The 58,227-nt window shown below is 41.1% G+C and overlaps 2 protein-coding genes and 1 pseudogene across 3 annotated transcripts; all 3 read right to left on the bottom strand.

Annotated features, from left to right (window-relative positions):
* Window positions 1-334: 334 nt before the first annotated feature.
* Window positions 335-7,881, bottom strand: LOC116685336 (stonustoxin subunit alpha-like; annotated as a pseudogene).
* A 3,558-nt stretch (window positions 7,882-11,439) lies between these two features.
* LOC116685334 (neoverrucotoxin subunit alpha) lies at window positions 11,440-35,771 on the bottom strand. 2 transcript variants are annotated; one of them, XM_032510447.1, is made up of 4 exons: window positions 35,562-35,765; window positions 29,496-29,625; window positions 28,117-28,229; window positions 11,440-14,509 (listed from the first exon to the last, which is right to left on the bottom strand). In XM_032510447.1, the coding sequence occupies exons 3-4, from the start codon at window positions 28,214-28,216 to the stop codon at window positions 11,847-11,849; spliced, it is 2,763 nt and encodes a 920-aa protein (XP_032366338.1). In that variant the 5' UTR covers window positions 28,217-28,229; window positions 29,496-29,625; window positions 35,562-35,765; the 3' UTR covers window positions 11,440-11,846. The 2 variants fall into 2 exon arrangements, with proteins under 2 accessions (XP_032366338.1, XP_032366337.1); XM_032510446.1 differs by lacking the exon at window positions 11,440-14,509 and adding an exon at window positions 23,939-27,509 and having other exon boundaries at window positions 35,562-35,771.
* Window positions 35,772-40,329: 4,558 nt separating this feature from the next.
* LOC116685335 (neoverrucotoxin subunit alpha-like) lies at window positions 40,330-53,934 on the bottom strand (the record flags this gene model as incomplete). The annotated part of the gene is given in 3 exon segments (XM_032510449.1): window positions 40,330-41,052; window positions 41,054-41,973; window positions 53,836-53,934. Coding segments are annotated over 3 exon segments (1,742 nt in total), but the record flags the coding sequence as incomplete, so codon positions are not given.
* Between the last annotated feature and the right edge of the window lie 4,293 nt (window positions 53,935-58,227).

The raw sequence follows: 58,227 nt of genomic DNA, 5'->3' as shown, positions 1-58,227 counted from the left end.
ATCTGACCCTGACAACATATCTGTCCCTGACTGAAGCCCTGATATGATCGCCTTTTCAGCTCCTGCCACATTCCTTCCATTGGAGATCTTCTCTTTCATCCCCGTCTGTTTTGGCGTACGCCACGATGTAGCTCAAAATGTGGACATCTGTCCAAGCCCAGCAGGTTTCTCCCAGCTAACTGAGATCTCTTTGAGTTTGGTTGACTCGAGGTTTTCCAGGAGGGCCGCAAGGTAAAGTTTTAATGGAACCAGGGACTTCATGGGCTGGCCCAACACCTACTGAGGTCACAGTCTACATCTGAACATGTACTCTGTGAGGACTCAGATCATTCACTGTGACTTCTTCAGCTTTGATGCCGTCTTCTGTTTCCATCCATCCTCTCCACTGACACAGTACTCTACAGAATAGGAGGTGATGTCCTCTGCTCCAAATCTGGGTGGAGAGATCTTCAGCGTCACACTGTTGTGGTTTATAGCACTTACTGCCACTGTTTCAGGCTTTGATGGCAGCTCAAATTCCTCATTGACAGAAAAGCCATCTTCATAAAGGTAGATGCTTGAACCTTTGTGTGTCTCATTTGTTGAACTACTGTCAGGAACTTATGGTCTTGTTCTCCTTGTTGGCCTCTGCAAAGTCACTGAAGAGCTTTGCTTTATGTCTCATTTCCTTTGCTACTTCTTTTGAGGCGTACCATTGTTCCTTCTCTACATCATAAGTATGTGCATGTGAGGTCGTCGTGGTGTTTCTTTAAGTAGTTTGATAAAGCTGAGGGTACGGTTCACACTTCCTAGTGAGGTGAAGACAAAGCACACAGCATGTTTAACACTGAGACTTTCTTTGTACACGTCTGTTTGAGATGAGACGATCTTGGTGTTTTCCATCATGTTGGTGAAAGTCGTAAGGTGTCAATTCTCTCTCTCTACAGTCCATCCATCGTTTAGGTTCTGCTGTTGAAAGGAGAAGAATGTCTCTTCTTCAGGATCTCTGCGAGCCCAGCCTCCTCTTCTCCTCCTCCTCGGATTGATGGAAGTTTCTTTGCCAAGGTTCGTTGGAATTCCAGCTTGAACTCAAAGCACATTTCTCTAAATGTTTTAATCTTGTCGCCAATCTGTGGGAACTGCTGTGCAGTGGTGGTCCTCAGTGCATCATTGCACCTCATTTCCAGCTCACTGAAGTCCTCCAGGACACTCTGTGACTCTTGAACTAAGCTTATACTTATCTGACGGACAAGTTTGGCAGCATTAGAATCTAAACTTGTCAGGGGCAACAGCCAGACCTTCATTGGTACGGCGTTTTCTCCGTGGCTCCCAACAATTTTGGGAGACTTGGTAGACTTCAACTGCATCCTGAAAGGTTGTAGGAGGTTTCTGAGGGGAAAAGTCTCCATAAATCTGCAGGAGAATTTGTCAACATGTTCTTTGTCCTTATCTTCCATTTTTAAGGAACCTTCACCCTCTATTGTAATGCTGGGAATCTTCTGATCATCACCTTCAAGTTGCCCTGAATGTCTTGATGATCTTTCTTCTCAGACACCTCCCGGTCAAAAACAAAGAAGGCTTGTGCCCCATAAAGAATAGCTGTGACTACATGTGTTGCTAATCCTTTATCAAAGACATACGGATGTTTCACTTTGTCTCTTCCAAGATGATCCATTGACAGTTCCTTGACCTTTGTGGTAGCTTTGTAGTTCAGAGTTACTCTGGCCTGACTTTTGGAATTCTTACTGTCCTTCAGGTACTTGGCCGATCCTCCAACTTCTACCAGTCCACTAAAAAAACTTGCCTTTAGTGATGCTTCAACATTTAGTGCTGAAGTTTTGTCTGCAATTGATTCAGAGGCCACTATCTCAAAATCATTGTAGTTCTGCGGTCTTTCTCCAATATGACTAATCAGGTCATCATGGTCCCACAGTGTCATTCCTGCAAAAGAAAAAAAAATAGATTAAGTTTAGCTTTCAGAACACCAAGACAGAATGTGTTGTTATGTCCTGTCATGTATCCACATGTACCGTGTGTAGTCTTGTGCATTATGTTATGTTGTTATGTCTTGTACTCTATCTTGCTATAATGCTGATTCTGATTCTGTTTCTGATGCATCTGAAGTGAAGTGTGCGCATGCGCTGAAAGTGCACGCTGCCTGTTGCAGTGCTCCGTCTCTGTCTTCTTACTACTGGTGCTACTGTGACACAGAGTTTCCCTTCGGGGATCAATAAAGTATTTCTGAATCTGAATCTGAATCTGAAAAGCCAAATACAAACTGAATTTATTTTGGATATCTCAGCATCTTCATTATACTTGGAAACTTTCTTAATAAATATTGTTTGTTCAGTGATGTAAGTCCTCTAAGAGCATGTATGATGACAGTTTGAGGTACAAATTGATTTGTGTATTTATTGTTTACTCATATAAATGTTTAATATGTTTAAGTTAAAGCAACACTAAAGAACTTTTCCCGCTTCAGTCCCTCTACAGGTTGTCTCATTGACACAACCTTATTCATTCAAAGTTAGAAAGTGGATGGGGCGTTACATAACCCAAATGGCATTACTGAATAGGAGTACAAACCACTGGGAGTAATGATGGACGCAATCTCCCTAGCCCTAGGACTTAGAGGAACCTGCCAATAACCTTTAAGCAAGTCAGACTTAATGACAAACTTAGCAGAACCAACTTGGTCCACACAGTCCTCCATACGCGGAAGTGCAAACGAGTCAGGCTTTGTCAGTAGATTCACTTTTCAAAGATCAGTACACGTTCTAAACGTACCATCAGGCTTCTTAACAAGCAAACATGGAGAGGACCAACTAGATGCACATGGCTCAGCAATGTTATTTTCCAACATATAACCGACCTCCGCCTCCAACTGCCCGCGCTTTTCCAAAGACATGCGATAAAAACGTTGTCTAATGCACTTAGCATCTCCCACGTTAATTTTGTGTTCAATAAGATGAGCATGCGACGGAACATAAGCGAATAAACCCGGATATGATGTTATCGGGTTCACCGACAGTGAACGCCTTGGTTCAGGTAAATGTTTTAACACTCCCTCCAGTTTATCCAGTGACTCAGAGTTCTTAAGAAGCCCCATCAACACACCATCATCGGGTAAAACCAACACATCCTCATGTTCCACCGTCAGATCCCCAGATGGAGGTGGATTCTCTGGCGTAACCGCTGCCGCACCCGAGGAAATCACAGAGCCGAGACCTGGCATTGCATAACGAGCATAATAGGGTTTCAACAAATTAATATGGCACAACTGTGCAGACTTCCTTCGATTTGGGGTTGTGATGAAATAATTCAGGTCTGACACTCTTGTGGTCACTGTATAGGGACCACAGAACTTTGCCTGAAAAGGAGAGCCAACCAATGGCAAAAGTTTCAGAACCTGATCACCCGGACTAAACATAGCGTTCCCCCCGCCAATCATATAACTTTATTTTGAGCTCCCTGCAAATTAACTTTTGCCAGTTCATTTGCATGGTACAACCGCTGTCTGAACCCATTCTTATAATCTTTTAAATTGGTCGGAGCCTCTCCAGCTCCAGGACTAAAGCCCAAACTCTCTTGGGACACCTCCCTCATGAAACCGTTGAGCATTAAAATGAACAGTAACGTTATGAATGAATGAATATTAACGTTACTTATTTTTAGAGCAGAAACTTAAGTATACACATATAAGAGTGGCCTGCAAAGAATAGGTATAGTTAATGAATTGAAAAGAGTGCACTAACAAGAAGGAATATTAAATACAGTTGTGTGTGCTGTTTTCAGCTAATGGGGGGTAGGGGGGGGGTAACATGACGGCGGTGTCGCAGTCGTCATCCTGGCGTGGCACGGAGCAAATAAAAATATCACCTTTATTTTTGTTAAAATATCAAAAACAAAGCAGGAATTATTTTTCGCGGAACACAATAGCGGCAATAACTGGAATGCTCTCCCTGGTGAAATTCCCAATTTTACAGAAGAAGAAGAGATTAAATGTGATCGTCATTTCCGGTTTAAATTTACACACTATGCAAGATAGTACGTAGTGCACGAAGTGTCCTGCCTGGAAGTGCACTAAGGGAAGTGCCCAATTTGAATTCACTAAGAGACTCCCAGAAAGGCTGAAGCCTTTATGCCTCTGTAGGCCACGCCCACCTGGCCAGGTGCAGACAACCCTCCCAACTTACCCCCCAGCCCACTCTCAGCACCTGAAAACAAAAAGGAGCAGAACATGACAGGCTGGTAGATTGGGAGGGGCCGTCACAGATGCTATAATGATGAATCAGAATACTTTATTGATCCCCTGAGGGAAATTATGACGATGCTGGAGGATAACAAGGCCTGCAGTATAGACACTGCAGAATATTTCTAAAGAATGACTTGAGGAAATGAGTTTGCCGACCTACGTGTGTTACGTCAACCTGCTCTCCTGCTTGGTCATTGGCTCTCAGGGACACATACTGACACAAAGTCTGGCACGTGGGACTTCTGTGATTGGATGAAGACTTTGTGGAAAAGTTGATTGCGGTGATTGGTCAAAATTGCGAGTCGTGCCGAATTCATGTTGATCACAAACTCCTGGAGAGACTGAATCACCTCCCGGGGCAGTAAGTGATCACATGCAGTCCAAATAATCTGGATTGCCGTAATAAACGAGCTAAACTGATCAAGAGATCTTTGTTATTGAATGTAACTCCAGTGAAAGTGTGGCAGTGAAGAGTTAAGAATCCTTACCGGTGATGAGTGAGTCTTTGCGGGAGTCGTACAACATCCCGAGGCCAAAAGGCCGGCCGAGCGCCGCCACCTCCATCGTCATGCTGGCTTCAGAGTCCATCGCTCAGCCTGGACCGGACAACCATGGACAACAGCTTTATTAGTTCACCTGTCTGACTGAAACATTTGCGATATGTTATACCACACCCCTATTTTTTTGACTTTAATTTGGTGCAACATGCATGAACGTTATTCAAAAGTAAGAAGTGGGCAATTTATACAAAAGGATGTGTGACGAAAACGACCGCCAATAGACTAGGGCTGCAGAATATGTCATTTCGTCATCACGATATCAACATCGCGAATGACTGCGAAATCAGAAGAAACAATCACAGAGTTTTTGTTAAAGGAAATATGAGTAGAAAACTTAAAATTTAACCTTAATATTTTTGTATATTCAATTTCATGTTGAACTTTAACAATCGCAGATACGCGGATGATGACGACGATGATGATGATGATGGAGACCTTTAGTCTGGATCAGTCTAATTTAGTATAACTTGCAATTCATTTTGGTAGTTTTGTCAATCCTTTGTATCAGTCATAATACCTTAGTACTCACCTAGTTAAAATCTGAGTTAAGGGAACAAGGTTGACATCACCGTAGAGAAACAGACGAATTCTGCAGCTCATTGAGTATCGGATACAATAAAAACTATTTATAATCGGCAGCAGAGAAACTTTTTCTACCAATTGTCCAGCTTGTATTTACATTCATAGAAGCGCTCGTTTTGCTGCTGACAGACTCAGATTAATATTCTAAGAGTCTGACAACATTATGGAAAGGATTTCTAAGGAGGTCAGCCTTTCTGTTAAAGATTAAGATCATTTTTTTAAATATAAAAAGTCTGTGAAATTGCGTTCGCTAAACGCACCAGCCTCCATGTAAATAATCAGGGATTTTAGCATCGTTAAATACGGCTTTCTAAAATATCTCTGAGCAGCGCTGGCTCTGGCTGTCTGGAGCCTGCTGTGTGAGACTATCGGCTCCGTTTGGTTAATGTTTTCTTTCTTTCAATCCAATATTGGGTCTGTCAGTCACAGTGAACACCGTGGACATTTATGGGGACACATCCAGCCGGGGACAGGTCACCAAAACCGGGGACTGTCCCCGGAAACCGGGGACGACTGGTCAACCTATATAAGGTCAATGCACAGTGCTGAGCTCCATTTACTTTTGAACTCGTCAAATAATCACGAGAAACAGTTCAGTGTCCCTTCTTCTCTCATTTTATGTCTATGGTTATCAAACCAAAGAGAATCCAGTTCATACCAAATAATTTAACTGAATGACTTCACCTACTAACCACACTGCAACTTTGTTTAGGTTTTCATCATCAAAAGTTGATTTATGTGTACACGCAAATCTATTTTTACACAACTTGTCTTTACAAATATATACTATGTGTTTTTCTGCTAACCCTCGTGTTGTCTTCCGTCAAAACTGAAAATCAAAACTTTCGTAGTAGTTGTAAACCTCTTCTGAAACAACCTCAAAATACAATTATGAACCTACAAATGAGCAGCACTATGAGTACTTTGACCGAAATAAAAATTTGGGTGGAATCATCCTTTAAAACAAAATACTGGTCCTGGAACTGCGATCCTGAAAGTGCAATCTCCATTAGGCTACTGCAGGAAAATAATATCGACTGATTCTGCTGCTGATGGACTCTCCACTTAGCCTGATAACAAGATGTCCTCCCAGAGGAGATGCTGACTCATTTCCTCATTCCTTTGGTGAGGCTGAACGACCTGAAAGGTCCGCACATCTCGTCATTAATAATACCATATCATACTTTATTAATCATTCTTGGGGAAACATTTTACTCTGTTAGTTTTATTATAAACGGACTGTGTAGGAGCCACCCACAGCATGTTGTTTATGGTCTAAGTTCTATTGTTTGATTATTATGTTGGGCACTTTCAAACACTTCCCGTAGACCGCCGCTTTAACGCACTTATCTCGACTCACAAAGTATCTTCACGTTTGGTAACTGCAGAGCTAGTTGTATATTACGTGTGGAGGAATAAATCATTGCAGTACAATCTGGAGCACGCTGCAGTGTGTTACTGCATCGCCTCGGTGGACTGCTGCAGCCAACCGACAGAGCTCCTGCTGCGCCTCGGCAGGTTAATGGCAGGAAGGCTCGGCATCAGCTCCACCTCCATCAAAAGGCTCCGACTGGTTCAGAACTCAGCCGCACGACTCATCACCCGCTCCACGTCCTGGCACCACATCACTCCGGTCCTAAAACAGCTGCACTGGCTTCCCATTTCTCACCGGATCACATACAAATCCTGGTCCTCACCTACAAAGCTCTACACCACCTTGCCCCATCATACCTCACTGTCCCCCCCCCCCCCCCCCCCCCCCCCCCCCTACCAACCTTCACGGTCCCTCAGATCCACCTCGGCCGGTCTCCTCTATGTCCCCAAGTCAAAGCTCCGCAGTTTGGGGACAGAGCCTTTTCCAGGGCGGCTCCAGGCTCTGGACCTCCCTCCCCCATGAGATCCGCATCTCTGAGTCCCTCACCATCTTTCAGTCCCGTCTGAAGACCCATCTCTTCTGTTCTGCCTATCCTTAATTGTTTTTATTTTTGTTTAATTTTTAATTTTTAATTTTTATTTTTTATATATTTAGCTACTGTTTCTACTCTGTAAAGCAACTTTGAGCTTGGAAAAGCGCTACACAAATTCAATTTATTATTATTATTATTATTATTATTATGTTCTGTTACATTTCAGTTAATCATCCTCAATGTCTTCTTATAAGTTAGTGGAGACCGCCTGAACAATCCTATCAAAACACAGATTAAGGACTATAAAACTGATGCCTCTGGGTTTTTTTTAAAATCCATGTACATGTTCTGATAAAAAAATTACATTTTTTTAATTTTATGTATACTTACAAAAAAGTCAGAATCTGGTTTGATTAAATTTGAGCAGATACTCACCAGCTGTTGGAGCAGATTCTGATGTTTTGTTGATCAAACCTGATGGTTTCAGTTGGACATTTCTTCAGAGAGAGACACAGAGACGTGTCTCCATCGCAGTACTGCAGCATCTGAGACTATCTTTCACTTTCATCTGATTAAATGGGAAATGTGACGTAGAAGCTCCTCTCTCTGCTCCACCTCTCAGTATACAGGACATGCCCGTTATAGTAAGCATGGTGTATTCACAGTGGTGCTCATAAGTGTTTGATCCCAGGCTAAAGTTAGACTACAAAGAGGAATAAAACAAATTATCGTGGAAATTAATCTTAATGCCTTAATTACAGGACACAAATATATTTGTAAATGAATAATGTATCATAAATAAATGTTCTTCCTTAAAATACAGGGGCATGAGTATACACCCCCCTATGTTAAAATACAGGGGCATAAGTATACACCCCCCTATGTTAAAATACAGGGACATAAGTATACACCCCCCTATGTTAAAATACAGGGGGCATAAGTATACACCCCCCTATGTTAAAATACAGGGGCATAAGTATACACCCCCCTATGTTAAAATACAGGGGCATAAGTATACACCCCCTATGTTAAAATACAGGGGTATAAGTATACACCCCCCTATGTTAAAATACAGGGGCATAAGTATACACCCCCCTATGTTAAAATACAGGGGCATAAGTATACACCCCCCTATGTTAAAATACAGGGGTATAAGTATACACCCCCCTATGTTAAAATACAGGGGCATAAGTATACACCCCCTATGTTAAAATACAGGGGCATAAGTATACACCCCCTATGTTAAAATACAGGGGTATAAGTATACACCCCCCTATGTTAAAATACAGGGGCATAAGTATACACCCCCCTATGTTAAAATACAGGGGCATAAGTATACACCCCCTATGTTAAAATACAGGGGCATAAGTATACACCCCCTATGTTAAAATACAGGGGCATAAGTATACACCCCCTATGTTAAAATACAGGGGCATAAGTATACACCCCCTATGTTAAAATACAGGGGCATAAGTACACCCCCCTATGTTAAAATACAGGGGTCATAAGTATACACCCCCCTATGTTAAAATACAGGGGCATAAGTATACACCCCCTATGTTAAAATACAGGGGGCATAAGTATACACCCCCCTATGTTAAAATACAGGGGCATAAGTATACACCCCCCTATGTTAAAATACAGGGGCATAAGTATACACCCCCCTATGTTAAAATACAGGGGCATAAGTATACACCCCCCTATGTTAAAATACAGGGGCATAAGTATACACCCCCCTATGTTAAAATACAGGGGTCATAAGTATACACCCCCCTATGTTAAAATACAGGGGCATAAGTATACACCCCCTATGTTAAAATACAGGGGGCATAAGTATACACCCCCCTATGTTAAAATACAGGGGCATAAGTATACACCCCCTATGTTAAAATACAGGGGCATAAGTATACACCCCCCTATGTTAAAATACAGGGGCATAAGTATACACCCCCCTATGTTAAAATACAGGGGGCATAAGTATACACCCCCTATGTTAAAATACAGGGGGCATAAGCGTACACCCCCTATGTTAACTTAACTAGTTACTTAAGTATTTGAGAAAATGTCCTGAGTTACTTTGCAGTGTTTCTGTCAGACGGATGGACGTCAGCAGCCTGACCTCTAAGCTCCTGGAAGAGAAAACGGAGCTGCGGAGCGTAAAGAAGACCGCGCTGACACATCAGAGGACAACAGACAACACTTGAGGTGTAATAACATTCATTTATTCTTTATTATTAAATAATTTCTCCATTATTTCAGTGGCAGCCATCGTATTACCCTACAGGACGATAACATGGAGATATACTGGATATCAGGAGTCATTCATATTATTCACAATGTCTTCATCTTTTTACATCTCCCAGAAAATAAAAACTTAATATCTAATATAATGGTGGATAAACATGTTAAACTGAGCAGGAAGCTGTTAACCCAGAGTAGAAATATGAACAGGGTTAAAGTATGTATGTGTAATGTATTTTCATTTACATCACTCGCATTAATTATGTTCTTCATATCTCAGAGAAAATACATTGAAGAGTATTTGAAAGAAACTTAAAAAGTTAAAAATATAACAAGAAGCTGATATTGTGGTTTAAAAACCTGAATTAACCCTCGTGTTGTCCTGGGGACAAATTTGACCCATTTCCAAGTTTTTTTTAAAGAAAAATGGGAGGTCGAAAATGTCGAACGGTGACAAAACGTTGGGGATAAAAGCAACAAATACATTTGAAAAAGGGACAAAAGCTACAAAAAAACTTCAGAAACTTCAAAAACACTGTAAGTAAGTGTCAAAAACTTTGGAAAAAAGACAAAACATTGAGAAAGGGACGTCAAAAGTGTTTTTCATTGTTGAGGGGACCTGAACCTGTGTGTGTAGTTTCTGTGTGTAATGTGTGTAATAACAACAGAGTGTTCATTGTAATTTCCCCTTGTGTGATTAATAAAGGAAACATTAAATTAACTTAATGTAAATACAAATGTTCAGGTCTGCAGAGATAGCGGCGGCAAGATGACATCACGATGTCGCTTAAACATACACGCCCACTTTCTTAAGCCTTGTGTTGTCTTCACTTTCGGGACCCTCGTGTCCTTTGGGGCCCTACTCCGTCTGGGGTCATATCCTTTGGGTCCCTACTCCGTCTGGGGTCATATCCTTTGGGTCCCTACTCCGTCTGGGGTCGTATCCGGAGTAATGTTCTGAATTGAGTCAGGAATATGTGTTTCAAAGGAAATAAGGTACGGCCGTTGAGTTTTAGGTAGAACACTATGTAACTTTTTCTTCTTGTAAAAGTTTTAAAAGGGTCAATTTGACTCGAATACAAGGGTTAAACCAAGTGGGACACGAAGGAAACGGGACACACAGGACACGATCCTGGGTGAAAGACCTGTATTTGACCCCCCCCCCCACGGTCAACGGGAAGACAACACGGGGGTTAATGGTCCAAAAACACAATGCTGTCCCACTTAAAATATTATTGATATAATATTATATATTCTTTATGTTAATCTGTGTTTCCCTTCGTGGTAAACAGCACATGTAAAGAACTCTGCAGGAATACTTTGTCCAAATGAAAAGGTTTTATCTAGATTTGACTTTTCTGGGACAAAGTCCTGTAAGTCCAGGATCTCAGTATCGAGACTCTGGTCCCGTTTTTCCTTGATTATCTTTCAGAATGGATCTCCTTGTTGTCCTGGTGGTTATCTGTTCAGGTCTCGTTACGGTCTGATGCAACCATTGTCATGATATCAAACAGGGATGGAGATGGACTGTTCTTATAAAGCTGTTTCTAGTCTTAACGACTTCTCAAAGCTCTTTCACATAGAACAGGAACCGTTCACCGTCCACACACTGGGGCCGAGGCTGCTGTACAAGGAGCCACCTGCTCATCAAATACACACACACACACACATCTACACGCCGATGGAGCAGCCTCGGGGGAACTCGAGGTTCAGTGGAGGTTCAGTGTCTTGCACAAGAACTCTTCTACATATACCATGGATCCAAAAACCAACCTGATTTTCTAATGGAAAATCTCAGGAACCGAACTCCATCCTGCATACTGCAAACTTAAGAGAAGATGTCTAAAGGCGTCTACGGACTGAACTCGTTCCTCCCAGCCGGGCCTGGCCTCAGATTTCTCTCCCTCAATAAGCATGTTGATGTAGTCTGTAGTGGAGAGAGGATCTGGCTTCAGTGTTTTCTCTTTAAGTTTGTTGAAACACTCAGTAGATCTCTCTATCAGTGTGTACAACTCCCAGCCCCTCCCACGACCTTCAGTTATGCCAGTTATAATCTGCTTCTGCAAATCTTCATGTGACTTCTCAAGCTGCTTTCTTTCTCCGAGGACGTGTTTTGTCATTGTCAAGCTTTTGGTGTCTATGATATTTAAAGCAACAAAGAACCTCTTCATGCCTTTTGTTCCCATGTTCCAACAGATCTGATCAAAGCCTCCATCTTCATCTTCATCATGCTCACTCATGCCTTCTGCTACAGATGATTTGTTGTCTGTAAACAACACTGAATTATTGAATTTGAAGTGAACTGGAAGCCCGTCTTTGGTTTTAGGACATGGGACACCTGAAGCATTGATGGCCTGTAGAACTGGTGGTTGATGTCCGTCTGCAGATGTCACCAGAACCCGGATGTTTTCTACCACATCTTTGCCAAAGATTGAGAACACATAAACCAACAAACATTTCTGTGATGGTGTGAGTTGTTGAAGCAGACGGAGCTACGAAACACACAGCATCAATTTCACTGAAGCTCTCAGCAGAGAAGAGATTACGCAGATGTCCGATGATCTCCTCGTCTCTTTCTATACCTCCTGTATCTCCAAAGCCAGGAGTGTCAACAATGGTCAGTGAGTAGTTGATTTTAAAACCCTCCTGGTGGTTGATTTTGTACACAGTGACTTCAGAGGTCTGACCTTCAGCTTGTGATCTTGACTGATCTTCGTCAACTAATCTGAATCTGAAAGTGTCCTTCCACTCTACACCAACTATGTAGTTGATCATTGCATTGATCAGAGTGGACTTTCCTGATCTGGTCACCCCAAAAAGCATTATAGTGCGATTCTGCCTTGTGCTTTCTTTGCCAAAACTGAATCTTCGGCATCCACCGATGTTCATGTCTTCTTCTGTCAGAGTCAGTTTGTAAACTGAGGGCGAATCAGAATTCATCTTTTTGCTTGTACTTTTGAGGGATTCTGTTAGCGTGAACTTTGTTGTGCGGACATTAACAGAGATGCTTTCTTTGCTTCTGCCAGCTTCACCCCAATCACATCTGACCCTGACAACATATTCTGTCTCTGACTGAAGCCCTGATATGATCGCCTTTTCAGTTCCTGCCATCATTTCCTTCCATTGGAGATCTTCCTCTTTCATCCCATTGTCTGTTATGGCGTACGACACGATGTAGCTCAAAATGTGGACATCTTGTCCAAGCCCAGCAGGTTTCTCCCAGCTAACTGATATCTCTCTTGAGTTTGGTTCGACTCGAGGTTTTCCAGGAGGGCCGCAAGGTAAAGTTTTAGTGGAACCAGGGACCTCATTGGCTGGCCCAACACCTACTGAGGTCACTGCTCTACATCTGAACATATACTCTGTGTTAGGACTCAGATCGCTCACTGTGACTTCTTCAGCTTTTGATGCTGTCTTCTGTTTCCATCCATCCTCTCCACTGACACAGTACTCCACAGAATAGGAGGTGATGTCCTCTGCTCCAAATCTGGGTGGAGAGACCTTCAGCGTCACACTGTTGTGGTTTATAGCACTTACTGCCACTGTTTCAGGCTTTGATGGCGGCTCAAAGTCCTCACTGACAGAAAAGCCATCTTCATAAAGGTAGATGCTTGAACCTTTGTGTGTCTCATTTGTTGAACCTACTGTCAGGAACTTAATGGTCTTGTTCTCCTTGTTGGCCTCTGCAAAGTCACTGAAGAGCTTTGCTTTATGCCACATTTCTTGTACTACTTCTCTTAAGGCGTACCATTGTTCCTTCTCTACATCTTGGGTATGTGTATCCTGAGGGTCGTCGGTTCGTTCTAGGTAGTTTGATAAAGCTGAGAGGTATGGTTCATCACTTCCTAGTGAGGTGAAGACAAAGCACACAGCATGTTTAGCACTGAGACTTTCTTTGTACATGTCTGTTTGAGATGAGACGATCTTGGTGTTTTCCATCATGTTGATGAAAGTCAGTAAGGTGTAGATTTCTCTCTCTCTACAGTCCATCCACTCGTTCAGATTTTTCCTGTTGAAAGGAGAAGAATGTCTCTTCTTCAGGATCTCTGCGAGCCCAGCCTCCTCTTCTCCTCCTCCTCGGATTGATGGAAGTTTCTTTGCCAAGGTTCGTTGGAATTCCAGCTTGAACTCACAGGACATTTCTCTGAATGTTTTAATCTTGTTGCCAATCTGTGGGAACTGCTGTGCAGTGGTGGTCCTCAGTGCATCATTGCACCTCATTTCCACCTCACCGACATCCTCCAGGACACTCTGTGACTCTTGAACTAGTCTTATACTTATCTGACGGACAAGTTTGGCAGCATTAGAATCTAAACTTGTCAGGGGCAACAGCCAGACCTTCATTGGTACGGCGTTTTCTCCGTTGGCTCCCAACAATGTTGGGAGACTTTGGTAGACTTCTACTGCATCCTGAAAGGTTGTAGGAGGTTTCTGAAGGGAAAAGTCTCCAAAGAATCTGCAGGAGAATTTGTCAACATGTTCTTTGTCCTTGTCTTCGATTTTTAAGGAACCTTCACCCTCTATTGTAATGCTGGGTATCTTCTTGATCATCACCTTCAAGTTGCCCTGAATGTCTTGATGATCTTTCTTCTCAGACACCTCCCGGTCAAAGACAAAGAAGGCTTGTGCCCCATAAAGAATAGCTGTGACTACATGTGTTGCTAATCCTTTATCAAAGACATACGGATGTTTCACTTTGTCTCTTCCAAGATGATCCATTGACAGTTCCTTGACCTTTGTGGTAGCTTTGTATTTCAGAGTTACTCTGGCCTGATTTTTGGAAGTCTTACTGTCATTCAGGTACTTGGCCGATCCCCCAACCTCTACCAGTCCACCTAAAAAACTGGCTTTCAGCGATGCTTCTACATTTAGTGCAGCAGTTTTGTCTGCAATTGATTCAGAGGCCACTATCTCAAAATCATTGTATTTCTGCGGTCTTTCTCCAATATGACTCATCAGGTCATCATGGTCCCACAGTGTCAACCCTGCAAAAGAAAAAAAAATAGATTAAGTTTAGCTTTCAGAACCAGACAGAATGTGTTGTTACGTCCTAAAAGCCAGATACAAACTAAATTTATTTTGGAAGTCTCAGCATCTTCCTTATACTTGGAAACTTTCGTAATAAATGTTGTTTGTTCAGTGATATAAGTCCTCTCAGAGCAGGTACAAATTGATTTGTGTATTTATTGTTTACTCATATGAATGCTTAATATGTTTACGTTAAAGCAACACTAAAGAACTTTTCCCCTTTTCAGTCCCTCTTGGAACGACAACTAGGGAAATGTGAGCTGTCGTTCCAATGAGACAACCTGAAGGGGGACCATAGCGGAAAACGTTCTCTAGTGTTACTTCAATGTATGCACCAACCACCAAACAAATTCCTTGTGTTACTTGACAATTAATCCCTTTCTGATTCTGATAATAAAGAGAGCCCTTCATGGTTTGTAGAGAAAAGAGGGGGATCAGGTTTATCTCTGAGTCTTATCATTTGTGTTCTTGAACCCGGCAGTGTGGTGCAGATCGCATTCAAGTAGGTGGATACAGGCTCATTGGGAGTTCTTTCTTAGGTAGAAAGAAGTTCGAAATTGTTCGCAAAAAGATCTGTGACTTCTCCAGAATATCCAGGACATTATGTCAGTAATCCTAATGATGTGTATGACGTGTTACCGCCTGGCTCAAAGCCGGCAACAAAAGGGAAGTCTGATACAGATAATGTAACCAAAAAGTAATTTATTCAACTAAATATCCTAATTACATAACTTAACCCAACATAAAGGTAACAGTGTGGTGTGTAAGTATAGAAGACAACAGTTGTGTTTGCCATGCATGGATGAGTGAATGAATGAATGAAGTGAAGTGTGTTGGAAGATGCAACAAACCAAACAAAGAACAAAATGGTGGATGCTCCAGGAGGACCAGCTCAGAGAGAGTGAGACTCCCAGAAGGGCCGAGGCCTTTATGCCATCTGTAGGCCACGCCCACCTGGCCAGGTACAGACCACCCTCCCTACTCACCCCCCCGCCCACTCTCAGCACCTGAAAACAAAAAGGAGTAGAACATGACAGGCCGGCAGATTGGGAGGGGCCGTCACAGATGCTATAACGATGAATCAGAATACTTTATTGATCCCCTGAGGGAAATTGTGACGATGCTGGAGGATAACAAGGCTTGCAGTATAGACACTGCAGAATATTTCTAAAGAATGACTTGAGGAAATGTGTTTGCCGACCTACGTGTGTCACGTCAACCTGCTCTCCTGCTTGGTCATTGGCTCTCAGGGACACATACTGACACAAAGGCTGGCACGTGGGACTTCTGTGATTGGAAGAAGACTTTGTGGAAAAGTTGATTGCGGTGATTGGTCAAAATTGCGAGTCGTGCCGAATTCATGTTGATCACAAAATCCTGGAGAGACTGAATAACTTTCCGGTGCAGTAAGTGATCACATGCAGTCCAATTAATCTGGATTGCCGTAATAAACGAGCCAAATTGATCAAGAGATCTTTGTTATTGAATGTAACTCCAGTGAAAGTTATGTTGTGAAGAGTTAAGAGTCCTTACCGGTGATGAGTGAGTCTTTGCGGGAGTCGTACAACATCCCGAGGCCAAAAGGCCGGCCGAGTGCCGCCACCTCCATCGTCATGCTGGCTTCAGAGTCCATCGCTCAGCCTGGACCGGACAACCATGGACAACAGCTTTATTAGTTCACCTGTCTGACTGAAACATTTGCGATATGTTATACCACACCCCTATTTTGACTTTAATTTGGGGCAACATGTATAAACATTATTCAAACGTAAGAAGTGGGCAATTTATACAAAAGGATGTGTGATGAAAACGGCCGCCAATAGACTAGGGCTGCAGAATATGTCATATCGTCATCACGATATCAACATCGCGAATGACTGCGTAATCGGAAAAAACAATCAGAGTTTTTGTTAGTTAAAAGGAAATATCAGTAGAAACTTAAAATTTAACCTTAATTCTTATTTTTGTATATTCAATTCCATGTTGAACTTTAACAATCGCAGATACGCGGATGATGACGACGATGATGATGATGATGGAGACCTTTAGTCTGGATCAGTCTAATTTAGTATAACTTGCAATTCATTTTGGTAGTTTTGTCAATCCTTTGTATCAGTCATAATAACTTAGTACTCACCTAGTTAAAATCTGTGTTAAGGGAACAAGGTTGACATCACCGTAGAGAAACAGACAAATTCTGCAGCTCATTGAGTATCGGATACAATAAAAACTATTTATAATCGGCAGCAGAGAAACTTTTTCTACTAATTGTCCAGCTTGTATTTACATTCATAGAAGCGCTTGTTTTGCTGCTGACAGACTCAGATTAATATTCTAAGTGTCTGACAACATTATGGAAAGGATTTCTAGGGAGGTCGACCTTTTAAAGATTAAGATCCTTTTTTTAAATATAAAAGTCTGTGAAATTGCGTTCGCTAAACCCACCAGCCTCCATGTAAATAATCAGTAATTTTAGCATTATAAAATACGGCTTTCTAAAACATCTCTGAGCAGCGCTGGCTTTGGCTGCCTGGAGCCTGGGGGGGTGCGACTATCGGCTACATTTGGTTAATGTTTTCTTTCTTTCATTCCAATTTGGGGTCTGTCAGTCACAGTGAACATCGGGGACATTTCTGGGGACACATCCAGCCAGGGACAGATCACCAAAACCGGGACGACTGGTCAACCTATCTAAGGTCAATGCACAGTGCTGAGCACCATTTACTTTTGAACTCGTCAAATGATCACGAGAAACAGTTCAGTGTCCCTTCTTCTCTCATTTTATGTCTATGGTTATCAAACCAAAGAGAATCCAGTTCCTACCAAATAATTTAACTGAATAACTTCACACGACTAACCACACTGCAACCTCTGTTTAGGTTTTCATCATCAAAAGTTCTTTTGCTAACCCTCGTGTTGTCTTCCGTCAAAACTGAAAATCAAAACTTTCGTTGTAGTTGTAAACCTATCCTGAAACAACCTCAAAATACAATTATGAACCTACAAATGAGCAGAATATGGGAGTTTAAAACTACGAGTACTTTGACCGAAATAAAAATTTGGGTGTAATCATCCTTTAAAACAAAATACTGGTCCTGGAACTGCGATCCTGAAAGTGCAATCTCCATTAGGCTACTGCAGGAAAATAATTTTGGCTGATTCTGCTGCTGATGGACTCTCCACTTAGCCTGATAACAAGTGGACGTGTCCTCCCAGAGGAGATGCTGACTCATTTCCTCATTCCTTTGGTGAGGCTGAACGACCTGAAAGGTCCGCACATCTCGTCATTAATAATACCATATCATACTTTATTAATCCCTCTTGGGGAAACATTTTACTCTGTTAGTTTTATTATAAACGGACTGTGTAGGAGCCACCCACAGCATGTTGTTTATGGTCTAAGTTCTATTGTTTGATTATTATGTTGGGCACTTTCAAACACTTCCCGTAGACCGCCGCTCTAACGCACTTATCTCGACTCACAAAGTATCTTCACGTTTGGTAACTGCAGTGCTAGTTGTATATTACGTGTGGAGGAATAAATCATTGCAGTACAGTCTGGAGCACGCTGCAGTGTGTTAATGCATCGCCTCGGTGGACTGCTGCAGCCAACCGACAGAGCTCCTGCTGCTCCTCGGCAGGTTAATGGCAGGAAGGCTCGGCATCAGCTCCACCTCCATCAAAAGGCTCCGACTGGTTCAGAACTCAACCGCACGACTCATCACCCGCTCCACGTCCTGGCACCACATCCCTCCGGTCCTAAAACAGCTGCACTGGCTTCCCATCTCTCACCGGATCACATACAAGATCCTGGTCCTCACCTACACAGCCATTCACCATCTTGCCTCGTCATACCTCACTGTCTCCCCACCCCTACCAACCTTCACGGTCCCTCAGATCCACCACAGCCGGTCTCCTCTACGTCCCCAAGTCAAAGCTCCGCAGTTTAGGGGACAGAGCCTTTTCCAGGGCGGCTCCCAGGCTCTGGAACTCCCTCCCCCCATGAGATCCGCATCTCTGAGTCCCTCACCATCTTTCAGTCCCGTCTGAAGACCCATCTCTTCTGTTCTGCCTATCCTTAATTGTTTTTATTATTGTTTAATTTTTAATTTTTAATTTTTATTTTTTATATATTTAGCTACTGTTTCTACTCTGTAAAGCAACTTTGAGCTTGGGAAAAGCGCTACACAAATTCAATTTATTATTATTATTATTATTATTATGTTCTGTTACATTTCAGTTAATCATCCTCAACGTCTTATTATAAGTTAGTGGAGACCGCCTGAACAATCCTATCAAAACACAGATTAAGGACTATAAGACTGATGCCTCTGGGTTTTTTTTAAAATCCATGTACATGTTCTGATAAAAAAATTACATTTTTTTAATTTTATGTATACTTACAAAAAAGTCAGAATCTGGTTTGATTAAATTTGAGCAGATACTCACCAGCTGTTGGTGCAGATTCTGCTGTTTTGTTGATAAAACCTGATGGTTTCAGTTGGACATTTCTTCAGAGAGAGACACAGAGACGTGTCTCCATCGCAGTACTGCAGCATCTGAGACTATCTTTCACTTTCATCTGATTAAATGGGAAATGTGACGTAGAAGCTCCTCTCTCTGCTCCACCTCTCAGTATACAGGACATGCCCGTTATAGTAAGCATGGTGTATTTACAGTGGTGCTCATAAGTGTTTGATCCCAGGCTGAAGTTAGACTAAAAAGAGGAATAAAAAATACTTCTCATGGAAATTAATCTTTATGCCTTTATTAAGAAAAAATAATAGAAAAATCCAACCTTTAAGAACACAAAATATATTTGTAAATGAATAATGTATCATAAATAAATGAATGTTCTTCCTTAAAATACAGGGGCATAAGTATAAACCCCCCTATGTTAAAATACAGGGGCATAAGTATACACCCCCCTATGTTAAAATACAGTGGCATAAGTATACACCCCCTATGTTAAAATACAGGGGCATAAGTATACACCCCCCTATGTTAAAATACAGGGGCATAAGTATAAACCCCCCTATGTTAAAATACAGGGGGCATAAGTATACACCCCCCTATGTTAAAATACAGGGGGCATAAGTATACACCCCCTATGTTAAAATACAGGGGCATAAGTATACACCCCCCTATGTTAAAATACAGGGGCATAAGTATACACCCCCTATGTTAAAATACAGGGGGCATAAGTATACACCCCCCTATGTTAAAATACAGGGGCATAAGTATACACCCCCCTATGTTAAAATACAGGGGTATAAGTATACACCCCCCTATGTTAAAATACAGGGGCATAAGTATACACCCCCCTATGTTAAAATACAGGGGTATAAGTATACACCCCCTATGTTAAAATACAGGGGCATAAGTATACACCCCCCTATGTTAAAATACAGGGGCATAAGTATACACCCCCCTATGTTAAAATACAGGGGTATAAGTATACACCCCCTATGTTAAATACAGGGGCATAAGTATACACCCCCCTATGTTAAAATACAGGGGCATAAGTATACACCCCCTATGTTAAAATACAGGGGGCATAAGTATACACCCCCCTATGTTAAAATACAGGGGCATAAGTATATACCCCCCTATGTTAAAATACAGGGGCATAAGTATACACCCCCTATGTCAAAATACAGGGTTATGAGTATACACCCCCCTATGTTAAAATACAGGGGCATAAGTATACACCCCCTATGTTAAAATACAGGGGGCATAAGTATACACCCCCCTATGTTAAAATACAGGGGCATAAGTATACACCCCCCTATGTTAAAATACAGGGGTATAAGTATACACCCCCCTATGTTAAAATACAGGGGCATAAGTATACACCCCCCTATGTTAAAATACAGGGGTATAAGTATACACCCCCCTATGTTAAAATACAGGGGCATAAGTATACACCCCCTATGTTAAAATACAGGGGCATAAGTATACACCCCCCTATGTTAAAATACAGGGGTATAAGTATACACCCCCCTATGTTAAAATACAGGGGCATAAGTATACACCCCCCTATGTTAAAATACAGGGGCATAAGTATACACCCCCCTATGTTAAAATACAGGGGGCATAAGTATACACCCCCCTATGTTAAAATACAGGGGCATAAGTATATACCCCCCTATGTTAAAATACAGGGGCATAAGTATACACCCCCTATGTCAAAATACAGGGTTATGAGTATACACCCCCCTATGTTAAAATACAGGGGCATAAGTATACACCCCCCTATGTTAACTTAACTAGTTACTTAAGTACTTGAGAACATGTCCTGAGTTACTTTGCAGTGTTTCTGTCAGACGGATGGACGTCAGCAGCCTGACCTCTAAGGTCCTGGAAGAGAAAACGGAGCTGCAGAGCGTAAAGAAGACCGCGCTGACACATCAGAGGACAACAGACAACACTTGAGGTGTAATAACATTCATTTATTCTTTATTATGGAATAATTTCTCCATTATTTCAGTGGCAGCCATCGTATTACCCCACAGGACGATAACATGGAGATATACTGGATATCAGGAGTCATTCATATTATTCACAATGGCTTCATCTTTTTACATCTCCCAGAAAATTAAAACTTAAAATCTAATAAAACAGAGGATAAACATGTTAAACTGAGCAGGAAGCTGTTAACCCAGAGTAGAAATGTGAACTGGGTTACAGGAGAGAAATGTTTTAAAGCATGCATATTGTATGTATGTATAATGTGTGTAGGTATAATGTGTGTAGGTGTAATGTGTGTAGGTATAATGTGTGTAGGTATAATGTGTGTAGGTGTAATGTGTGTATGTATAATGTGTGTATGTATAATGTGTGTAGGTATAATGTGTGTAGGTATAATGTGTGTATGTGTAATGTGTGTATGTATAATGTGTGTAGGTATAATGTGTGTATGTATAATGTGTGTATGTATAATGTGTGTAGGTATAATGTGTGTATGTATAATGTGTGTATGTATAATGTGTGTATGTATAATGTGTGTAGGTGTAATGTGTGTATGTATAATGTGTGTATGTGTAATGTGTGTATGTATAATGTGTGTAGGTATAATGTGTGTATGTATAATGTGTGTAGGTATAATGTGTGTAGGTATAATGTTTGTATGTATAATGCATTTTCATTTACATCACTCGCATTAATTATGTTCTTCATATCTCAGAGAAAATACATTGAAGAGTATTTAAAAGAAACTTAAAAATATAACAACAAGCTGATATTGCGGTTTAAAAACCTGAATTAACCCTTGTGTTGTCCTGGAGACAAATTTGACCCATTTCCAAGATTTTTTTAAAGACAAATGGGAGGTCAAAAATGTCAAACAGGCGACAAAACGTTGGGGATAAAAGCTTGATAAACAAAAAAATGTGACAAAAGCTACAAAAAAATCTTCAAACACTTCAAAAACACTGTAAGTAAGCGTCAAAAACTTTGGAAAAAAGACGACAAAACATTGAGAAAGGGAACCTGAGCATGTGTGTGTAGTTCCTGTGTGTAATGTGTGTAATAACAACAGAGTGTACATTGTAATTTCCCCTTGTGGGATTAATAAAGGAAACATTAAATTAAATGAATGTAAATACAAATGTTCAGATCTGCAGAGATAGCGGCGGCAAGATGACATCACGACGTCACGTAAACGTACACGCCCACTTTCTTAAGTGTTGTCTTCACTTTCAGGACCCTCGTGTCCTTTGGGTCCCTACTCCGTCTGGGGTCATATCCTTTGGGTCCCTACTCCGTCTGGGGTCATATCCTTTGGGTCCCTACTCCGTCTGGGGTCATATCCTTTGGGTCCCTACTCCGTCTGGGGTCATATCCTGAGTCATGTTCTGAATTGAGTGAGAAATACGTGTTTCACAGGAAATAAGGTACGACCGTTGGTTTTTAGGTAGAATTTTTTTTTTCTTCTTGTAAAAATTTGAAACGGGTCAATTTGACCCAAATGCAAGGGTTAAACCAAGTGGGACATGAAGGAAACGTAACACGCGGGATACGATCCTGGGTGAAAGTCCTGTATTTAACCCCCCCCCGACAAATTTCCCTACTCAGATTTTTGCCCTTTCAGACTACGGTGGAAATACACACGCTACTGCAAGGTGATGTAAGTCAATGGAGGCCGAACGGCGTTGGTAGACACGCTAAGAAGCGAGTATGCGTCTTGATAACACCCAGCAACGGGTTAATAATCGGCGTAATGGTGACTGAAGTTAACCCTCCTGGTGTCCTCGGGTCACTTTTTACCCACTTTTAAAATGTTTCTATATCAAAAAATTGGGTTTCTTTCAACAAAAATGAAAATAGGATTAGGGTTAGGGTTTCTGGTTTCCAGAAAAACATGGATGGTTCCATACGACGCTCTTCACAATTAAAATAAATGATCAGTTCACTAGTCTTGATAAATTCTACCGAGTCACCCTAAATTGGACTGCAACTGATCAACTACCCCCCCCCCCGCCACCCTTCACCCGAGCAGGAAAACAACCAGCAGCTGGCCTTCTATCTCGTCCTGTGCTCCGGTTATCTCTTCAAGGTCACGCCGATGAACTGAGCTTTTAACAACACAGACAGTTTGACGCGCACATTGCACACACAACTCACTATCTCACACACACACCATACACTCCCTCCCCCATCCCGCCCCACATCCATATGTCTGCCTCGTTTCTGTGTTTCTGTGTTTCTCGCACCCTCTATATGCCACCTCAAAAAATTCCTTCATGTGTCCACATGAACTGTGTGTTGTCTTGCATTATGTTATGTTGTTATGTCTTGTACTCTATCTTGCTACAATGCTGATTGATTCTGTTTCTGATGCATCTGAAGTGAAGTGTGCGCATGCGCTGAAAAGTGCGAGCTGCCTGTTGCAGTGCTCCGTCTCTGTCTTCTTACTACTGGTGCTACTGTGACACAGAGTTTCCCTTCGGGGATCAATAAAGTATTTCTGATTCTGATTCTGATTCTGATTTATGCAATTTTATGGAATTTTAGAAAAAAAAATAAAAAACTGACGACAAACATTAAACAAAGCGCAGAAAAAAATCAACAAAGGTGACAAAAAGTGACAAAAACGTTCAAAATAAGCTTGTCCCAGAAAAACCAAAAGTTCCACGGTCAACGGGAAGACAACACAAGGGTTAATGGTCCAAAAACACAATGCTGTCCCACTTAAAATATTATTGATATAATGTTATATATTATTTATGTTAATCTGTGTTTCCCTTCGTGGTAAACAGCACATGTAAATAACTCTGCAGGAATACTGTGTACAAATGAAAAGGTTTTATCTAGGGTTGACTTTTCTGGGACAAAGTCCTGTGAGTCCAGTATCTCAGTATCTCTGGACTCTAGTCCCGTTTTTCCTTGATTATCTGTCAGAATGGATCTCTTCGTTGTCTTGGTGGTTATCTGTTCAGGTCTCGTTACGGTCTGATGCAACCATTGTCATGATATCAGACAGGGATGGAGATGGAGATGGACTGTTCTTATGAAGAGCTGTTTCTAGTCTTAACCACTTCTCAAAGCTCTTTCACATAGAACAGGAACCGTTCATAATCTGATGCTGCTGTACAAGGAGCCACCTGCTCATCAAATACACACTCACACACATCTACACACCGATGGAGCAGCATCGGGGGCAACTCCAGGTTCAGTGTCTTGCCCAAGGACACTTCAACATGGGACTGCAGGGCCAGGGATTGAATCACCATCCTTCGGATTGGCATGCGCCCGCTCTACGGCGGGTCCCCAAATATCTAAATAAATCTTTTTTTATGGCTTCCAGGGTCTGGACTCGTTTCTCCCAGCCTGGCCTGGCCTCAGATTTCTCTCCCACAATAAGCATGTTGATGTAGTCTCTAGGGGAGAGAGGATCTGGCTTCAGTGTTTTTTCTTTATGTTTGTTGAAAAACATCCTTGAATTCTCTATCAGTGTGTACAACTCCTTGCCCATGCCCCTCACACTACTTTCAGTTATGATCATTAAAACCTGTTTCTTCAAATTGTCAAACTCTTCTTCAAAAAACTTCTCATCCTGCTTTCTTTCTCTAAGAACGTTTTTTGTCATTTTTAAGCTTTTGGTTTCTATGATATTTAAACCAACAAAGAACCTCTTCATGCTTTTTGTTCCCATGTTCCAACACATCTGATCAAAGCCTCCATCTCCATCTTCATCATGCTCACTCATGCCTTCTGCTACAGATGATTTGTTTTCTGTAAACAACGCTGAGTTATTGAATTTGAAGTGAACTGGAAGCCCGTCTTTGGTCTTAGGACATGGGACACGTGAAGCATTGATGGCCTCTAGAACTGGTGGTTGATGTCCACCAGCAGATGTCACCAGAACCCGGATGTTTTCAGCCACATCTTTACCAAAGATTGAGAACACAGACTTACACCAACATTTCTGTGATGGTGTGAGTTGGGCTAAAGCAGACGGAGCTACGAAACACACAGCGTCAATTTCACTGAAGCTCTCAGCTGAGAAGAGATTGCGCAGATGTTTGATGATCTTCTCGTCTCTTTCTATACCTCCTGTATCTCCAAAGCCTGGAGTGTCAACAACGGTCAGTGAGTAGTTGATTTTAAAACCCTCCTGGTGGTTGATTTTGTACACAGTGACTTCAGAGGTCTGACCTTCAGCTTGTGATCTCGACTGATCTTTGTCAACTAATCTGAATCTGAAAGTGTCCTTCCACTCTACACCAACTATGTAGTTGATCATTGCATTGATCAGAGTGGACTTTCCTGATCTGGTCACCCCAAAAAGCATTATAGTGCGATTCTGCCTTGTGCTTTCTTTGCCAAAACTGAATCTTCGGCATCCACCGATGTTCATGTCTTCTTCTGTCAGAGTCAGTTTGTAAACTGAGGGTGAATCAGAATTCATCTTTTCGCTTGTACTTTTGAGGGATTCTGTTAGCGTGAACTTTGTTGTGCGGACATTAACAGAGATGCTTTCTTTGCTTCTGCCAGCTTCACCCCAATCACATCTGACCCTGACAACATATTCTGTCTCTGACTGAAGCCCTGATATGATCGCCTTTTCAGTTCCTGCCATCATTTCCTTCCATTGGAGATCTTCCTCTTTCATCCCATCGTCTGTTTTGGCGTACGCCACGATGTAGCTCAAAATGTGGACATCTTGTCCAAGCCCAGCAGGTTTCTCCCAGCTAACTGAGATCTCTCTTGAGTTTGGTTCAACTTGAGGTTTTCCAGGAGGGCCGCAAGGTAAAGTTTTAATGGAACCAGGGACCTCATTATCTGGTCCAACACCTACTGAGGTCACTGCTCTACATCTGAACATATACTCTGTGTTAGGACTCAGATCGTTCACTGTGACTTCTTCAGCTTTTGATGCTGTCTTCTGTTTCCATCCATCCTCTCCACTGACACAGTACTCCACAGAGTAGGAGGTGATGTCCTCTGCTCCAAATCTGGGTGGAGAGATCTTCAGCGTCACACTGTTGTGGTTTATATCACTTACTGCAACTGTTTCAGGCTTTGATGGCGGCTCAAAGTCCTCACTGACAGGAAAGCCATCTTCATAAAGGTAGATGCTTGAACCTTTGTGTGTCTCATTTGTTGAACCTACTGTCAGGAACTTAATGGTCTTGTTCTCCTTGTTGGCCTCTGCAAAGTCACTGAAGAGCTTTGCTTTATGCCTCATTTCTTGTACCACTTCACTTGAGGCGTACCATTGCTCCTTCTCTACATCTTGGGTATGTGTATCCTGAGGGTCGTTGGTTTGTTCTAGGTAGTTTGATAAAGCTGAGAGGTACGGTTCATCACTTCCCAATGAGGTGAAGACAAAGCACACAGCGTGTTTAGCACTGAGACTTTCCTCATCAAGACCATTTTGAGAAGGGACAATCTTGGTGTTGGTCATCATGTTGGTGAAAGACTTTAACATGCAGATTTCTCTCTCTCTACAGTCCATCCACTCGTGCAGGTTTTTGCTGTTGAAAGGAGAAGAATGTCTCTTCTTCAGGATCTCTGCGAGCCCAGCCTCCTCTTCTCCTCCTCCTCGGATTGACGGTAGTTTCTTTGCAAAGATTCGTTGGAATCCCAGCTTGAACTCACAGCACATTTCTCTAAATGTTTTAATCTTTTTGCCGATCTGTGGGAACTGCTGTGCAGTGGTGGTCCTCAGTGCATCATTGCACCTCATTTCCACCTCACCGACATCCTCCAGGACACTCTGTGACTCTTGAACTAGTCTTATACTTATCTGACGGACAAGTTTGGCAGCATTAGAATCTAAACTTGTCAGGGGCAACAGCCAGACCTTCATTGGTACGGCGTTTTCTCCGTTGGCTCCCAACAATTTTGGGAGGCTTTGGTAGACTTCTACTGCATCCTGAAAGGTTGTAGGAGGTTTCTGAAGGGAAAAGTCTCCAATGAATCTGCAGGAGAATTTGTCAACATGTTCTTTGTCCTTGTCTTCCATTTTTAAGGAACCTTCACCCTCTATTGTAATGCTGGGTATCTTGTTGACCATCACCTTCAAGTTGCCCTGAATGTCTTGATGATCTTCCTTCTCAGACACCTCCCGGTCAAAGACAAAGAAGGCTTGTGCCCCATAAAGAATAGCTGTGACTACATGTGTTGCTAACCCTTGATCAAAGACATACGGATGTTTCACTTTGTCTCTTCCAAGATGATTCATCGACAGTTCCTTGACCTTTGTGGTAGCTTTGTATTTCAGAGTTACTCTGGCCTGATTTTTGGAAGTCTTACTGTCATTCAGGTACTCGGCCGATCCCCCAACCTCTACCAGTCCACCTAAAAAACTTGCCTTCAGCGATGCTTTTACATTTAGAGCCGAAGTTTTATCTTCAATTGATTCAGATGCAACTATCTCAAACTTATTGGATTTCTGTGGTCTTTCTCCAATATGACTCATCAGGTCATCATGATCCCACAGTTTAAATCCTGCAAAAAAAAAAAAAAAATGAAGTTAAGCTTTCAGAATCAGCCAGAAAGAATAACGGGTTGTTACCTTCTAAAAGACAATGATCTGATAACTGATCAAAAGATCTGAGATAAAATCATTGTTAAATATGACTTTAAATACTTGAAGCTGCAGTAGACACTTTATTTTTGGCATTGTGCAAAAATTCAACCATCATTTCTCATTTGTAATTCAAGTTGTCTGAGAGAAAACTAGACTTTCAGCACCTCCTCTTGGCTCTGTTTTTAGGCTTTACAAAATCTAGTGGGAGACTTCGGCCAATCACTGTATTTTAAAGATGGAGGCGCAACATGGCGGCCGTCATTCGAGGGACTCGCCTGTATGTATTCTGAATGACTCTGAGAGGCAGTTTCTACGCTTACGAAAATACTTTGATTGGTTGGTGGAAGTAATTACACATGAATGAGCACATATTTGTGAAAGAATTACCTCAAAAAGTTACACAACGTAGGTTTAATATGTTGTGGTAAAGAAGAGGTCTCACTCTACTTTAAATGGTGTTTTTTTCCAGTCTACCCACTGCAGCTTTAATGTGTGGTTGTGATGTCTTGCATTAAGTATCTTTACCGGGGACGAGTGAGTCTTCGCGGCAGTCGTACAACATCCCGAGGCCAAAAGGCCGGCCGAGTGCCGCCACCTCCATCGTCTTGTTGGCTTTAGAGTCCATCACTCAGTTTGATCTGGACAGAATGGACAACAGCTTGTTAATTCACTTCTCTTATAATATCCAACCACCTTAAATATTCACAGCAAACAGATAAAAAACCTGCTGCCAATTCAAAAAAAAGGTCCAGTTTAAATGTACTGTACAGGTACAATGTCAGTAAATAGACTTCTTTACATCAAGAAATAAAAAAGGGAAAACGCTAAATGAATGCACCCCCCCACACACCCCCATCTTTAATTCACTATTGTGCCACATGTTCAACAAAGAAACTTTACATGTTTTAAGGGTTTCGGGAATAGGCGCAAAAAAAAATGGCTCGCTAGCGCCCTCTACAAAATTTAAGAGAAAAAAGCTCATTGGAGCCATACCCTTGCAAGAGGAAGTCCGACATTTGTGTGATTTTTGCCATTTCCACGTGTCGTACTTTAACAAACTCCTTTCAGGATTCATAAGAGTCCAACCCTGAGGACATCTATAAACACATATTTACTCAGTCTTAGCGTCCCCTAGTGGCAACAGGAAGTAGACCTAAAAGTCAAGGTGCTATACTTTAACAAACTCCTTCCTACAGATCTCATCTGATCAACTTCACATTTGGTGGGTGCCCTCTCAACGATGAAAAGTTGATAAAAGAAAAACTTGTGGGCGTGGCATGGTGGCCATTTTGAATGTTAAGTGATGAACAAGAAAGCCGTAACTAGAGTATACATTTTCCAATCTGGACAAAATTTCTCATGACTGACAAGGGTCCAGGCCTGAGGAAATCTACAGGCCAATATTGACTTTTGGTCATAGCGCCCCCGCTGGCAACAGGAAATCCGCCTCATACATAACATGTGTCACTGAGCCAGCCCCTACACTCTAGCCACGCCCTCTTTTATAACTTGTGAACCGTTTAAGGTAGACTCATGTGAGGTATCACTGAACTCAGCAAAGAGTTATTTTTTAATCTGTGATGTTTTATGTTCTATGCTTAAGTCCGCCGACTTTAACAACTAATGACCTGGTTCTTGTACACTATTGTGTGAGGTATCATTGAACTTAGAGAGTTCCCTTTTCATTCACAATTTTCAGTGTCTGAGTGTCATGCAAATGCACGGTCACAAGGAGTGGCATACGCCTGTAAACCCGGCAGGCAAGGAGATGCAATGGCCCGTCCAAGCTTGCAGCTTTAATTATTATTACTGTTAATACTATCTGCTCACAATAACTAGCAGCAACAAGTGTTTGTAATTAATCCTGTTAATGAAGTTATTCCTGTTAAATCTAGAAAGCTCACCTGTTTAAATGTTTAGTTTCAGAACATTTTGTGCAGGAAGAAGTTGTTTCTGTAGAAGAGGAAGGTCACAACAATGGACTCAGATTCACTTTATCCTCTGATTTCTACCAGCAGCAGGAAAGGGATCCTACTGATAGACAAAGAGAAAAGGTTGTTAGTTTCAGTACTAACCGATGTGTTTAGATTCTGGGTGGGACTGGTTCTCCTGGTTAGTTGGGGGAGGGTTTTACAGGCATGGATGGAGAAAAAATTTATACAATTGTAATTGTTGCTGAGGGTACTGCTAACGTTAGTCTAAACTCTAACAGCATCCAGTACTAAGGTAGAACGCCAGTAGTTCTTACTACAGCACCATGACACCATCTCAGCAGGAGGACATGGAGCAGGTGTAGAGGTGACATGGACCCCCCTGGTGCTCCCCTTACCAAAGTCCCCTACCAACAAGACCCAAAACAACTAAAAAGAGGAAATGAAATTCAAATAGATATTAATTGATATTATTTCATACTAGAATAATTAAATTAATTTACTTGGCAATCATTTATTACATGATTAAACTAGGGATGCCCTGAATCCAGGGTTTGTGCTTTTTGATGGGGTTCGGTTTCTGCCGAGCTGTGGTGAAGCTGGCAGAAGCAAAGAAAGCCTCCCTGTTAAAGTCAAAACATGAATTTGGTCTTAAAGTGGTTTTAAAGGTCCATCTCTGTAGGGATCCTGTCTATAATGGTGTCAAACTCATCCAGTAATAATCTGAGTCGGTCAGCCAGAAAACAAGCACTTTGTGAAGGTAAATACAAGCTGACGATTGCCCATTAACTTCCATTAGAGTAAGTAAGTAAGTAAAGTTTATTTATAAAGCGCTTTTCTCAGATAAAAATCACAAAGTGCTGTACAAAAGAGTAAGTAAAAAACAAGCAGTATAAAATGTATATAAATATATAAAATTAAAATGACACTAGCAAAAACCCATCAACCAAAAGCCTTCTTAAACAGACATGTTTTCAGATCATTTTTAAAAGAGACGACAGTGTCTGCAAGACGCAAGGACAGGGGCAGGGCGTTCCACAGTCTGGGAGCAACAGCTTGTTTCGCTGACTGCAGCGATCTCGCTTAAAATTGGACCAACGTCCAAGACTGTTGTTCCCATAAGTCCCGTAGATCCTGAAAGGTTGGACCAGGTTGGACTAAAACACTAGTCACCCTTTAATATCATCACAGCATTTTAAAGAACCTAACTTAGAACCAGTACAGATGACAAGAAGGTTACAAGAAGAAATTATATATGTATAATCTGCATGAAATGTTTCTAATCATGTGACCAACGGGGCCAGAAACAAACGATGCCTGGGTCAGATTTATAATCTCCATAACTCTCGTCAAAAATAAAAGAATTGGTTGGTTCCTTAAAATGCTTATTACAAGTAAAATTAACGATCAGTTCACTACTTTCATTACATTTGGTTTAACCCTTGTATTCGGGTCAAATTGCCCCTTTTCAAATTTTTACAAGAAGAAAAAGTTAAATTTTTTTCTACCTTAAAAAAAACAATGGCCTTCCCTTTTTTCCTGTGAAACACGTATTCCTGACTCAATTCAGAAAATTACTCCGGCTATGACCACAGACGGAGTAGGGACCCAAAGGATACGAGGGTCCCGAAAGTGAAGACAATACAAGGGTTAAATCAATTTTATAGCATTGGTGGGAAAAAGTGGAAAATATTGTCCAAAATACACCCCCCTATGAGAAAAAACTCAAACGTAAAAAAGCACAGACAAAAAATTGATAAAAACTTACAGTAAACTTACTTAAAGTTACAAAAACGCCAGGAAAGTGACAATAGTGTCGAGAAAAGACAACCAAATAGTTTTAATTTTTAATTCATACCCAGGAAAACAAAAGTCAATGGAAAGACAACACCACGCTGCAGACATGAATGACAAATAGCCCAATTAATTCTGATGATGCAGTTACCCTCTTCATACACTAGATGGCAGTATAAGATATTAAACCTGTCAGGGTTGTGACCATAGACCAGGGGTGGGCAATTAATTTTTACCGAGGGCCGCATGAGCAACCCGAGCACTGCTGGAGGGCCACATCGACATTCTTTCAATTAAATTTTGCTCAATATTATTTTTGATATACCGTATGATAAAAAAATAATAATAATTTAATTTAACCTAACTTAACTTTATACAAAAGCATATTGCTTTTGATGGTTTTATTTAAACTCTTAATCCTTAAATATTTATATTAGGCTGTGTGAAATTAAAATGAAATTGAAATAAGAAAACAAAAACAATTATTGAATTGCTGATAGAAACTGCATCTCTGGGGGTGTTAAGTTTGGTTAAAAAGTCCTAGTTGGGTTTGCAGTTTTACCATCAACCATCAGCCTCCCTCGCGCCTCATCAGACAGATTCCGGTATTTATATTAAACACAGCAACCTGTGTACCACAAATTAAGCTTTACCTTTAATTTCTGTAAAGAAATACTTGGCAGTCCATGTCTTGTTGAAAACACGGCATTCGTCATCAACTTTTCTTTTTTGTAGCGTGACATCTCGCGCGTAACCGAACATCACTCGTCGCTGTGCACCTTCCCTCACAGGTTACGCACGGACATACGTCCATAAATAACGCTTTTCAAAATAAAAGCAGCACAGTTGTATTGCACGCACGACATAGATGTTTTTTAAATTTATTTTGTAATTTGTGATTGCCGCTGTTCACCTTCACTCGCAATCACGCACGCGCATACGTCCACACGGAAGTAATACAAATAACGCTTTTCAAAACAAAAGCAGCACCGTTGTATTGCACACTCGACATAGCCATTTTTAAAATTTATTTTGGAATTTATGATTGGCCTGACGCGGGCCGGACAGGGACGCACAAAGGGCCGGATGTGGCCCGCGGGTCTGCCATAGACCGTATAAGGTTGGGACTTGTAACAGTTGACGAGCTATGATTGGATGATTGGATACTGTACCTTCTCATGTACAGTATATGTATGTTTTTCTTAATTATTACAACTGAATTTAAAAGGTGGAAACTGTTCTCTGCTTCACGTCACACTTGATGTTCACTAAGCCTAACCCTATGTTAAAATACAGGGGGCATAAGTGTACACCCCTGTCACGGGTGAAGACGTGAGGACCCAAATGCAGGAAGAGATGTAGTCAAGAGGTTTATTGCGGCAACAAACAGAGTCCAAGCAAAAAACACCCAAACGAGGATCCGCAAAAACTCACGGGGAAAGTAGCTCACGGGGAAGGCATATTCCAGGGAAGACAAACGAGGGAGAAACATACAGGAACGCACAGCACAAACTCAGAGGACAGACTGGCAAGACAAAACGACCTGACAAAAAACAAGGGAGGCACAGGCATTAAATACACAAGGTAACGAGGGAACGAGGTAACGAGAGGCAGGTGACAAGAGGGCAGGGATACAGGTGGAAAACATCAGGTACTCACAAGAGAGGGAAGACACAGGAAGTAGAACTGGAGGCAGGATGAGACAAAAACCAGACTTCAAAATAGAACAGGAAACAGAACAAGCAGACACTTAGGGGTACACAAGACAGGACCAACAACACAAAGACCAGGGAAAAAAAATAACACAAGGGAGGCCAAAAGGGAAGAAAAACCAAAACCACAACACCCCCCCCCTATGTTAAATTCCCATAGAGGCAGATGTTTATTATTAAAGGCCAGTTATTCCATGGATCAGGATACTTTGCATCCTCATAAAGTTCCTTGCCTTTGGTAATTAAAATACCCCCCCACATCCTCACATACCCTTCACCATAGATTGGCAGGGTTTTATTTCATTAAGCCTAATAGCTGGTCTGATTTGCATTGGGAGATGATTTTATGGAAAGTTTCCCATGCCGATCTCTATGTATGGTGAAGTGAACATACACTAACGACCCTAACACTCTGAAAGTGATAAGCCTCCTCTGATGCATCTATGACGCACTGCAGGCATCATATTAGAAACGCCAACACTACAGAACCAGCAGTATGTTAAAAAAAGTCTATTTATTAACTTTACCTGGTTTTGGAAAGCACACCTGTCCGTCTGGTGGTGAAAGCCAGCGAGAATCGACTGACTGACCATCAGAGGAATACATCTTTGTATGTCTATTGTTTACTGTTGTTTGTTTGTTTGATTGGTTGTTGGTTCCCCTTCGAGGGGAACTCGAACAGCGTCGGTTACGACACTACGGGAACGCCTTTAGTGTCGTAACCGACGCAGTGGCTAGTTCCCCTATCTCGGGGAACAAGGGTTACATACGTAACCTGCAACGTTTTTTATTGAGGAAAAACTGCTAAAAACTGCTAAAGTAAGGGAGACCGGGGACCAGAGGTGGGTAGGAACGAGTTACATTTACTCCGTTACATTTACTTGAGTAAGTTTTTGAAAGAATTGTACTTCTAGGAGTAGTTTTAAATCACTATACTTTTACTTTTACTTGAGTAGATTAGTGAAAAATAAACTGTACTCTTACTCCGATACAAGGAGCTCGTTACTCGTTACTACGCTTCATTGTTTTTACCCCCGCGTCCGTCTCATTTTAATGTTTTTTGACAGAGAGAGAGAGAGTCTTCCGCTGAACGTGACTGTGCTTAACCAATCACACGTCGTTGTGCAGTCACGTGACCGTACTCGTTTCAGCAGCGGGACAGGTTAGTTTTACAGTCGTAGCAAAGCAAAGAAACAGCAGCTACGTTATGCGGTGTGTTCAGGGTCTACCAAAACAAACGGACATGTCAGCGTTCAACAACTCAACCTCTAACCTGAGGAGACGTAGCGGTGGTTCTAACCTGAGGAGACGTAGCGGTGGTTCTAACCTGAGGAGACGTAGCGGTGGTTCTAACCTGAGGAGACGTAGCGGTGGTTCTAACCTGGGGAGACGTAGCGGTGGTTCTAACCTGAGGAGACGTAGCGGTGGTTCTAACCTGAGGAGACGTAGCGGTGGTTCTAACCTGAGGAGACGTAGCGGTGGTTGTAGTTTTTGCTGTGGAGAGGTGGATGTTTGTCTTTTAGGTTACATACAGGATGTTTTACACATGCAGTATCCATCCAAATTTGATGTGACAAGTCTCTCAAGTAAGCTATTTTGTAATTAATAAATTTATTTAAATTTATTTTATTGATTGGATGAACTATAATTTGCCTAAAGATAATTATTTTGTGTTTTTGTCGGTCTGATTGATGCTTGTGTTGAGAAATAAATCAGACGTTACTCAACAGTTACTCACTACTTGAGTAGTTTTTTCATCAAGTACTTTTTTACTTTTACTCAAGTAATTATTTGGACGACTACTTTTACTTTTACTTGAGTCATATTATTCTGAAGTAACAGTACTTTTACTTGAGTACAATTTTTGGCTACTCTACCCACCTCTGCCGGGGACAAAAAAACAGTAACAGTCCTTCCCTATGAGCCCCTCAAAAACGCAAGGTAGCAAAAATCAGAGAACAACAAAAACAAAGCAACAAGAGGGGGAGCAGAGCCGAGTTAAGCTTTAGAATTAATACTAAATATGGTATTACAGGATGTGCTATGACGACATGAGGTCTGACAAATGAGGATGTGCTTCTAACTGCGAAATTATAACCATGTGACCCTCCTCTGTAATTTTCCACGGGCCTTCTACACAGTCACAGCATGTTTGTCCTTTTCTTAGGCAGTAAATATTAACACACTTCTAAGCTGTGATATAGATGTTTTTGATATACATACATCATTAACAGTATTCACATCAGATTGGATGGAATAGAACTGAGATGATTGGGCTGTCTGTCATTAAAAGAGTTTTCTATCACACAATGAGAAAATGGAAATCAACAAACTAAATAGTCTTGACAGTTAAATCAACTGGGAAAAGAACCAAAGTAAAATACGTACCGATTTCAGTTAATTATCCTCAACTTCTAATTTTATGTTAGTGTAACCTCCTGAACCAACCTATCAAAACTTTCCAGATTTAGGACTATAAGACTGATACCTCTGTTTTTTTGGTCCAACATGTACATGTTGAGCACATACTCACCAGCTATTGGCAGAAATTCCGCTGTTTTGTTGAAGTAACCTGATGGATTCAGTGTAATCTTTCTTCAGAGAGAAACAGAGATTTGGCTCCTTAGCAGTACTGCAGTATCGGAGAATTTCTTTCATCTGAGGAAATAGGAAATGTGACGTAGAAGCTCTGCTCTCTCAGTGTTGCTCCACCTCTCAGTATACAGGACATGCCCGTTATAGTAAGCATGGTGTATTTACAGTGGTGCTCATAAGTGTTGGATCCCAGGCTAAAGTTAGACTAAAAAGACGAATGAAAAAAAAATCTTGTGGAAATTAATCTTAATGCCTTAATTGAAAAAGAATAATAGAAAAATCTGACCTTCAAGGACACAGAATTATTTGTTAAAAATGAATAAATATTCTTCCTTTAATTACAGGGGCATAAGTATACACCTCCCTATGTTAAAATACAGGGGGCATAAGTATACACCCCCTATGTTAAAATACAGGGGCATAAGTATACACCCCCCTATGTTAAATACAGGGGTATAAGTATACACCCCTATGTTAAAATACAGGGGGCATAAGTATACACCTCCCTATGTTAAAATACAGGGGCATAAGTATACACCCCCTATGTTAAAATACAGGGGCATAAGTATACACCCCCTATGTTAAAATACAGGGGCATAAGTATACACCCCCCTATGTTAAAATACAGGGGGCATAAGTATACACCCCCCTATGTTAAAATACAGGGGCATAAGTATACACCCCCCTATGTTAAAATACAGGGGGCATAAGTATACACCCCCCCTATGTTAAATACAGGGGCATAAGTACACCCCCCCTATGTTTAAATACAGGGGCATAAGTATACACCCCCCCTATGTTTAAAATACAGGGGCATAAGTATACACCCCCCTATGTTAAATACAGGGGCATAAGTATAACACCCCCTATGTTAAAATACAGGGGCATAGTATACACCCCCCTATGTTAAAATACAGGGGGCATAAGTACACACCCCCCTATGTTAAAATACAGGGGCATTAGTATACACCCCCCTATGTTAAAATACAGGGTCATAAGTATCACCCCCTATGTTAAAATACAGGGGCATAAGTATACACCCCCCTATGTTAAAATACAGGGGGCATAAGTATACACCCCCCTATGTTAAAATACAGGGGCATAAGTATACACCCCCCTATGTTAAAATACAGGGGCATAAGTATACACCCCCCTATGTTAACTTAACTAGTTACTTAAGTACTTGAGAACATGTCCTGAGTTACTTTGCAGTGTTTCTGTCAGACGGATGGACGTCAGCAGTCTGACCTCTAAGCTCCTGGAAGAGAAAACGGAGCTGCAGAGCGTAAAGAAGACCGCGCTGACACATCAGAGGACAACAGACAACACTTGAGGCGTAATAACATTCATTTATTCTTTATTATTAAATAATTTCTCCATTATTTCAGTGGCAGCGATCGTATTACCCCACAGGACGATAACATGGAGATATACTGGATATCAGGAGTCATTCATATTATCCATAATGGCTTCATCTTTTTACATATCCCAGAAAATAAAAACTTAATATCTAATATAATGGTGGATAAACATGTTAAACTGAGCAGGAAGCTGGTAACCCAGACTAGAAATATGAACAGGGTTACAGGAAAGAAATGTGTTTAAGCATACATAATGTATGTATAATGTATGTTGGATGTGTGTAGGTATAATGTTTGTAGGTGTAATGTATTTTCATTTACATCACTCGCATTAATTATGTTCTTCATATCTCAGAGAAAATACATTGAAGAGTATTTGAAAGAAACTTAAAAAGTTAAAAATATAACAAGAAGCTGATATTGTGGTTTAAAAACCTGAATTAACCCTCGTGTTGTCCTGGGGACAAATTTGACCCATTTCCAAGATTTTTTTAAAGAAAAATGGGAGGTCGAAAATGTCGAACAGGCGACAAAACGTTGGGGATAAAAGCAACAAATACATTTGAAAAAGGGACAAAAGCTACAAAAAAACTTCAGAAACTTCAAAAACACTGTAAGTAAGCGTCAAAAACTTTGGAAAAAAGACGACAAAACATTGAGAAAGGGACGTCAAAAGTGTTTTTCATGGTCGAGGGGACCTGATTATGTGTGTGTAGTTCCTGTGTGTAATGTGTGTAATAACAACAGAGTGTTCATTGTAATTTCCCCTTGTGTGATTAATAAAGGAAACATTAAATTAACTTAATGTAAATACAAATGTTCAGGTCTGCAGAGATAGCGGCGGCAAGATGACATCACAATGTCGCTTAAACATACACGCCCACCTTCTTAAGCCTTGTGTTGTCTTCACTTTCGGGACCCTCGTGTCCTTTGGGGCCCTACTCCGGGGGTCATATCCTTTGGGTCCCTACTCTGTCTGGGGTCATATCCTTTGGGTCCCTACTCCGTCTGGGGTCGTATCCGGAGTGGAGTAATGTTCTGAATTGAGTCAGGAATACGTGTTTCAAAGGAAATAAGGTACGGCCGTTGAGTTTTAGGTAGAAACACTATGTAACTTTTTCTTTCTTGTAAAAGTTTTAAAAGGGTCAATTTGACTCGAATACAAGGTTAAACCAAGTGGGACACGAAGGAACGGGACACACGGGACACGATCCTGGGTGACAAGGACTGTATGACCCCCCTCCACGGTCAACGGAAGACAACACGGGGGTTAATGGTCCAAAAACACAATGCTGTCCCACTTAAATATATTAATAAATATTATATATTATTTATGTTAATCTGTGTTTCCCTTCGTGGTAAACAGCACATGTAAATAACTCTGCAGGAATACTTTGTACAAATGAAAAGGTTTTATCTAGATTTGACTTTTCTGGGACAAAGTCCTGTAAGTCCAGGATCTCAGTATCGAGACTCTGGTCCCATTTTTCCTTGATTATCTGTCAGAATGGATCTCCTCGTTGTCCTGGTGGTTATCTGTTCAGGTCTCGTTACGGTCTGATGCAACCATTGTCATGATATCAAACAGGGATGGAAATGGAGATGGACTGTTCTTATGAAGCGCTGTTTCTAGTCTTCACGACTTCTCAAAGCTCTTTCACATAGAACAGGAACCATTCATAATCTGATGCTGCTGTACAAGGACCCACCTGCTCATCAAATACACACTCACACACATCTACACACCGATGGAGCAGCATCGGGGGCAACTCGAGGTTCAGTGGAGGTTCAGTGTCTTGCACAAGAACTCTTCTACATATACCATGGATCCAACAACCAACCTGATTTTCTAATGGAAAATCTCAGGAACCGAACTCGTTCCTCCGAGCCTGGCCTGGCCTCAGATTTCTCTCCCTCAATAATCATGTTGATGTAGTCTCTAGTGGAGAGAGGATCTGGCTTCAGTGTTTTCTCTTTAAGTTTGTTGAAACACTCAGTAGATCTCTCTATCAGTGGGTACAACTCCTTGCGCCTCACACGACCTTCAGTTATGCCAGTTATAATCTGCTTCTGCAAATCTTCATGTGACTTCTCAAGCTGCTTTCTTTCTCTAAGTACGTTTTTTGTCATTGTCAACCTTATGGTGTCTACGACATTTAAAGCAACAAAGAACCTCTTCATGCCTTTTGTTCCCATGTTCCAACAGATCTGATCAAAGTTTCCATCTTCATCTTCATCATGCTCACTCATGCCTTCTGCTGCAGAAAACTTGTTGTCTGTAAACAACACTGAATTATTGAATTTGAAGTGAACTGGAAGCCAGTTTTTTATTTTAGGACATGGGACACCTGAAGCATTGATGGCCTCTAGAACTGGTGGTTGATGTCCACCAGCAGATGTCACTAGAACCCGGATGTTTTCAGCCACATCTTTGCCAAAGATTGAGATCACAGAATTAAACCAACGTTTCTGTGATGGTGTGAGTTGTGTTAAAGCAGACGGAGCTACGAAACACACAGCGTCAATTTCACTGAAACTCTCAGCAGAGAAGAGATTGCGCAGATGTTCGATGATCTCCTCGTCTCTTTCTATACCTCCTGTATCTCCAAAGCCTGGAGTGTCAACAACGGTCAGTGAGTAGTTGATTTTAAAACCCTCCTGGTGGTTGATTTGTACACAGTGACTTCAGAGGTCTGACCTTCAGCTTGTGATCTCGACTGATTTCATCAACTAATCTGAATCTGAAAGTGTCCTTCCACTCTACACCAACTATGTAGTTGATCATTGCATTGATCAGAGTGGACTTTCCTGATCTGGTCACCCCAAAAGCATTATAGTGCGATTCTGCCTTGTGCTTTCTTGCCAAAACTGAATCTTCGGCATCCACCGATGTTCATATCTTCTTCTGTCAGAGTCAGTTTGTAAACTGAGAGTGAATCAGAATTCATTTTTCGCTTGTACTTTTGAGGGATTCTGTTAGCGTGAAACTGTTGTTGTGCGGACATTAACAGAGATGCTTTCTTTGCTTCTGCCAGCTTCACCCCAATCACATCTGACCCTGACAACATATTCTGTCTCTGACTGAAGCCTGATATGATCGCCTTTTCAGTTCTGCCATCATTCCTTCCATTGGAGATCTTCCTCTTTAACCCTGTTTGTCTGTTATGGCGTACGACACGATGTAGCTCAAAATGTGGACATGTGTCAAGCCCAGCAGGTTTCTCCCAGCTAACTGATATCTCTTGAGTTTGGTCGACTTGAGGTTTTCCAGGAGGGCCGCAAGGTAAAGTTTTAGTGGAACCAGGGACTTCATTGGCTGGCCCAACACCTACTGAGGTCACTGCTCTACATCTGAACATATACTCTGTTAGGACTTAGATCGTTCACTGTGACTTCTTCAGCTTTTGATGCTGTCTTCTGTTTCCATCCATCCTCTCCACTGACACAGTACTCCACAGAGTAGGAGGTGATGTCCTCTGCTCCAAATCTGGGTGGAGAGACCTTCAGCGTCACACTGTTGTGGTTTATAGCACTTACTGCCACTGTTTCAGGCTTTGATGGCGGCTCAAAGTCCTCACTGACAGAAAAGCCATCTTCATAAAGGAAGATGCTTGAACCTTTGTGTGTCTCATTTGTTGAACCTACTGTCAGGAACTTAATGGTCTTGTTCTCCTTGTTGGCCTCTGCAAAGTCACTGAAGAGCTTTGCTTTATGCCTCATTTCCTTTGCTACTTCTTTTGAGGCGTACCATAGTTCCTTCTCTACATCATAAGTATGAGCATGCTGAGGTTTGTCTGGTGTTTGTTTTAAGTAGTTTGATAAAGCTGAGAGGTACGGTTCATCACTTCCTAGTGAGGTGAAGACAAAGCACACAGCATGTTTAGCACTGAGACTTTCTTCGTAGATGTCTGTTTCAGATGAGACGATCTTGGTGTTTTTCATCATGTTGGTGAAAGACTTTAACATGCAGATTTCTCTCTTTTTACAATCCATCCACACGTTCAGATTTCTCCTGTTGAAAGGAGAAGAATGTCTCTTCTTCAGGATCTCTGCGAGCCCAGCCTCCTCTCTCTCCTCCTCCTCGGATTGATGGTAGTTTCTTTGCCAAGGTTCGTTGGAATTCCAGCTTGAACTCACAGGACATTTCTCTAAATGTTTTAATCTTGTCGCCAATCTGTGGGAACTGCTGTGCAGTGGTGGTCCTCAGTGCATCATTGCACCTCATTTCCAGCTCACTGAAGTCCTCCAGGACACTCTGTGACTCTTGAACTAATCTTATACTTATCTGACGGACAAGTTTGGCAGCATTAGAATCTAAACTTGTCAGGGGCAACAGCCAGACCTTCATTGGTACGGCGTTTTCTCCGTTGGCTCCCAACAATTTTGGGAGGCTTTGGTAGACTTCTACTGCATCCTGAAAGGATGTAGGAGGTTTCTGAAGGGAAAAGTCTCCAATGAATCTGCAGGAGAATTTGTCAACGTGTTCTTTGTCCTTGTCTTCCATTTTCAGCGAACCTTCACCCTCAATCGCAAAGCTGGGAATCTTCTTTATCATCACCTTCAAGTTGCCCTGAATGTCTTGATGATCTTCCTTCTCAGACACCTCCCGGTCAAAGACAAAGAAGGCTTGTGCCCCATAAAGAATAGCTGTGACTACATGTGTTGCTAACCCTTGATCAAAGACATACGCATGCTTCACTTTGTCTCTTCCAAGTTGATCCATCGACAGTTCCTTGACCTTTGTGGTAGCTTTATAGTTCAGAGTAACTCTGGCCTGATTTTTGGAGGTCTTACTGTCATTCAGGTACTTGGCCGATCCCCCAACCTCTACCAGTCCACCTAAAAAACTTGCCTTCAGCGATGCTTCTACATTTAGTGCTGAAGATTTACCTGCAATTGATTCAGAGGCCACTATCTCAACATCATTGTAGTTTTGTGGTCTTTCTCCAATATGACTCATTAGGTCATCACGGTCCCACAGTGTCATTCCTGCAAAAGAAAATCAAGTTAAGCTTTCAGAACCGGCCAGACAGAAAAACGGGTTGTTACGTCCTAAAAGACAGAACGATCTGCTAAACTGATCAAAAAATCTGAGATGAAAACATTGTTAAATATGACTTTGAATACTTAAAGCTGCGGTAGACATTTTATTTTTGGCATTGTTGGACGAAAATTTGACCATCATTTCTCATTTGTAATTCAAGTTTTCAGAGAAAACTAGACTTTCAGCACCTCCTCTTGGCTCAAAATCTAGTGGGAGACTTTGGCCAATCACAGGTCCTTTCAGAAAGAAAGAGCGTTCACATTGGCTCAAGGTATGTTCATCTTTGGCTAATGTATTTTAAAGATGGAGGCGCAACACAGCGGCCGCCATTCGAGCTACTCGCCTGTATGTATGCATTCTGAATGACTCTGAATGGAAGATTCTACACTTATGAAAATACTTTGATTAGTTGGAAGTAATTACACATGAATGAGCACATATTTGTAAAAGAATTAACTAAAAAAGTTACACAATGTAGGTTTAATGTTGGTTGTAAGGAGGAGGTCTCACTCTACTTTAAATGGTGTTTTGTTGCAGTCCACCCACTGCAGCTTTAATGTGTGGTTGTGATGTGTTGCATGAAGAATCTTTACCGGTGATGAGTGAGTCATCGCGGCAGTCGTACAACATCCCGAGGCCAAAAGGCCGGCCGAGTGCCGCCACCTCCATCGTCTTGTTGGCTTTAGAGTCCATCGCTCAGTTTGATCTGGACAGAATGGACAAGAGCTTGTTAATTCACTTCTCTTATAATATCTAACCACTTTAAATATTCACAGCAAACAGACAACTTGCTGCTAATTCAAAAAAAAGGTCCAGTTTAAATGTACTGTACAGGTTCAATGTCAGTAAATAGACTTATTTACATCAAGAAATAAGAACAAAGAGGAAGGGAAAACGCAAAATAACACCCCCCCCCCCTCTTTAAATAAATCTCCATTGTGTCACATGTTCTTCCACAAAGATGATTTGTTTGCATCATAACACCTGGAGCTCATAATACTGAGACCTCTTCACTGGTGAACATAGTGGAGCATCTAGCAGCTAAATAGACATACTTCAGTTAGGAACTAAGGAAAAAGGAAAACTGCAAAAGATTTCTCATTGACTTGAATGGGAAATGTTTGAGAAATCTCTCAACATCGCTCCAAACCCCCCCTCTTTGGGGCCGTGCTGTATCGCCATACTTTAATGTAGAAACATGATTAAAAAGATTAAACCGAAGACAAGACTTTGCCGTTTATTGGGCTGAATGGGCGTTCAGATATCATGCACGGTTTCTCCCAAATCCCAGTTTACGTATTGTCCCGTTTTCAGACCATCTCAGTAGAAGAGTTGTTATTGGTCAGCTAACATGATGTCATGATGGACTAACTGACCAACTGACTGACTCCTAACTGACTTCAGCACTCAACACCAACAGCTGTTTCATAGAAGACAGACTGGGAGAGGAGGAGGAGAGGAAGGAAGGAGAAGAAGAGTTATCTGTCAGCTAACATGATGTCACGATGGACCACACCCACCAGACTCCATGTAAATGAACAGTAACATTAGCATCGTAACACACACTTCATTCAGACTCAACACACACCAAATAAAACTATAAAAAGCTGTTTTTGGTCTTCTCTACACCTTTCCAACCATGAAAAACGCTAGTATTGGTTGAAATAAACACATACTTTACTTTTTTACATGTGAAAATATGTTGGTTCTATACATGCTAAAGTACTGTTTTTTTACATGGAGTCTGGTTGGTTCAGCGCTAGCTACTTCATAGCTGTTTCTGCTAAACAGAAAGGTCTTAAATAGGTTTTAAATAGGTCTCTCTCTGAAGGGGAAAGCCCCGTAACACTTATTTTTTCAAATATTTTTATTATAGTTTAGGATGTGCACCAAGTAGTAGGCACACTGTTAAAATTTCTGCGGAATTTTCTAGTTATAATTATTATTTTCTAGTTATTATTAATATTATTATTATCTGTTCAAATGATAACAAAACTGATAACTAGCCGCAACAAGTGTAAATAATCCTGTTAATGAAGTTATTCCTGTTTAATCCAGAAAGCTCACCTGTTTAAATGTTTGGTTTCAGAACATTTTGTGCAGGAAGAAGTGGTTTCTGTAGTTGAAGAGGAAGGTCACAACTATGGACTCAGATTCACTTTATCCTCTGATTTATACCAGCAGCAGGAAAGGGATCCTACTGATTGACAGAGAGAAAACGCTGTTAGTTTCAGTACTAACCGATGTGTTTAGATTCTGGGTGGGACTGGTTCTCCTGGTTAGTTGGGGGAGGGTTTTACAGGCATGGATGGAGAAAAATTGTGTACAATTGTAATTGTGGCTGAGGGTACTGCTAACGTTAGCCTAAACTCTAACAGCATCCAGTACTAAGGTATTTAGCTAGTAGTTCTTACTACAGTACCATGCAACCATCTCAGTAGGAGGTACATGGAGCGGATGTAGGGGTGACATGGACCCCCCTTGGGAGAAAAACAATAAAAACATCTGAAAAAGTGACAAAAACGTCAGGAAAGCAACAATAGTGTTGAGAAAAGACAACCAAATAGTTTTAATTTTAAATTCATACCCAGAAAAACAAAAGTTGCCTCAATGTTTGAAGGCTGCAGATATGAATGACAAATACTTCTGATGATGCAGTTACCCTCTCCATACACTAGATGGCAGTATACGTCATTAAACCTGTCAGTGTTGTGACCACAGACCGTATAAGGTTGGGACTGGTCACAGTTTCCGGGCTATGATTGGATAAGAATGCTTGTGGGAGGGGTTTAGCAAATGGTTATATAAATTAAATAAATGCTGGGATGGTGCTGAGTAATTTGTGATAAAAAACATTTTATATACAGTATGCTGCACTTTAAATACACAACCTTCTCATGTACAGTATATGTATGTTTTTCTTAATTATTACTGCTAAATTAAAAAGGTTGATGTTCACTAAACCCCTCCCACAAACATTATTATCAATCAATTATCCAACTACCCTTAAAAACTGAGTATCGTGCTACTTCTACCACTAAGAACTGAGTATTGTGCTGGTTCTACCCTTAAGAACTGAGTATTGTGCTGGTTCTACCCTTAAGAACTGAGTATTGTGCTAGTTCTACCCTAAAGAACAGAGTATTGTGGTACTTCTACCACTAAGAACTGAGTATTGTGCTACTTCTACCCTTAAAAACTAAGTATTGTTCTACTTCTACCCTTAAGAACTGAGTATTGTGCTAGTTCTACCCTAAAGAACAGAGTATTGTGGTACTTCTACCACTAAGAACTGAGTATTGTGCTACTTCTACCCTTAAAAACTAAGTATTGTTCTACTTCTACCCTTAAGAACTGAGTATTGTGCTAGTTCTACCCTTAAGAACTGAGTATTGTGCTAATTCTACCCTTACAATCTGAGTATTGTGCTACTTCAACTAAGTATTGTTCTCCTTCTACCACTAAGAACTGAGTATTGTGGTACTTCTACCCTTAAGAACTGAATATTGTGGTACTTCTACCACTAAGAACTGAGTATTGTGGTACTTCTACCCTTAAGAACTGAGTATTGTGGTACTTCTACCACTAAGAACTGAGTATTGTGGTACTTCTACCCTTAAGAACTGAGTATTGTGGTACTTCTACCCTTAAGAACTGAGTATTGTGGTACTTCTACCACTAAGAACTGAGTATTGTGGTACTTCTACCACTAAGAACTGAGTATTGTGGTACTTCTACCCTTAAGAACTGAGTATTGTGCTACATCTACTCTTAAGAACAGAGTATTGTGGTACTTCTACCCTTAAGAACAGAGTATTGTGGTATTTCTACCCTTAAGAACAGAGTATTGTGGTACTTCTACCCTTAAGAACAGAGTATTGTGGTACTTCTACCCTTAAGAACTGAGTATTGTGGTACTTCTACCCTTAAGAACAGAGTATTGTGGTACTTCTACCCTTAAGAACTGAGTATTGTGGTACTTCTACCCTTAAGAACAGAGTATTGTGCTACTTCTACCCTTAAGAACAGAGTATTGTGGTACTTCTACCCTTAAGAACAGAGTATTGTGCTACTTCTACCCTTAAGAACAGTATTGAAATCCCCAGAAACCTGTCACACGGGATCCTGTACCGTATTAGAATAAAACTCTAATGGAAATAATAAATTAAATAACACCTCTTTCTTCCAAATAACGCACATTTCATTCATAATATTATAAATACATACCTGTAGTTCCCGCACATTTATGTTGAATAGCCTGAAATGACTAATAAAAATAGTTCATACAGAACTATTACGTGGTCACCTGTCACCAAGGTGATGGGTTTAGTCTTGACTTCAGGTAACAATAATTAGGTTGGAACTCAACAAACACAAGATCTCATTTCTCCATAACAGAATGATTAAATCTGTACTTTCTGACTTCAAGTGTTTGTTTTTTACTGTATGTGTGTGTGGTGTGTGTGTGTGTGTGGTGTGTGTGTGTGTTGTGTGTGTGTGTGTGTGTGTGTGTGTGTGTGTGTGTGTCTGTGTGTGTGTGTGTGTGTGTGTGTCTGTGTGTGTGTGTGTGTGTGCAGGTTCTTACCTGTGTGTCTGCAGGTGAAACACCAACTGAGCGTGCTCAGTCTGTCTCATCTTTAAGTACTGAGTTGTGTCTCTGAAATCACATTTCAACGAGTCAGATCTGATTGGCCGTTAGGTGTGGAGGAGACGGGGGACGTCCACAGCTGGACCGCCTGGAGCTCTTCCTGGTTCTCAAACCAGTTGGGGGGAACCATTCAGGACAGGAATGAGGATTGGTGGGGACATACCAGGTAGATGCTCAGTCTCGGCTCTAGTTCTGTGTTTGTCTCAAGGTCCACAGGTGTGCCAGCTGTCACAAACAGGTCGGGGGGGGGGGGGGGTTCACTGTAGGCCCAAACCCTCTGAAAGCAATAACTTCCACCTCATCTGATGCTTCTACAACAATAAAAGCTTCCTCCTCTATCACCCTGATGACTACAGAATGTCTTATTGTTGGTGAAAGAAGTGAAAGTCTTCTAACTTCTTTAATTTAATTGCCTGCCAACTGGAAGGTTGGCGGTTCAATCCCTGGCCCTGCAGTCCCATGTCGAAGTGTCCTTGGGCAAGACACTGAACCCCGAATTGCCCCCATGCTGCGCCATCGGAGTGTGAATGTGTGTGAGTGTGTGTCTGATGAGCAGGTGTGTAGATGTGTGTGAGTGTGTATCTGATGAGCAGGTGTGTAGATGTGTGTGAGTGTGTGTCTGATGAGCAGGTGTGTAGATGTGTGTGAGTGTGTATCTGATGAGCAGGTGTGTAGATGTGTGTGAGTGTGGATCTGATGAGCAGGTGTGTAGATGTGTGTGAGTGTGTATCTGATGAGCAGGTGTGTAGATGTGTGTGAGTGTGTATCTGATGAGCAGGTGTGTAGTTGTGTGTGTGAGTGTGTATCTGATGAGCAGGTGTGTAGATGTGTGTGTGTGTGTATCTGATGAGCAGGTGTGTAGATGTGTGTGTGAGTGTGTATCTGATGAGCAGGTGTGTAGATGTGTGTGAGTGTGTATCTGATGAGCAGGTGTGTAGATGTGTGTGAGTGTGTATCTGATGAGCAGGTGTGTAGATGTGTGTGAGTGTGTATCTGATGAGCAGGTGTGTGTGTGTGTGAGTGTGTATCTGATGAGCAGGTGTGTAGATGTGTGTGAGTGTGTATCTGATGAGCAGGTGTGTAGATGTGTGTGAGTGTGTGTCTGATGAGCAGGTGTGTAGATGTGTGTGAGTGTGTATCTGATGAGCAGGTGTGTAGATGTGTGTGAGTGTGTATCTGATGAGCAGGTGTGTAGATGTGTGTGAGTGTGTATCTGATGAGCAGGTGTGTGTGTGTGTGAGTGTGTATCTGATGAGCAGGTGTGTAGATGTGTGTGAGTGTGTATCTGATGAGCAGGTGTGTGTGTGTGTGAGTGTGTATCTGATGAGCAGCCTCGACCACAGTGTATGAATGTGTGTGAACAGTGAATGGTTCCTGTACTATGTAAAAGAGCTTTGAGTAGTTGTTAAGACATACAGATATAAATACAGCACATTTAAAATTACTTAACATTACATTTGTGGGCATGTACTTCATGTCTTTTCCATCGTGGTGTTCACATTTGGGATTGGAGTCTTTCCTCCTCAGACCCAGTGGGACTTTCATTGGCTCACTTTCAGCTTGAGTCTTTTTTCTAGAGAGTATTTTTTTGGCTAAATGTTGATTCTGAGTAGGTTTTCCAGGGCTCTGATTTGAATCAGGTCGTAAATGTAGATATAAAGTAAAGTTATTTCAGCAGGAGTTCAGTCAAATATGGACAAAGGACATTTTTACAAAATCACTTGAAGTCCACATGTCAAATAATGTCCTGTCAGATAAAAACAGAAAGTCCTTTTAAGTAAAAAAATGTAAGATAGTATCAGGAAATAGTTTGAAGCTGGCACATGCACAGTCTGACCGGTTGGTGCAGATTACAGAAAACTTTCCCATTTGAAACTGTTTCCTGAGTAAATCTGTTATCTGTGAACAACATAGCTGCAGAGGAACGAAGCTGAGGTTGAACGGCCACAGCTTCAATAGAACATGTCGACAGGTTATGTCATCCTAAGATGTAAAAGGTTAAAGGAAGTTTCACAATGACTAAGTCTGTTCTGTGAGCTCATGCAACACACACATCCCCAAAAACACTTCTAAAGCGTCTGATATCACTTAATTAACTCTGTTAATGTCCAATTAAACTTTTTTTTAATGCAAAGGTAGTAGAAGTATGTCCCTTTATGAACCCCTCCAAGGAGGTTGTGTATTTGGTTTGTTTGTCTGTCAGCAGGATAATAATAAAAAACTAGTGGCCTGATTTCCATGAAACTTGGTGAAAGATATAAGCATGGAGCAAAGAAGAAACCATTACATTTTGGAGTGGATGTGAATCACAGGGTGGATGCACATTTTCACGTTAACATTGTGAGAGGGCACTTTACCTCAGCAGAAGTCTGTGTTCCTTCTCCCACGATGGACACGGTTGTAAGACCTCCGTCAACCCTGCAGTCACTTTTCATTGGAACATGTTACTCAACATGATGAACACCATTACGAGACTGGGCCCCACACTGTTGATTTATTTGTGTCATTATTTAAAGAACACTGTAACAGATGTGATTGAAATGTGGCAAAATGCTTCAAACCACCATGAAAACTCTGACTGGTTCTGTGCCGTCAAATCAGTTGGAAGGAACCATTCAGCACAGGAATGAGGATTGGTGGGGACATACCAGGTAGATGCTCAGTCTTGGCTCTAGTTCTGTGTTTGTCTCAAGGTCCACATGTGTGCCAGCTGCCACAAACAGGTTGTGGGGGGGGGGTGTTCACTATAGGCCCAAACCCTCTGAAAGCAATAAATTCAGATCAATCATCTGATGCTTCTACAATAATAAAATCTTTCTCCACTATCTCCCCGATGACTACAGAATGTCTTATTGTTGGTGAAAGAAGTGACAGTCTTCTAACTTCTTTATTTACTTAACATTATATTTGTGGGGGTTCACATTTGGGATTGGAGTCTTTTCCTCCTCAGACCCAGTGGGACTTTCATTGGCTCACTTTCAGCTTGAGTGGTTGAGGGTTAGGACTTGGTTTTAGGATTAAGGTTAGAAATAGGTTATAGTTAGGGCGAGTGTAAGGGTTCTGGTTAGAGTAAGGGTTAAGGTTAGCTCATATCGTATAAATGAGCACATTATCTGACACTTAACAAGAATCTACCCTTCAAAATGGAAAATCAACACTTTTGACTTAGGATTTTGTCTATTTTTTAAACAATTTTTAGGCTTTTTTTCAATGTTTGATACTTTTTTTGATGTTTAACACTACGTAACACTAACTTATTAACTTTAGTTTTACAGTTATTTTGGAATTTATGGTCAGTAAACCTCATTTATAGGAAAATATACCTAATGTTAGAGTTAGAAAAGCAGAAATTAGGAATTATTGAGACTAAAATTAAAGGAATGGATGTTGATGATAGTCACAGACTGGAATATGTCAACTTTTACTCAATACTATTTTTAAAACACTTAAATTTGGTTTCAAATGCTATAAAATTGAATAAGACCCAAAATTAATGAAAGTAGAGATTTGTACTTGGCAAAGAGCGTAAAGAAGGCCACAATGACACATCACAGGACAACAGACAACACTTGAGGTGTAATAACATCAATTTATTCTTTATTTTTGAATAATTTCTCCATTATTTCAGTGGCAGCGATCGTATTACCCCACAGGACGATAACATGGAGATAATATACTGGATATCAGGAGTCATTCATATTATCCACAATGGCTTCACCTTTTTACATCTCCCAGAAAATAAACTTAATATCTAATATAATAGTGGATAAACATGTTAAACTGAGCAGGAAGCTGCTAACCCAGAGGAGAAATATGAACAGGGTTACAGGAAAGAAATGTAATCCGACATTTAGCGTTTCTGCTTCCTTGAGGCTATTGTGAGGAACAAGTTTAACGTGGTTTAATGTACCAAAAAACCATCAGTGATATGATGAATAATGATTCTTTGACAGGTTTCAATGATTATGAGGAGCAATGTGAGGGAGAGATTTGGTGATCATTGATGGTTGTTTAGGTACATTTAACCACAGTAAGCCTTTTCCTCGCCATAGGCACCAATGAAGAAGAAAACGTTGATGGGAGATAACGTCTATAATCTTTGGATTTTGGTTTAGTGACTGTTGAAAGCCTTAACTCTCGTGTTGTCATCCCTTCGGGACCCTGTTGTATCCCCCGGGACTTATTTGGGGTTTTAAAAACAATTCTTAAATACAATCTTACTTCATAATCTATTAACAAATATTGTCTTAATCTCAATTTCAAACAGCTGAGATAACATATGTTCAGGGAATGCATCAGTCTCTACTAGCACACAACTAAAAGGCTATAATTCATGTTAAAAATCCACTATGGAAACAACAGTGTCATTTCCAGAATAATTTCTGAATTGAGTCAGGAATACATGTTTATCACAGGAAATAAGAAAAGGCCGTCTGCATACTGAAATTGGTCAATTTGACCCAAATACCATACAAGGGTTAAGAGTTCATGGCAAGATATGGCGTAGAGAGATTTGGTGATCGTTGATAATTGTTTAGGTACATTTAACCACGTTAAGCCTTTTCCTCACCATAGACACCAATGAAGAAGAAAACATTAATGGGACCTAACTTCTATAATCATTGGATTACAGTTTAGTTTTTTTGACAGGCTCAAGGGGTCATGGCAAGATATGGTGACGAGAAATTTGGTGATCATTGATGGTTGTTTGATTGATGGTTGCACTTCAGAATCAGAATCAGAATCAGAATCAGCTTTATTCGCCAGGTATGAGGACACATACGAGGAATTTGTCTTTGGAGCATTGCTCACACTGTGCTTACACATACATATCAACCAAAACAGAAATATACACACTAATATATACACAATATACACACACTCTAAACAGAAACAAGATAGAGGCATGAGTGCAATGAAATACAATTATTTAAATGTGCGTAGTGCAAGGAGACTGGGATAAAATAGTATTATGTTATTATATTACAATATAATAGGAATGCCCTCGGTTTAGGTCTAGCTAAGGTCTATATTCAAAATTTTCCTGGAGTGTAAAAAAAACGGTGATATCGTTTATGTATGGCTTCTAGGGACCGAACTCGTTGCTTCCAGCCTGGCTTAGCCTCAGATACCTCTGCCTCAGTAAGCATGTCAATGTACTTGTTAGTAAAGAGAGGATCTGGCTTCAGCGTTTTCTCTTTAAGTTTGTTGAAACACTCAGTAGATCTCTCTATCAGTGGGTCTACCTCAGCCATCACACGGACATATTCAGCTTTCCCTTTTATTTTCTCAAGCTCGTCTAACCCAACGTTAACCTGCATTTGCAACGTTTTATACAAATTCCTGAGCTGCTCTCTTTTTCTGAGGACCTCTTTAGTCATTGTCATGCTTTTGGTTTCTATGACATTCAAAGAAATTAAGAACCTCTTCATGCCTTTTGTTCCCATGTTCCAACACATCTGATCAAAGCCTCCATCTTCATCTTCATCATGCTCACTCATGCCTTCTGCTGCAGATGATTTGTTGTCTGCAAACAACGCTGAATTATTGAATTTGAAGTGAACTGGAAGCCTGTCTTTAGTTTTAGGACATGGGACACCTGAAGCATTGATGGCCTCTAGAACTGGTGGTTGATGTCCACCAGTCTGCCAATCTGTGGGAACTGCTGTGCAGTGGTGGTCCTCAGTGCATCATTGCACCTCATTTCCAGCTCACTGAAGTCCTCCAGGACACTCTGTGACTCTTGAACTAATCTTATACTTATCTGACGGACAAGTTTGGCAGCATTAGAATCTAAACTTGTCAGGGGCAACAGCCAGACCTTCATTGGTACGGCGTTTTCTCCGTTGGCTCCCAACAATGTTGGGAGGCTTTGGTAGACTTCTACTGCATCCTGAAAGGTTGTAGGAGGTTTCTGAAGGGAGAAGTCTCCAAAGAATCTGCAGGAGAATTTGTCAACAAGTTCTTTGTCCTTGTCTTCCATTTTTAAGGAACCTTCACCCTCTATTGTAGTGTTGGGAATCTTCTTGATCATCACCTTCAAGTTGCCTGAATGTCTTGATGATCTTCCTTCTCAACACCTCCGGTCAAAGACAAAGAAGGCTTGTGCCCCATAAAGAATAGCTGTGACTACATGTGTTGCTAATCCTTGATCAAAGACATACTGATTCTTCATATTGCCTCTTCCGAGTGATCCATCGACAGTTCTTTGACCTTTGTGGTAGCTTTGTATTTCAGAGTTACTCTGGCCTGACTTTTGGAAGTCTTACTATCATTCAGGTACTTGGCCGATCCTCCAACCTCTACCAGTCCACCTAAAAAACTGGCTTTCAGCGATGCTTCTACATTTAGTGCTGAAGATTTATCTGCAAATGATTCAGATGCAACTATCTCAAAATCGTTGTAGTTCTGCGGTCTTTCTCCAATGTGACTCATCAGGTCATCATGGTCCCACAGTGTCAATCCTGCAAAAGAATAAACTAAAATTAGGCAAAGTTAAACTTTCATAACCAGCCAGGAGAAGGTGTTGTTACATCCTAAAAGAGACACAAACTGAATTTATTTCCAATAAGATTGTTAAAAGACTTAAGTTTCTCCAAGAGCATGTATAACAGCTATACTGCACATATTGGTTCCTGCATTTATTGATTATTCATACTAATGTTTAATATATCTATGATATCTTTATGTATGCACCAACCACAAAGGCAAATAACTTGTTACTTACTTGGTAATAAATCTTTTTCTGATTCTGATAATGAAGAGAGCCCTTTATGCTTTTATGGAGAAAAGCCGGGGATCAGTTTCATCTCTGTGACACTGATCTGTGGTATTGGGCATTATTTATGCTCTTGATACAGCCGTGCGGTGCAGATCGCAGGCAGGTGCGTTGGGGGCTTTGTTTAGAAAGAAGTTCATAACTGTTCATAGAACGATCTGTGAGTTCTCCAGAATATCCTTGACATCGTGTCAGGAAACATATGTTCCTTCTCTTTTCATCCCAATTCCAGAAGAGTAAAGTACCTAAAGGTGCAGCATTGACTGATCACATTCAAAAACTCTGGATCGCCAATAAAAATGAGCTAAAGATGAAAGAGATAAAACGTTGCTGAATATGTCTACGATGAAAGTGTGGCGGTGAAGAGTTAAGAATCCTTACCGGGGACGAGTGAGTCTTCGCGGCAGTCGTACAACATCCCGAGACCAAAAGGCCGGCCGAGCGCCGCCACCTCCACGTCCTGCTGGCTTTGGAGTCCATCGCTCAGCCTGGACCGGACAAACAGGAATAACAGCTTTATTAATTCACCTGTCTGACTGAAATATTTGGTAATATGTTAAACCACCCTGACATTTTGACTTCAACTGGTGCAATAGACAAACATTACTCAAAACCAAGAAGTTGGAAATTTATAAAATAGGATGTTTTCTGAATAACAACCACAAACAAATGCCCATCGGGGATTTTCAAAAACAAAAACCCCAACATGGCTCGCAAGGATGGCAAATTATTCCCCTGTCTCTGGACTGTTGGTCGTGGTCATCTGAACCCTGATCAACGAGTTGCCCAAACTGCGGTTGCCTGTCCGCCCATTGGATCCGTTCACCTCTGTAAACCTGGCTCATCCGGGAGGGGAAGTGGTCTTGCACTGCTCTATTGTGAGAAGTGGAAGTTTTACACCCCTGCAATAAACCGTTCAATGTCCCATCTACTTTCATTGGAAGGGGGGGGGGGCAGTAGCTCAGTTAGTATGGGGTTGGGAACCGGAGGGTCAGGGTTCAAGTCCCCATACAGACCAAAGTATGGTGGTGGACTGGTAGCTGGAGAGGTGCCAGTTCACCTCCTGGGCAAGGCAACAAACCCCCCCAACTGCTCGGGCGCTTTTCCATGGGCAGCGCACCCCCCCCCCCCCCCCCCCCCCCATTCTGACATTATACCATTAGTGCATGTATAGACACTGAGCATGTGTGTGTAGTTCCTGTGTGTAATGTGTGTACTAACCGAGTGTAAATTGTAATTTCCCCTTGTGGGATTAATAAGGTATACATTATATGTACATTACATTATTTTATTTCTATGGCTATATTACAAAAAGAATCAAGAATCAATACCCAAAGCTTATTAAAAATCATGACTATTTAACACAATAAAAATATTCCTATCAGGGTCCAAGAAAACGTAACCACTGAACACTTCTATGGCCCATAAAGATAGCTCCCTCACTTTTTATATTGTGGTAATTCTGTGTCTCAGTTTGTCAACCTTTTCGCGAGTTACTGAAAACCGACTCGCAAACTACTGGTAGCTCACAAGCTAATCGTTATAAAATCACGATTTCGATTCACCCTGTTCACGATTTAATTTTTAAATGACTTTGATTCTCGTTTAATTTTATGAGCCGACAGCATCGCTAACACTAGCAGCGAACTCTCTTTCTTCTGAGTTGTACCTATAGACTAGGGTGACCAGACGTCCCCGGTTTCCGGGGACAGTCCCCGATTTTGGCTACCTGTCCCCGGCTGGATCTGTCCCCGGAAATGTCCCCGGTTTTCACTGGGACCGACAGACCCAAAATTGGAATGAAAGAAAGAAAATACTGACAAAACGGAGCCAATAGTTGCACACCCTACACACCCTACACACCCAACACCCGCAGGCTCCAGACCACCAGAGCCCGCGGTGCTCAGAGAGTTTTAGAAGCCGTGTTTTACGATGCTGAAATCACTGATTATTTACATGGAGTCTGGTGGGTTTAGCAAACGCAATTTCGCGGACTTTTATGTTTTAAAAATGATCTTAATCTTTAACAGAAAGGTCGACCTCCTTAGAGATCCATCCCATAATGTTGTCAGACACTTAGAATATTAATCTGAGTCTGTCAGCAGCTAAACAAGCACTTTTATGAATGTAAATACAAGACAATTATCCTGTTAACTTACATTGCAGCGATCTCGTTTAATATGCATCAATGTCAAAGGAAAATATGTCCTCAGTAGTTTGTGTTTATCTGATTCTCAATGAGCTGTTGCAGAAACAAGCCTTGGCAATAAAGGAAAAGCTGTCAGTAGTTCAGTAAACATTACAACATTATGAAATATTGAGACTTCTATCTTGAAAATATTAGGACTTTTATTGAAATATTAAACTTTCTATCTTGAAATATTAGGACTTTCTATCTTGAAATATTTAGGACTTTCTATCTTGAAATATTAGGACTTTCTATCTTGAAATATTCGACTTTTTATCTGAAGTATAAGGATGGATTTTTTATCTGAAATATTAGGACTTTGTATCTTGAGGTATGTAGTGTGGTAGGGGAGTGGAGTATGAAGTAGCAGCAGGGGGGGGTCTAGGATCAGACCTGGGGGTGGGGGGGGTGGGGGGGGGCTCAGCCCCTAATGAGAACAGCTCTAGGTCTAGTGTCCCGTTTTTTAAGTTTTACAAAAATAAAAACATTACTTGTTTTGGAGGTAAATAGGCTTCTGAGCTGAAAAATGTCCCCGGATTTTGTCTGAGAATCTGGTCCCCTTACTGTAGACCCCCTCTCTCTACTTTTAAGGATAAAAGTAGAGAGAGGGGGTCGGACTTGATAAGTTGTTTATCAACTTCTTCCTGCTCCTTTTGAACATGGAGAATTTTTGTTCCTTTTTTAATGACTTTCAAATTTGAAAGATTGTGCTAATAAGTACATGACCTTGTTTATCTGTCATTTTATTTATATGTATGCAGGAATACATGTATATAAATCTTTTATTTTAATGTTGTTTTTTTGTTTTTTTTGTTTTTATGTTCAAAAACTTTAAATGTTTAAATAAACTCAACTCAACTAGACCGTATAAAATAGGTTGTAAAGCTCTGCTCTCCCTTCTCTTCGTTGAAGCCTCTGGGTTTCCAGGCTTGTGGTAACGAGCAATGTGATTTGGTGCCAAAAAAAATCTATGTTTGGTACCGCTAATTTATTTTGTTTTGTCATGATCAACATAATTGTGGCAGACAATTGTGAAATCAATTTTAAGCTGGGCTGTAGTACTCGAGTCAGGTCTTGGACTTTTTCTATGGTCTCGCTGGTATTTGGGCTTGGACTTGTCTCGGTCTCAGCCACTGGTCTGCCATGGCTTTGGGGCTTCTGGTCTGGACCGAGTCCAGGTGTCTTTATTATGTTGATAATAATATTGGAGGGAAAGGGAAACCCAAAATGATTGTCTTGATACTGTCATGCATAAGACCTTTATTCTGTCCTGGACTTGGCCTTGACTCAGACTCAAACCTTTTTGGACTTGGTCTTGTCTTGGACTTGAACCTCTTTGGACTTGACTAGTCCTGGTCTTGACTAAAGCCCTAAGCAACAAAAAAAACGGGATTCATATTTTTCCCCAAATAGTGCAGGCCTACTCTGACATATACTATGTGTTTTCTGCTCATATGTGTTGTCACTGGACAACACATGTGTTGTGTTGGAGGTGGCTCTCAGGACTAGAACCTGTACCCTGGTTCCCTCTGGTGGCTGCTACAGCTCACTGCCTCAAACCCCCTCTACCACTGCTGCTTCAGCTGATAACCGTTATCTGTCCGGTTTAACCCCCCACGAGAGGGCGTTTCCTCTCTGAGGGGAGCTGCTGAGTCATCTCAACGCTCAGAGCCTTCTGGTGAGGCTGAAGATCTGAACGGCCTTGGTCCCCCGGCTCTGTTAGATGTTAGGAACGAATACTAATGTATACGGTAGTAATCCTTCTTAGGGAAATTCAAGTTTTTCCACTTCGTTTGTTATTTTTATTATACACAGCAGAGCTGTAGTCAAGACCACCTTTGTCGAGTCCAAGACAAGTCCAAAACCAGGACTAGTTGAGACCAAGTCAAGACCAAGTCCAAAGAGGTTCGAGTCAAGAAAGAGTCCAAAGAGGTTTAAGTCCAAGAGAAGACCAAGTCCAGGACAGATATAAAAAAATAAAAATAAAAATAAATCTTATGCATAATATTATCTAGACTATCATTTTGGTTTATTTGTTGATAGAAAAGCAAAAACAGAGTCATTACACCCAGAATCTGTAAGTATAGCCCCCCCCCCCCCCCAGAAGGACATATGGTGATACTTCAAAACAGTGGTAGAACCGATACTACAGTAGTAATAATCTCATATTCAGATTTATAGCATTGTAAAACAAAGTGAAGTGTTGTTGAAATAGTGTTGAGTAAAAGTTGACATATTCCAGTCTGTGATTATCATCAACATCCATTCCTTTAATTTTAGTCTCAATAATTCCTAATTTCTGCTTTTCTAACTCAAACATTAGGTATAATTTCCTATAAATGAGCTTTATTGACCATAAATTCCTAAAATAACTAAAACTAAAGTTAATAAGTTAGTGTTACGTAGTGTTAAACGTCAAAAAAATTGACAAACAAAATGCGTCAAGTGTTGAAAAAGGGACAAAAACGTACGAAAAAGTTAAAAACATCGATAAAAGCATAAACAGAAGTGTTAACGGGGGTAACAACATCTGAGCAGCTGTTAGTGGATTTGAGCGTTGTGGGACAGCGTACTCACAGCTGCTG

This window comes from Etheostoma spectabile, unplaced genomic scaffold (genome assembly GCF_008692095.1).
Source record: "Etheostoma spectabile isolate EspeVRDwgs_2016 unplaced genomic scaffold, UIUC_Espe_1.0 scaffold00569777, whole genome shotgun sequence".
Taxonomy (NCBI): domain Eukaryota; kingdom Metazoa; phylum Chordata; class Actinopteri; order Perciformes; family Percidae; genus Etheostoma; species Etheostoma spectabile.
This window is presented reverse-complemented; position numbering and strand designations above follow the sequence as displayed.

Coding starts and splice junctions, on each gene's coding strand:
- LOC116685334 (XM_032510446.1), bottom strand. CDS start 28,216: ATGGACTCTAAAGCCAACAAGACGATGGAGGTGGCGGCACTCGGCCGG. Junction 27,510..28,116: donor CGAAGACTCACTCGTCCCCG/GTAAAGATACTT, acceptor TTTTTTTTGCAG/GATTTAAACTGTGGGATCAT.